Below are 72,089 nucleotides of genomic sequence, written 5' to 3' on the forward strand. Positions count from 1 at the left end.
ATGATTATGATTGGAAATTAGTCGAGTTGGGGATGCACGATAGAGGGACAGTCCAATGGTTAGCTACCAGGACTTATCGGGTTGGCTTTATAACTGACAGATGAGACTCATCAGCCACTAAGATAGGCATGCATCATATGCATCTATATGACATTGTTTGGGTGTGCATATTGTACTTGGTTTGCCTATGTGAATAATTATGTTTAATTGCTAATGCTCTACTTGATGTAACTGCTTGATTGTGTTTGAACCTTCTTATTTGTGTTTGTGACTGAAAATTGGTTGGATTGTGATGGATTGGCTGTGGATTGAGTTGTTTGGACCTAGGGCCGTGGTTGATTATGAGGTGGGCCGAAGGCTGTGTTTGGTTTGTGTTTTTGGTTTAGAAAAGTATGAAAAACTAAATTGGTTCAGCATAGACTTAATGAACCTATGCTTGGAACAGCTTGGTCATTCATGCTGTCTAGCAAAAACTTTTAAAAAGGCTTTCGGATTTTTGATATTAAATCTTTGGTTTTGAAACGATGCATAAGGCGGTTATTAATCACTTAACGGTTTTATTTTCACGTATCCTATTATAGTAATTCTCTAACCCCATAGTGAGAACCAGCGAGGACGATGTCCTCACTCCCCTATAGGTCTTTTCTTTTTCAGGTTATGGGCGACGAAGTTCGAAAGAGCTTATTTCTTTTCTGTTTAGACGATATTTTTGTATTGTTTTAGTATTTATGTTTCCCTCGCCTTTAACTTTGCAAGTTCTGTAAGAGGAATAAGATTTTGATATGAAATACTTGTAAATTAATATGTGTGTATATATATATATATAAGTATTGTAATTTGTATTGTAAGTATGGATGTATGTTTTGAAAATTTTGGTTTAAGTTTTAAACAGGCTCATATTTTAGTATTAAATATTCTAAGAGTCGTCGTAATACCCGAGCTATCAGAGTGGTGCAGCTGGAAGCGTGACATTTTGATAGTTAGGGTGTTACAGTAACCCACTTGAGGCATCCTCCGACTCAACATATTCTCATCCCACAGCATCACTCTCCCGAATTCTTATTACATCAAACTTCGTCACTACCTACCACTTAAGCTCAAACAAGTTTAACGTATTCAATTTAAATTTTTTCTTGAGGTTTCTTACCATACTCAATTTTCCATCAACCATTAACTCTTTAACATTCCAAGAACAAATTATTTTAATAAATTATTACACACATTTTTTTTATTTTTGGGCCTGCAGCGTCTTGCTTTTTCTTTCTGTTTTGCCAATCTTCTTTTCTAAGCAATTTTTTCATTATGTGCTTGGAGAATAACCATAATATCATATTTTTCATTGTATAAAATTGCACTTGATTCCAACACAAGGTTCCACGTTTTTCTATTTTCAAGTATCTGCTCCTCCAAAATACTATCTCTGTTTTCCTTACTTCCTTTATTCTTGTCCGAGCCACCATCATCAACCACCCTCTTCCCAGCTACTTCTTCATCATGTTCTGATAGCTCCCTCTATCCCTTTGTCAATGTTGTTCCCTTTGTACCGGAACTCATGCCACTATCATTCACAATGTCATCCCTATCGCCCGTTCCTTTATCAACGTCTTCCGCACCATCATCATCAACATACACACCCAACCCACCAGTCCCTCCATTCAATGTCACGGGAGAGTAGCGGCCTGGTTCTCCGCCACCAACTCTTTCTCGATCTCACGACCCAATATAGGTGGCATCAGGGTTGCGCATTTCCCTTGCCATGTTGAGTCTCATTTGCCGTGGCCAACCTTTAGCTTCCCTCCTTCCACACTGATTCGGTCTCCCTCGATCTTCTCCGCGCCAGTCTCCAGCGTGCAAGTTTTGCAGATGCAGCTTCTTACACACTTGTCGTAGATCCTTCCCTAGCGTGCCCATCCCTATAGTGGAAATCGTACTCCATTTCCATCAAGCTTGACTTGGATTCTAGACCCAACTCAACATCGCCGAACTGGTTGATTGAGAAAATTGCGTCCAAGGATCCTTCTCTACTTTTTTTGGACATCCTTGAATTGTTAGGTCTAGTACCAAGCCTACAAAGAGCCTTCTTTTTCTTGAATGAGAGAGTTACTTAGAGTATTTTTAATGCATTATTTTAATTTTATTTTATTTTGGATTTTATAAAATACCATATAAAATATTTATGTGACTATCTATCATAAAACTTAATTTAAAATTTAATGTGAAATTTATCACTCTAATATTTAGTCTCATTTTAATTAAACTGTGAAAATTTAAGTAAATTAAAAAATATAGAATTACAAAATTAATAATGTTTTAGACGTGAAGATTGAAAATTTTATGTATTTAGGTTGAGAAAAAAATTAAAATTTTGTAAATAATTGAAAAAAAACTTACGTTAAGTTGATTTGGATCTATTTTTCTATCAAATTGATAAGAAAATAATAAAAAATAGAATATAAAATGCAAGAGTATAATTGAGTATATCTAATGTATTTGAGTATATTTTAATCATATTTTTATTACAACGTTACAACAACAATATTATAATAATAACGTTACAATCAATGTTTTGAAAATCGGACCAGACTGTCCGGTCGAACCAGTTCTACCGGAAATTGGCGTGAAAAATGGTCTGGTCTTCCTTTTTAAACAGTTGATCCCCAAACCGCTGAGAAATTGTTGAACCGACTGGTTAGACCAGACCAGGAATCAACTGGTTCATATGAAACGGCGTTGTTTTGGTTGATGTTAAAAAAAAATGCCCCCCACGCAAGTTAACCCCCCAACCCCACCAAACACCCCCTCCTTCGAAATCGAAACACACAGCAAGCCCTAGCTCCTTCCCAAACCAAAAACCCAGCTTCGTGAACGGAACCACCGCTACCGTCTGTGGTTGTCGGTATCTCCGTGGCCTCCTTCTTCCCCTGTCCCAATCCCATACGGCCAGACCTTCCCTTCTAGCTCGGCACGTCGTCCATTTTCTCGGTGACTTCGCTGTTCCAGGCCTCCAGCTGCTGTGCCTTGGTGTCGCCATTGTTTGGCCGTCTTGTCTTCGTCGTCTCGCCGTCGTCTTCCTGCTGTCCGTGGAAGGTTAGTGGCACTGTAATTTACTGATTTCTGTGAGTTTGTTACTCTATTTCAGGGTTTTGAGTTTGATTTTGAATGTCTCTGATTAGTGATTTGTGATTTCTGATTCTGAAATTAAATAATCTGTGATTAGTGTTTTAAATTTTAAAATTTGTGATCAGTGATTTGTTATGCTGTTGTTATTATGCTGCTGTTTTGAATTAATTTAGGGATAATTATTTGTTATGCTGCCGTTCTGAATTAATTTAAGGGTGATTATTTGTAATACTGCTATTTAAATTAATTTAAGGGTGATTATTTTTATGTGTTATGCTGCTATTTTAAATTAATTTAGAGGTGATTATTTGAATCTAAATTTTTATTGAAATAGTTATTGATTATTTGTGTAACAAGATTTCAAGTGCTTGTTTAGATCCATCCAAGTATATTTTATGTGATTCAATTCACCCAACAGATAAAGCATACCACAATTTGTTCTTAGCTAAACTCGCCACCATTGATTTCATCATCAACAGCTAAAAATTAATGGCTACTTTTCCTCCAAGTTATATATGGCATCTAATAAAAGCTATTCTTCTTGTATTTTATTTCAAATGTAACGATATGAGGTTAATTAGTCTGTATTGGACAGTGCATGTTTGTATGTTAGATTTATATAGTATAAAATAGCCATGTTATTATTTCTATCATATAAATTACTTGCATATTAAAAAAAAAGTGACACATGTATATGACATCCATATTGGGAGTTTGGGACAACATGTGATGCTATTGTATTTGTTACATTGTATGAATTAAAGTCATAATCTTATTAATTGCGATAAACAACTTACCAAAATTATTTATATACTAACAAATCGCAAACATTATTAGCATGGCATCAAAGTTGGAAGTTATACTATGTAATTATACTTTTAGATATGGATTATTTGTTGTTGGTATTTAATTTTTGTTGTTTTCATTATTTTTTATTTTTGGTTCTATTAAGTTCGGCTTTTGATATTTGGTAATGGTAGTAGTGATCTTTATGCTGCGTCTCTTGATTCATCTGCTCATGAGGGTGGAAATGAAGATGAAGATGGCTTCACCGAAGTAAATCTTCAAGTTCTTGCGGATTTTGATCATTGATAAATCTTCATGATATTTAAATATTTCTTTTCACTATTTCACTTTTGAGATTGTATTTTGATAAGATCATATGAATTTGGTTGACGACATTTTATGTAATGTTTTAAATTTGGAAGATATTTAAGATTTATATTAGATTATAATTATATTTTATGATGTTTATTTATAATTTATTTATTATTTTATTCTAAAACGGTTCTTCCGGTTGAACTAGTGAATCAGTAAAACAGTAGCTAGAATGGTTTGATGACCGGTTCGATTTTCTAAATCTTGTTACAATGTTCATTTAATGGTATACAAGTGGTAACATTTCACTAATCTCTCACTAAAATAATACGGTATTTGATACTAGTATCATTTCAAATATGATATCCAATATAAGTTTTAATTTAAATTATTTCAGTTACTGTTGACTCACAATGAAATAGAAAAGAAGGGTAAAAAACAAAATGACGAGGAACATGATATTCTTTTGTTTGCATGTTTAATAGCTTTTATAATTAAAAAGAATGACAATGTATGACTTTTTTTTTCTCTTTCCTTAATCTCCCTAAAGTATTAGAGGGAAAAAAAGGGATAAACTACTAAAATAATACCGAAAGATTATTTAACGTGAAAGACAAAATAGTGAAAGCACCGAAATAACTCCCAAAAGATTTTAACATTTGACAAAAATACCCAAACATAAAAGCATGATGTCATAGTGAACGAAAAATATTGATCTATCGATCGAAAAAGCTTCAGTGACGGGACAGAGAGCTCTAATGGCGTTTCTTCCTTTTCTTCCAATCCATAATCCTTCTGATAACTGTTCATTCATCATCAACCATGAGAGTTTCAATGTCTTCCCTCCTTTTCTTCCCATCCAAAACCCTTTTCATATCTTTGCAAGACAGTCTTGCTCAATAGAATCCATAATTGCTTGCTCCTCCAAGAAAAGGTCTTCCATGAGACCAGTGAATCCTTGTTGTTGTGGTTGGTGGAAGTAAAAGTGGTGCTATTGTTGTTGTTGTTCTTGTAGATGTAATTTTTGTGGATTTTGTGGTTGAAGAAGATGAATCAGTGGCATTTGGGTGAGATTTGAATGTACAATTCGAGAAAAGAGTTGTTGAAGAGAAGGACATACCATCTCTTGTATGTAGAACAAGCTCGAAAAAAGCGAAAAAAAGAAGGCGAGGATGCGATCGATGAGCCTTTGAGAAAGCTTGCTCCATATTCTGTTGTTCATCCATGGTGCGATGTTGAAGATGCTTGTTGTTGCCGCGGTGATGACGGTGGTACTGATAATGGTAAAGATGTAAGAGAAAAGGTGGGAATGGTGATGGTGATGATGAAAACATTCTATGATTGTTTGATGGATTTTGCTACTGTGTAGAAGAGAAATTCTTTCACACATGTAGAAACCACGTGTCGGATAATGACATAGATAGTGGAAATAACATACCAATTCATGATAGAACAGCAGCGTCAGTATGGGACCCACATATTTTTTACTTTATGTCTAGTAATGTTTGTTAAATACTTAAATTTATTAGTAACTACAATTAAAAAAGAATTTATATATGCATAAAAATACAAAAAAACTTTTAGAAAGTTTACAAAATTTTAAATAAATTCCACTATTTTATTTATTGCTAATAAAAAGCTACAAATAATAATTAATAATTTTTCTATCTCCACTATTTTATATTTGTTTGAAAATTTTTTATTTTTCTACAGGTAGGGTTTGGTAAGGTAGGGTTAAAAACTTTAGGATGCGGGTAAGGTTAAAGTTGAGTTTAAAAAATTTTCAACTCGCGGATAGAGTTAGGGTAGAGTTTGGATAGGATTAGAGTAGAGTCCAAATCTTATCCAAACTCTACCCTAATCCTATCCAAACTCTACCCTAAACCTGTTCATAAGTTGAAAACTTTTTAAAAACTCAACTTTAATCTTACTTATTCGCATCTTAAAGTTTTCAACCCTATCTTACCTGACCTTACCTGTAGAAAAATAAAATTTTTTTAAACAAATATAAACTTCAATCATTTCATATTTCATACATATTTATAAAATAGAAAATAAAAATTAAGTTTAAATTAAAATTAAAAATAATAAAATTTAAAAAATCTAAAATAAAATTACAAATAACATAATCATCAAATTCTTAATAAAATTAAAATAACACAAATAAAGATAAATGTCTCATCACTCTTCTTCTAATTCTAAGTTTTTACAATATTAATCTTTAAATAACAAATATATTAAATTAATAATTTAAATTATTAACTTAGTAATTATCTTAAATTTTTACAAGAAAAAAGTTGTGGTTTTAATATTTACTCATTACATATATAATTTTTAAATTTTAAATATCTATTATATAATATATTAAAAATGTTGGTAGAATAGGATATGATATATTCTGAACCCGTATTCGATCCTATCCACAAGCAAATTCTACCCGCACTCTATCCTATTCGCAGCAAATTGAATAGACAACTCTACTCGATCAAATTAGGTAGGGTTATATACCTACAAATAAAGTATATATTATCAGCCTTAATTAAAAAGCTATATATTTTTATTTATAAAATATAATAATAAATATATTTTTATTTCTTGTATATTCTTATTTCTCTAAAATAAATTTCTTAGTATATATATATATATATATATATATATATATATATATATATATATATTTTAAAATTTTGATAAATAAGTATATCGTTTATGTAGAATATAATTGTTTTAAAGAACTTACATTTCGTTATCATTAGCAGGGATAAAAAAATTATTAATTTCTATTTGTAGCTCTTTATTAGCAATAAATAAAATAGTGAAATTTATTTAAAACTTTATAACTTTTCTAAATTTCTTTTTTATTTTTATGCATATATAAATTCTCTTTTTAATTGTAGTCACTAATAAATTTAAGTATTTAACAAACATTATTAAACATAAAGTAAAAAACATGTGGGGCCTATTGATTGCAGAACTCCAGTTTTATGGGTCTCATACTGACGTTGCTGTTCTCTCATATATTGGTATACTATTTCTATTACTTGTGTCATTGATTGACACGTGGTTTCTACATGTATTGAAAGAATCTCCTTTCTACACAGTAGCAAAACCCTTATTTGATATAGAAGGTAATAAGGAAGAAAGTAAAAGATGTGATTTCGAAAAATTAGGATTTAGGGTTCTCTCACTCAACACTTTTGGTAGCCAGGTCACTGCTTTCTATTTACTGTAATGTCATACTTTTATGTTGGGTGTTTTTGTCAAATTTTAAATTTTTTTGGAATTATTTTATTTTTCGCATCTTTCAGATTTTTTCTTTGTCAATGCTAAAATTTTTTGGATACTATTTTAGTAGTTTATTCGTCAAAAAAATATTAATTTTGGATGACAGGTAATATTTAATATAACATTGTTCCACCAATCCACCTTGACCATGCCATTCCTCCTTCTAAAAGTTCTTCCAAACTTGATTCCCTTAGTCATTCTATTCTATGCTATTTCTTCTTTTATTTAATGCTCCCAAACATAGGCTAAAGTTATGACCAACATTCTGGTAAACACTATGTTTTAAGATATTGTTTTAAGGAAATATTTGATGTGGGCCTAGACATGAGGTTTAGACTTCTTTAAGTTGAAATCTCCGATTTGTCCACTAGAGAGGAGGAATCTCTCGAATTTCTTGTATGAATGATGGTAGGGAGTACCTGCAAGGGACTTCGATATTTAAATTAACAAGAATTCAAGCAGGTTCAAATGAATTGAGATCAAGAAATACCTGAGATGAATAGGATATTTATAAAGTCTGATGAGTTGGTCACCACTTCATTTATGGATAGTGGACAATTTTCTTTCCTTGTGTCTTAGGAGGTTATTCCATGTTGTGAGGGGTAATGATTTGCAAATAGTGTCTGAAGTAGTGGGGTGACCAAGCTTTGCCTACTGCGCAAATCGGGTTGAGCATGGGTTATGAACCCCGTTTCTCAAATAAGTCGGGTCGGTGGATTCATAGTCTTGTTGTATTGGACCTGCAAGCTTATTGGGCTTCCTTAGAATGACAGGATCCTTGTAGAGTCCTTGGTCATGATTTATTTGGGTCAAAATATGAATAGATACTTATGTTATTTGCCTTTTTTTGTTTTTTGTAAATCTCTTTTTAAGCCATTTAAAATTTAGGGGTAAGTAATGTTTTGGTCCCTAAAGTTAGGGTCAAAATCAAATTCGTCTCCAATGCTATTTTGGATTTAAAATCATCCCCAACGTTTTATTTGGTATCAAAATCGTCTTTTTAACTTTTTACAGACAAAAATACCATTCACCACTTCCACCTTTACCACCACCACCACCTCTCTTACTCCCACCAAATACCAATAATCAGATTTAAGAACATCAACAATAACACATTATTCAAATTCAGAAACTAACATCAAATTCAACAACAAAATCAACACACAACAACAATGAAATCAGAAAAATAATAAATCAGAATCAGAATCAGAAGTAGAGACAAAAGCAAAAGCAAAAGAAGAAGCAAAGCAGAAACAAAGCAGAAGCAAAAGCAGACACAGAAATAGATGCAGAAGCAGAAGAAGAAGCAGCTGCAGATGCAGAAGCAGAATCGAAAGCAGAAGCAGAAGCCGAATCGGCGAGGTACAGCGGTGAGGACGCGAAGTGGCGGCGAGGTCAGTAGCAGCGGTAGCAGTGGCGGAGCGCGACTCCCTGGCTCGTGTCTCCTCTCTCCCTCGCGAGCTTTCTCTCCCTCTGGTTCTGATTCCTGACGGCAACGACGGCTCCAAGCTTCACCGGCGCCATCCCCACTTTCCCCTCCCCTCCCCCCTTTCCCTTTCCCTCCCCCCCGCGTTATTTCTTTTTTTATTATTTTATAATTTTTTATTAGGGTAGGGGTAATTTAGTAATAAAATTAAAAATTTTATTAAAAACGACAATTTTAATACTAAATAAAATGTTTAGGACGCTTTTAAGTAAAAAATAACGTTGGAGACGAATTTGATTTTGACCCTAAACCTTAGGGATAAAAAAATACTTATCCCTTAAATTTACTCAAGCTTAGAAATGACAATCCAACCAGTACTTGTGGGTACCCGCTCCATCCCTACTCAGTTCAGGCATGTTTTGAGATTTTTGTTCACGACAAAGGTCAGGTTCTAGATGTATCCACCGGATATATATATATATATATATATATATACAGAGAGAGAGAGAGAGAGAGAGAGTAGTCGATTAGAGTGCAAAATTTTACTATTCACAGAAAGTAGTAAAACGGATCTTTTATAGAATATAATAAGGTAGAACAGGGTTGAATAGTGCAAAAACTCATCTCTACCCATTCCATTGCCATAACTCAAGCTAAACAAATCAATTTTTTAAAATGTGTAGTTTTAGGTTCTGTTTATTTCTCTCTTGTTTCGTTGCTTTCTTCATCTTGAACATTTTTTTTTCGGTCAACAAAGGGGCTTTACGCCCAACAAAAAGAAAACTAACAACCAGAAACTAGCCTTGGCAACATCGTGCCCCAAATGTCTTCATCAAGAATCCTTCTTAGCTCTCCTGGGGGTTGATCAATGAACACAAACTCTGGGTATATGTCTAAACTTTTCTTGGCGAGCCAATCTGTCGCTCTGTTTCCTTCCCTGTAAGTGTGCTTGATTTTGATCTGCCAGTCTCTTTTCATGAATTCTCCTATGCTACGCACCAAAGCTTCAGGATGTTCCTCTAATTTTTCTTTATGAACAAGATTTTCTACGCAGATTTAGAATCTGATTCTATAATAACCTTTCGAATCCCTATGTCCCAAGCAACCTTCAATCCATGATATATACCCCATAACTCAGCTATATATGCTGTACATTTTCCAATATTGACCATTGGTGCACAAAATTGTGATCTCAACGGTGCCAAAAACTTGGTACGCACGATTATAATCTCAATTCCTTTTCACAACTCCGCACAACTAACCAGCAAGTGCACTGGGTCGTCCAAGTAATAAACCATACGTGAGTAGGGGTCGATCACACGGAGATTGTTAGCTTGAAGCAAGCTATGGTCATCTTGTAAATCTCAGTCAGACAGATTCAAATGGTTATGAGGTTTTGATAATTAAAAGATAAATAATATATAAGATAAGATAGAAATACTTATGTAATTCATTGGTGAGAATTTCAGATAAGCGTATAGAGATGCTTTGCTCCTTTTGAATCTCTGCTTTCTTACTGTCTTCATTCAATCATTCATACTCCTTTCCATGGCAAGCTGTATGTTGGCAGATCACCGTTGTCAATGGCTACCGTTCGTCCTCTCAGTGAAAATGGTCCAAGTGCGCTGTCACCGCACGGCTAATCATCTGTCGGTTCTTGATCATGTTGGAATAGGATCCATTGATCCTTTTGCGTCTGTCACTACGCCCAACACTCGCGAGTTTGAAGCTCGTCATAGTCATCCCATCCCAGATCCTACTCGGAATTCCACAGACAAGGTTTAGAATTTTCGGATCTCAAGAATGTTGCCAATTGATTCTAGCTTATACCACGAAGACTCCGATCTTTCGGAATGGAGGCTAAGAGATACACGCTCAAGCTATTGCAGATAGAACGGAAGTGGTTGTCAGGCACGCGTTCATAGGTGAGAATGATGATGAGTGTCACGGATCATCACATTCATCAGGTTGAAGTGCGAGTGAATATCTTGGAATAAGAATAAGCTTGAATTGAATAGAAAAACAATAGTACTTCGCATTAATTCATGAGGAACAGCAGAGCTCCACACCTTAATCTATGGGGTGTAAAAACTCCACCGTTGAAAATACATAAGTGATAATGGTCCAGGCATGGCCGAATGGCCAGCCCCCTAAATGTGATCAAGAGATCAAAAGTGATACAATGATAGTCTCAAAAATGATCCAAAGATGATCCGAAGATCTGAAATAAATCACTAAAAGTAGTTTTTATACTAAACTAGTGGCTAGGGTTACATAGGATAAGTAAATGATGCAGAAATCCACTTCCGGGCCCACTTGGTGTGTGCTTGGGCTGAGCATTGAGCTTTCATGTGTAGAGACTCTTTTTGGAGTTAAACGCTAGGTTGTAGCCTGTTTCTGGCGTTTAACTCTGATTTGCAACCTGTTTCTAGCGTTTAACTCCAGAAAAGGGCAGGAAGTTGGCGTTTGAACTCCAGTTTGAATCGTCAAAACTCGGGCAAAGTATAAACTATTATATATTGCTGGAAAGCCCTGGATGTCTACTTTCCAACGCAATTGAGAGCGTATCAATTGGGTTTATGTAGCTCCAAAAAATCCATTTCGAGTGCAGGGAGGTCAGAATCCAACAGCATCTGCAGTCCTTCTTCAGCCTCTGAATCATATTTTTGCTCAAGTCCCTCAATTTCAGCCAGAAAATACCTCAAATTACATAAAAACACACAAACTCATAGTAAAGTCCAGAAATGTGATTTTTATTTAAAAACTAATAAAAACATAGTGAAAACTAACTAAATTATACTAAAAACTACTTAAAAACAATGCCAAAAAGCGTATAAATTATCCGCTCATCACAACACCAAACTTAAATTGTTGCTTGTCCCCAAGCAACTGAAAATCAAATAGGATAAAAAGAAGAGAATATACAATAAATCCCAACTATCAATGAAACTTAGCTCCAATTAGATGAGCGGGACTAGTAGCTTTTTGCCTCTGAACAGTTTTGGCATCTCAGTTTATCCTTTGAAGTTCAGAATGATTGGCATCTATAGGAACTCAGAATTTAGATAGTGTTATTGATTCTCCTAGTTCAGTATGTTGATTCTTGAACACAACTACTTTATGAGTCTTGGACGCGGCCCTAAGCACTTTGCTTTCCAGTATTACCACTGGATACATAAATGCCACAGACACATAACTGGGTGAACCTTTCAGATTGTGACTCAGCTTTGCTAGAGTCCCCAATTAGAGGTATCCAGGGTTCTTAAGCACACTCTTTTTTTTGCTTTGGACCTCGACTTTAACTGCTCAGTCTCAAGTTTTCACTTGACACCTTCACGCCACAAGCACATGGTTAGGGACAGCTTGGTTTAGCCGCTTAGGCCAGGATTTTATTCCTTTGGGCCCTCCTATCCATTAATGCTCAAAGCCTTGGATCCTTTTTATTTTTGCCTTTTGGTTTTAAGGGCTATTGGCTTTTTTCTCTTGCCTTTTGGTTTAAAGAGCTTTTGGCTTTTTCTGCTTGTTTTTTCTTTTTCTTTTATTATTTTTTCGCTATTTTTTTCGCAAGCTTTGTTATTCACTGCTTTTTTCTTGCTTCAAGAATCAATTTTTTGATTTTTCAGATTATCAATAACATTTCTCCTTTTTCATCATTCTTTCAAGAGCCAACAATTTTAACATTCATAAACAACAAATTAAAAAATATGCACTGTTCAAGCATTCATTCAGAAAACAAAAAGTATTGTCACCACATCAAAATAATTAAAATAATCTCAAGGATGAATTCGAAATTCATGTACTTCTTGTTCTTTTGTAATTAAAACATTTTTCATTTAAGAGAGGTGATGGATTCATAGGACATTCATAGCTTTAAGACATAGACACTTGACATTAATAATCATGTAGTAAAAACACAAAACATAGATAAACATAAAGCATGGTAAACGAAAAAATAGAAAAATAAAGAACAAGGAGATTAAAGAACGGGTCCACCTTAGTGATGGCGGCTAGTTCTTCCTCTTGAAGATCTTATGGAGTGCTTTAGCTCTTCAATGTCTCTTCCTTGCCTTTGTTGCTCCTCCCTCATAGCTCTTTGATCTTCTCTAATTTCATGGAGGAGGATAGAATGCTCTTGGTGCTCCACCCTTAGTTGTACCATGTTGGAACTTAATTCTCCTAGGGAGGTGTTGATTTACTCCCAATAGTTTTGTGGAGGAAAGTGCATCCCTTGAGGCATCTCAGCGATTTCATGATGAGGAATTTCCTCATGCTCTTGTTGAAGTCCATGATCTCTTGTGCTCCATCCTTTTCTTAGTGATGGGCTTGTCCTCATCAATGAGGATGTCTCCCTCTATGTCAATCCCAGCCGAATTGCAGAGGTGACAAATGAGGTGAGGAAAGGCTAACCTTGCCAAGGTGGAGGACTTGTCAGCCACCTTGTAGAGTTCTTGAGGTATAATCTCATGAACTTCCACTTCCTCCCCAATCATGATACTATGGATCAAGATGGCCCGGTCTACAGTAACTTCAGACCGGTTGCTAGTGGAAATATGATAGAGTGTTGGATGAAATCCAACCATCCCCTAGCCACTGGCTTGAGGTCATGCCTTCTTAGTTGAACCGGCTTGCCTCTTGAGTCAATTTTCCATTGAGCTCCTTCCTCACATATGTCTATGAGGACTTGGTCCAACCTTTGATCAAAGTTGACCCTTCTAGTGTAGGGGCGTGCGTTTTCTTGCATCATTGGCAAGTTGAACGCCAACCTTACATTTTCCGGACTGAAATCTAAGTATTTCCCCCGAACCATTGTAAGCCAATTCTTTGGGTTTGGGTTCATACTTTGATCATGGTTCCTAGTGATCCATGCGTTTGCATAGAACTCTTGAACCATTAAGATTCCGACTTGTTGAATAGGATTGGAGGAACTTCCCATCCTCTTCTTCTAATATCTTGTCGGATCTCCGGATACTCGCCCTTTTTGAGCTTAAAAGGGACCTCAGGGATCACCTTTTTCTTGGGCACAACTTCATAGAAGTGGTCTTGATGGACCTTTGAGATGAACCTCTCCATCTCTCATGACTCAGAGGTGGAAGCAATTGCCTTCCCTTTCCTCTTTCTTGAGGTTTCTCTGGCCTTAGGTGCCATTAATGGTTATGGAAAAACAAAAAGCAACGCTTTTACCACACCAAACTTAAAATGTTTGCTCGTTCTCGAGCAAAAGAAGAAAGAAAGTAGTAGAAGAAGAAGAAAATGGAGGAGATGGAGGGGAAGTGTGTATTCGGCCAAGGGGGGTAAGAAGTGTTTTTAATGTGTGAAAATGAGGTAGTGTTGAGGGGTTTATATAGGGGTGGGGGAGGGGTTAGGTTTCGTGTATTAGGGTTGGGTTTGGGAGGGAAAGGATTTTGAATTTGGAGGTAGGTGGGGTTTTTGGGAAAGAGTGGATGGATGTGATTGGTGAGGGGTATTTGGGGAAGAGATATGGAGGTGATTGGTGAAGGGTATTTGGGGAAGAGTGTTATGAAAAGGTGTGAAGATGAGAGAAGAAGATGTGGGATAGGTGGGGATCCTGTGGGGCCCACAGATCCTGAGGGGTCAAGGACTTAGCATCCCTGCTCCATTGAGGCATGCAAAACGCCCTTAGAATGCACTTCTGGCATTAAACACCAGGTTGCTGCTTGTTTCTGGCGTTTAACACCAGCTTTTCTCCCTGTTTTGGCGTTAAACACCAAGCAGATGCTCTGTTTTGGCGTTAAACGCCAGTTTGGTGCTTGTTTCTGGCGTTTAACGCCAGCTTTATGCTTCTTTCTGGCGTTAAACGCCAGTCTGCTGCTTCTTACTGGCGTTTAAATGCCAGTAAGCTCTTCCTCCAGGGTGAGCTATTTTTAATGCTATTTTTCATTTTGTTTTTAATTTTTCAGTTATTTTTGTGACTTCACATGATCATCAACCTAAAGAAAACATAAAATAGCAATGAAAAATAAATAGATATAATTAAATAACATTAGGTTGCCTCCCAACAAGCGCTTCTTTAATGTCAATAGCTTGACAGTGAGCTCTCATGGAGCCTCACAGAAAATCAGAGCAGTGTTGTGGCCTCTCAACACCAAACTTAGAGCTTGGTTGTGGCCTCCCAACACCAAATTTAGAGTTTGAATGTGGTGGTTTTGTTTGACTCTGTATTGAGAGAAGCTTTTCATGCTTCCTCTCCATAGTTACATAAGGAGAACCTTGAGTCTTGAATACAAGGTAGTCCTTATTCAACTGAAGGACCAACTCTCCTCTGTCAACATCAATCACAGCTTTTGTTGTGGCTAGGAAGGGTCTGTCAAGGATGATGGATTCATCCTCATCCTTCCCAGTATCTAGGATTATGAAATCAGCAGAGATGTAATGGTCTTCAACCTTCACTAGCACTTCCTCTACTAGTCCATAATCATGTTTCATGGATTTGTCTGCCATCTCTAGTGAGATTCTCGCAGCTTGCACCTCAAAGATTCCCTGTTTCTCCATTACAGAGAGTGGCATGAGGTTTATCTCTGACTCCAGGTCACACAGAGCCTTCTCAAAGGTCATGGTGCCTATGGTACAAGGTATGAAGAATTTTCCGGGATCCGATTTCTTCTGAGGTAATGTCTGCCTCATTAATGCACTCAGTTCATTGGTGAACAAGGGGGGTTCATCCTCCCAAGTCTCAGTACCCAATAACTTGGCATTCAGCTTCATGATTGCTCCTAGATATTTAGCAACATTCTCTTCAATGGTATCTTCATCCTCTTCAGAGGAAGAATATTCATCAGAGCTCATGAATGGCAGAAGGAAGTTCAATGGAATCTCTATGGTCTCTGTATGAGCCTCAGATTCCTTTGGTTCCTCAAAGGGAAACTCCTTTCTGTCCAGAGGACGTCCCAGGAGGCTTTTCTCAATGGGAATCACGTCCTCCTCACTCTCTCCAGGTTCGGCCATGTTGGTCATGGTTATGGCCTTGCACTCTCTCTTGGGATTTTCTTCTGTATTGCTTGGGAGAGTACTGGAGGAGTTTCAGTAATCTTCTTACTCAGCTGACCCACCTGTGCCTCCAAATTTCTAATGGAGGACCTTGTTTCATTCATGAAACTTAGTATGGTCTTAGATAGATCATAGACTATGGTTGCTAGGCCAGAATGGCTCTGTTCAGAATTCTTTGTCTGTTGCTGAGAAGATGATGGAAAAGACTTGCTATTGCTAAACCTATTTCTTCCACCATTATTATTGAAGCCTTGTTGAGGCTTCTATTGGTCCTTCCATGAGAAATTTGGATGATTTCTCCATGAAGGATTATAGGTGTTTCCATAGGGTTCTCCCATATAATTCACCTCTGCCATTGCAGAATTCTCAGGATCATAAGCTTCTTCTTCAGAATATGCTTCTTTAGTACTGTTGGATGCAGCTTGCAATCCATTCAGACTCTGAGAAATCATATTGACTTGCTGAGTCAATATTTTGTTCTGAGCCAATATGGCATTCAGAGTTTTAATTTCAAGAACTCCCTTCTTCTGAGGCGTCCCATTGTTCACAGGATTCCTCTCAGAGGTGTACATGAACTGGTTATTTGCAACCATTTTAATGAGTTTCTGAGCTTCTGCAGGGGTTTTTAGATGAAGATATCCTCCTGTAGAATGGTCCAATGATATTTTTGACAACTCAGACAGACCATCATAGAATATACATATGTTTCTCCATTCTGGAAGCATGTCAGTAGGACACATTTTGATCAGTTACTTATATATTTCCCAAGCTTCATAGAGGGATTCTCCTTCCTTCTGTCTGAAGGTTTGGATTTCCACTCTAAGCTTGCTCATCTTTTGAGGTGGAAAGAATTTGGCCAGAAAAGCACTGACCAGCTTATCCCAAGAGTTCAGGCTTTCCTTAGGTTATGAATCCAACCATGTTCTAGCTCTGTCTCTTACAGCAAAAGGGAAAAGCATAAGCCTGTAGACCTCGAGATCAACTCCATTGGTCTTGACAGTGTCACAGATTTGCAAGAATTTAGCTAAAAACTGATGCGGATCTTCCATTGGAAGTCCATGAAACTTGCAATTCTGCTGCATTAGAGAAACTAGTTGAGGCTTAATCTCAAAGTTGTTTGCTCCAATGGCAGGAATTGAGATGCTTCTTCCACATAAGTCAGAAGAGGGTGCAATGAAGTCACCAAGCATCTTCCTTGAATTATTGGCATTATTATTAGGCTCGGCCATGTCTCTTTCTTTTTCAAAAATTTCTGTCAGATCCTCTCCAGAGGGTTGTGCCTTAGCTTCCCTTAGCTTCCTCTTCAGAGTTCTTTCAGGTTCAGGTTCAGTTTCAACAAGAATGTTCTTATCCTTGTTCCTGTTCATATGAAAAAAGAAGAGAATAGAAAAGAAGAGAAATTCTCTATGTCACAGTATAGAGATTCCTTTATGAGAGTGGAAGAAGAGAAGAGTAGAAGAAGGAGAAGAGAAGAACTCGAACACAGAGGAGAAGAGGTGGTTCGAATTATGAGTAAAAGAGGAATATTAGTAGAAAAATAAATAATTAGAAGGAGATGAGAGAGAGAAGAATTCGAAAATTAAGTGAAATAAAATAAAAATATTTTTATTTTTATTTTAATTATTAGTTAGAATTTGAAATTTAAAAGAGAAATAAAATAAAATAAAATTATAATTTAAAATAATTAGTTAATTAAAAGGAATTTTGAAAAAGGGGTTAGTAGTTTTTGAAAATTAGAGAGAGAAAAGTAGTTAGGTGGTTTTTGAAAAAGATAAGATTGAAATAGAAGCTTTTAAAATCAAACAAAAAGTCAAGTGGTTAGTTGAAAAAGATTTTGAAAATCAATTTTGAAAAGATAAGAAGTTAGAAAAGATTTTGAAATTAAGTTTTGAAAAAGATATGATTGAAATTTAATTTGAAAGGGATTTGAAAAGGAAATTTAAAAGATTTGATTTTGAAATTAAAGTTGATTACTTGCCTAACAAGAAACTAAAAAGATATGATTCTAGAGTTTAAAGTTTGATTCTTTCTTAATAGGCAAGTAACAATTTAAAATTTTTGAATCAAAATATTAATAGTTAGTATTAATTTCGAAAATATGAAATAAAAATAAGAAAAAGATTTTGAAAATTATTTTTAAAATTTTCGAAAATCATAAAAAAAATGAAGAATATTTGATTTTTTTGAAAAAGATAGAATTTTTTAAATTGAAAATTTGATTTGACTCATAAGAAACAACTAGATTTTTTTTAAAATTTTTTTGAAAAAGTCAAATCAAATTTTCGAAATTTATGAGGAGAATAAGGGAAATTTTTTTTTTATTTTTGAATTTTTAATGAAGAAAGAGAAAAACAACAAAATAACTCAAAACATGAAAATTCAAGATCAAAACACATGATGCATACAAGAACACTTTGAATGTCAAGATGAACATCAAGACTTTTTTTGAAAATTTTTAAGAAAAGAAAAACATGCAAGACACCAAACTTAGAAATTTTCAAACTTTAGACACTATGAATTTGAAAATGCATATGAAAAACAAGAAAAGACACAAAACAAGAAAATGCAAAGATCAAACAAAGAAGATCATCAAGAACAACTTGAAGATCATGAAGAACATCATGCATGGGTTTTCGAAAATTTAAAGAAAAATTAAAAAGATGCAATTGACACCAAACTTAAAAATTGACACTAGACTCAAATAAGAAACATCAAATTATTTTTGGTTTTATAATTCTATTAATTTTTTTTTTGGATTTTTCGAAAATTAATTTTGAAAAAGAAAATAAGGATTTCAAAATTTCTAATGAGAATTCCAGGAATCATGCAATGTTAGTCTAAAACTCCGGTCCAGGAATTAGACATGGCTTACTAGCCGGCCAAGCTTTCAGTGAAAGCTCCGGTCCAAAACACTAGACATGGCCAATGGCCAGCCAAGCTTCAGCAGAACATTACATACAACAGCTAATTTGCTGAGAAAGACAAAGAAGCTCTTCTAAGGATAGTTGAAACCTCGGTCCAAAAGATTAGACATGACTTAACAGCCAGCCAGGATTCAACATATATCATGAAACTCTAGAATTCTTTCTTAAAAATTCTGAAGAACATAGAATAATTTATTATTATTATTTTTTTTTTGAAAATTTTTTTCGAAAATAAAAATAATAAAAAACAAAAAGCTTAAAATTAAAATAAAATTACCTAATCTGAGCAACAAGATGAACCGTCAGTTGTCCAAACTCGAACAATCCCCGGCAACGGCGCCAAAAACTTGGTGCACGAAATCGTGATTGTTCATTCCTCGGCAACAGCGCCAAAAACTTGGTGCACGAAATTGTGATCTCAACGGCGTCAAAAACTTGGTACGCACGATTATAATCTCAATTCCTTTTCACAACTCTGCACAACTAACCAACAAGTGCACTGGGTCGTCCAAGTAATAAACCTTACGTGAGTAAGGGTCGATCCCTCGGAGATTGTCGGCTTGAAGCAAGCTATGGTCATCTTGTAAATCTCAGTCAGGCAGATTCAAATGGTTATGAGGTTTTGATAATTAAAAGATAAATAAAATATAAGATAAGATAGAAATACTTATGTAATTCATTGGTGAGAATTTCAGATAAGCGTATAGAGATGCTTTGCTCCTTCTGAATCTCTGCTTTCCTACTGTCTTCATTCAATCATTCATACTCCTTTCCATGGCAAGCTGTATGTTGGCGGATCACCGTTGTCAATGGCTACCGTCCGTCCTCTCAGTGAAAATGGTCCAAGTGCGCTGTCACCACACGGCTAATCATCTGTCGGTTCTTGATCATGTTGGAATAGGATCCATTGATCCTTTTGTGTCTGTCACTACGCCAAACACTCGTGAGTTTGAAGCTCGTCACAGTCATCCCATCCCAGATCCTACTCGGAATTCCACAGACAAGGTTTAGTCTTTCCGGATCTCAAGAATGCTGCCAATCGATTCTAGCTTATACTACGAAGACTCCGATCTTTCGGAATGGAGGCTAAGAGATACACACTCAAGCTATTGCAGATAGAACGGAAGTAGTTGTCAGGCACGCGTTCATAGGTGAGAATGATGATGAGTGTCACGGATCATCACATTCATCAGGTTGAAGTGCGAGTGAATATCTTGGAATAAGAATAAGCTTGAATTGAATAGAAAAACAATAGTACTTCGCATTAATTCATGAGGAACAGCAGAGCTCCACACCTTAATCTATGGGGTGTAGAAACTTCACTGTTGAAAATACATAAGTGATAATGATCCAAGCATGGCCGAATGGCCAGCCCCCTAAACGTGATCAAGATATCAAAAGTGATACAACGATAGTCTCAAAAATGATCCAAAGATGATCCGAAGATCTGAAATAAATCACTAAAAGTAGTTTTTATACTAAACTAGTAGCTAGGGTTACATAGGATAAGTAAATGATGCAGAAATCCACTTCCGGGCCCACTTGGTGTGTGCTTGGGTTGAGCATTGAGCTTTCATGTGTAGAGACTATTTTTGGAGTTAAACGCTAGGTTGTAGCCTGTTTCTGGCGTTTAACTCTGATTTGTAACCTGTGTCTGGCGTTTAACTCCATAAAAGGGCAGGAAGTTGGTGTTTGAACGCCAGTTTGCATCGTCAAAACTCGGGCAAAGTATAAACTATTATATATTGCTGGAAAGCCCTGGATGTCTACTTTCCAACGCAATTGAGAGCGCGCCAATTGGGTTCTGTAGCTCCAAAAAATTTATTTCGAGTGCAGGGAGGTCAGAATCCAACAGTATCTGCAGTCCTTCTTTAGCCTCTGAATAAGATTTTTGCTCAAGTCCCTCAATTTTAGCCAGAAAATACCTGAAATCACAGAAAAATACACAAACTCATAGTAAAGTCCAGAAATGTGATTTTTATTTAAAAACTAATAAAAACATAGTGAAACTAACTAAATTATACTAAAAACTACTTAAAAACAATGCCAAAAAGTGTATAAATTATCCGCTTATCAACCATAAAGCCTGCAACCCATCTTCCTAAGTGGTTTCTCAATAAGCCACCGCATCCCATAATGCCAGGATTTTTATCTGCTGCTCCATCCGTGTTAAGTTTAATCCAGCCTTGTAGCGGTTCTTTCCAGCCAACATAAACCTCTATTCTTTTTGGTGTTTTCCTCAGCAATCTTTTCTTCTCAAATGCCATCTTAATTTGCTCTACATGTTTCTTGATTACCTATGTCGGATTTGATGGTCTTTGAAATGGAGGTGTGAAAATTTCCTTATTTCTCTAATACCATGGCCACCAGCAAGTTACTAAGAATTGGGAGATCCATTCCTCATTTTTGGACAAGCCCAGATCCATGGACAGGTTCCAATGAATCCAAACATTAAAGGGAGCTCTAAAGAAGTTGTTAAGGTGATTGGGATGGACAATGTTAGCCCATATTCTTGAGGCTAAAGGGCATTCTCTCATAACATGTGAGATTGTTTCCACTGTTCCAGAACATGTGACAATTAGGGTTCATTCCAAATATTTTGTTTCTGTGCTCTGATGTCATCAATTTTTGGTGAGCAACCTTCCAAAAGAACACTTTGATGCGCTGAGGCCCCTGCCACTTCCATAGTATATTCCACAATTGATTTGCTTCCGTCCCTTAATCTGCTATTGCTTTATATGCAGAAGAGACTGTGAACATGCCATCATGACTCAATCCCCATCTAATGGTGTCCGCCCCCAAATTCTCATTTGCTGGAACAAGAGCACGAATGTGTTCGAAGATGTCTTCTGGGAGGTACCTCTTGAATAGTTGAATATTCCAATTTCCATCGCCAAGAACCCCTTCATTGACCTTCATTTCAATGTTTATGCTCTCAATATTGTTGTTTACTAGCTGAATCAAAGGGGGAGCATCTTTCACCCATCTATCCAACCACAACATAGTTGATCTACCATCTCCAACCGCTATTAAAGTATGTTTGGTAAATGTTTCTCTGATATTAGCTAAAGCCTTCCAGAGGGGGGAGTCTGCACTTGTCTTATGCATCTCTTGCAGAATATTTCTATTCCTTCCATACTTAGCATAAATGACCCTTGCCCACAACGCTTCCTTCTCATGCATCAATCTCTACATTAGCTTCATTAGGAAGGCCTCATTCATTTTTGCTAAATTCTATAAACCCAATCCACTAGCTTCTTTTGGTTTGCAAATAGTATTCCAATTGACAACATGTATTCTTCTCTTATTTTCTTGTTCCCCCCAAATAAAGCTCCTTTGCATTTTCTCAATTTTGTTACATATCCCTTTAGGAATCATTGAGTACATCATGTTGAAGTTAATTGATGGACTGATGGTCATTTGAGCTAGTGTGATTTTTCCCGCCAAGGAAAGGCAGTTTGTTTTCCATCCTTTCATTTTGCTTGCAATTCTTTCCACCACATTTCTGTAATTGTCTTTTCTTTTTCTATCATTTGTAAACATAGAACCCAAGTATCTTCCCAGTTGTTTTGTTTGATCAAAGTCGCTTCTATTAGTTATCCAGTTAATCTCATGTACTCCCACATTTTTGGAGAAGTAGATCGATGTTTTTGCTACATTTACTTTTAATCCCGATGCTGCACCAAATTCCTCCAACACCTTCATTATGTTATCAATTTGATCTATTGATGCTTCAGCAAATAGAAGAAGGTCGTCAGCAAATAACAAATGAGAGATATGAGGTCCCTATCTCCCAATTACAAATGGTCTCCAAGAACCACCTCCTACCCGTTCCTCTATTAGTTGAGATAATTTATCAACCACAATCACAAATAGGTACAGAGAGATTGGGTCCCTTTGACGTAGGCCACGAGTGGGATTAAAAGCTTGGGTTTTGCAACCATTCTAAATAAGTTTGAACTCTGCTGTTGTTACACACCCCATTATGATGCTTTTCATGTGCTCAGGGATGCCAAACTCTTGCAAGCAATTATTAATGAATTCCCAACTTAGGCGGTCATATACTTTTTCAAAGTCGATTTTGATCGCCATATACTTTTTCCTACCTTTTATTCTTCTCATGTCGTGGATAATCTCCTTGGCAATTACTATATTGTCATGTATGGTTCTTCCCGCAATAAAGCTCGATTGGTTTGGGGCTATCCTATTTGCCAACATTGGTTTGATACGGGCAACAAGAATCTTGGACTAGCAATACACAACATTGCATAATGCTATTGGACGGAATTAGGAGATGGTTTCAGGATTTCTTATTTTTGGAGTTAGTAAAAGTAGAGTTTGATTTATCTTCTTGATGTACTTTGGATTCTGCCAAAGTCTTTTAACGTACTCACACATTAAATCATTCATTATATGCCAATTGTCTTTGAAGAAACGAGCCGGAAAGCCATCCTCTCCTGGGGCTTTGAGAGAGCCAATGTTGAACAGTGCACTTTTTATTTCTTTTTGTGTTGGCACTGCATTGAGTGTTGCTTCTGATGGGCCTTTATAAGGAGGGTAGGAGACATTGGTCAATAAATCTTGGTTGCCATACTTGTCTTGGTGGTACAACTTATTGAAGAACATCACCGCCTTCTCTTTTAGTTTTTCTTGATCCTCACACCAGCTGCCATCTTCATTTTTTAACTTGATAATTTGATTTTTCCTTCTTCTTGTGATGGATTTTGCATGATAATATTTTGTGTTTCTATCCCCTTCTGTTATCCACTGCTGTCTTGACTTTTGTAACCAAAAGATATCTTCTTGGTCAAGTATGTTCTCCATTTCTTGGGTCAATTCTTTCTCAAGCTTATCGAGAAACTGATTCTTCCCATAATCATGAGCCTTTTGTACGCCATTCAGTCTTCTTAGAATAGTATTTTTTCGCCTAAAAAGATCCCCAAAAACCTCTAGATTCCATTTTTTCAAGTCATTAGCAAGGGCCTCTAGAGCTTGGGGTATATTTACGTCTCCTTTCTAAGACACTTTGACATAATTCTTGAATTCTGAGTGTGCCTCCCACATAGCTTCATACCTGAAAGGCTTGATTCCAGTGTCAATTCTATTTGGGCAGGTTCTAGCAAGCAGTGGATGGTGGTCAGAATTTATTCTTGGAAGTACCTCAATCCGGGCCTCTGAAAAAGTGGTTCTCCAATCCAAATTTGACAAGGCTCTGTCTAGGCGTTTAAAGACTCGCTCAAGCCCATCTCTAGCAGCTCCTTTCCAAGTGTATTTATTTCTAATAAACCCCAAATCCATCAATTTTCATTCATCCATTCTCTCCTTGAATCTTCTGCATTCTTGGCTGTTGCTTTTGGAACCTCCTTTCTTTTCAGTGGGGTCTGCAATTTCATTGAAATCCCTAATAAGCATCCACAGTTCTCTCATGCCATTACCAATCTGTGTAAGTTGCTCCCATAGCTCTTTTCTTAAGTTTTCCTGAGGGCTTGTGTAAGCTGCAGTTAGCCACCATTCTTCCCTTTGAAACTCCTTCACTTTTAGGTGAACATATTGTTGATGAGAGGCATTGATGCTAATTTGTAGATTATCATCATCCCACATAATCCAAATTCCACCACTATAGCCTCTAGCATGCTAAAAAAAAAGAGTGTCGAAAGCCCAGAGATTTTATAGTTTCTTTAGCTTTTATACTACTACATCTTGTTTCTACTAAGATAGTTATGTTAGGTTTATGATTCTTCTTCATTTCTTTGAGAGTTCAAATCGTGGCTTTATTTGCTACTCCCCTAACATTCCATGCTATAATTATCATAATTAAGCAGAGTAAGATAAAGAACCTGAAATGATCAACTCCATAGATCGAAAGGTGGGTCTAAGCCCCAATCATCATTTGTACATCCTCCACATTCTTGGGAGGTTCCATCTCGCCTTGGGCTACTTCCTGGATCACTTCATTTTTCACATTGAGTATGGCTGCAACAAGTTCATTTGAGTTGCCCGATCTAATTTCCATATCCTGTCTATCATATACTCCCATGGGGTCTGGAGGTTTGTCCTCCTCCATCTCCAAGATTGATGGGGGAATATCTTGGGTGCTATTTTGGGTGCTTCTTGGACTAGAGATGGCCCAGTTTTCTTGAAAATGTTGAGCTACATGTGTTTGAAAAGTGTTTGGAGTTATGGTTTGTTGGATCGGGGTGTGGGAGGTATGTTTTGGGCTAGTTTTATTTGCCTTTTGTGGGGGTTGCATATTTGTTTCTTTTTCTTTTTGGGTTCTTGGGCTGTTCTGGTTTTGGGATGGGTTAGATCTTGGTTACAAATTCAGAGTACTAGGACATGAAGGGATCTTACTATTTAAGGTTGTCTTGGCAGGGCTTTGGTTTTGGCTTTTTGGTGACGTTTGGTAGTGCCGCTCCCTTGCTTTTTCTTTGTCATTGTCCTTAGAACCTTCTTTTCGTACATCAATTTCTTCATTCCCATTTTGTGCCTCCATGTTATCCTCATTGCTCAGAATTGCAAAACGTGATTGTCCTCCCACTTCAACTACCTCCTTTCCTTTTTCTTTCGTTATTGCTCCACTATCCCCTGTTTCAGCGCCTTTGTTGGTCCTTCTTCCACGTGTTTGCCTCTGAACCAGCATCCAAGGACCAAAGTTTTCCTCCGTAGTGTTAATTACTTTCTTGCCCTTACTCTCAACTAGATTTCCAGCTCTACCCCTATCTTCAACCTCAGTGCTTCCTTGTGTTTCTCCTCCCTTTTTTGTTCTATTCTCTTCATTTGCAGAATTTAATTTTGTTCTTTCTGGGTATCCTGCTTTCTCATGGCCGATACGACCACATTGAAAACACACTTGGTGTATCTCTTCGTACTCCACTAAGTGTTTGACACCATTAATCATGTAGTTTGAGACCAGTGGCTTGTCCATCTCTACTTCAACGCAAATTCTTGCAAACTTGTCTCTTGCTACTTCTGCTGTATTAGTATCCACCTTTAAGGTTCTTCCTATCAGGTTACCAATTTTTCCTAGAATAGTTTTGTTATAATACTCAATAGCCAACCCTGGTAAACGAATCCACGCAGCAATCTTATCAGTTGATGCAATTTGGGGGTTAAAATCTAGTTTCCAGGGTTGTATGGTGAGATAATGATCTAGTATCTTTCAGGGTCCTTCCATAAGAGCATAATCCAGGTCCTCCGAGTTAAAGAATCTTACCAGAAAATATTCGTTGCACAAGTCTATCACCTCCAAACTTCCTCTCTTTCCCCACATTATCTCTAATCTGCGTTTGAGTGCCTGAAGGGAGATTTTCCTTCCTAGTAACTTCACGATCAGTGATTCCCACCACTCTTTCCTTAGCTCTCTTTTGATTCTTTCTCCTATTACGAGATTGTACATTCCATTCGGCATTTTCTGAATAGTTATATCATCAGCATCATCTTCCTCTTCGCTTTCTTCCATATTTCTTTGTGTTCCTTCATCAGCTCCAATGTCCATATTTTCCAAGTTGCCCTTCAGTCCCCTCTGTCCTGTTTTTACAGTCTCAGCGAAGGAACGCATAGGGGCCTTCACTCTCTCATCCCCCTTCTCACATGCCCTTCCCACTTCAGCGACCATATCATCTCCATTCTTTCCGGTTTCAACATTCATCTCCTCCATCCAGTCCTCAAATCTTGAAATGAGCGCCCTCCCTCCAGAGAACTCCTCGCCAGCCACTTCCTTTCTTCCTTTTTTGGCATCTCTGGTTGGTGACTCTTCCCTTCTTCCCCATCATTCCTTGGACCATGGGGCGAGAGGCTCCTCCTCTCGCGAAACCTCCCCTCATTCACGGTGGTTGATGGTTGTCAAGCGAAACGTCTCAGAGAAAATCAAACGAGAATTAAAGCTTGATATTTGGATTCATCTTGAACATTTATAATGCTACTTATTCCTTTTTGGGTTATAGTAGGCTTTCACCCATAAAAGGAAAATAATATGAATTAGTTGAAAGGCTTGGAATTGCTTATTATCGCACACTTATTAGTTATTATGCATTTATAAGTGGCATAGTGTTCGGTTTAATAAATATGCTATTCAATTGATATATGGTAAAAAAATATAGTTAAAATTATGTTATATTTTAATTTTATATTCATTTATCTTTAAATTAATTATATTTTTTAATTATAAATTATTATTATAAATATAAATTTTGTTAAACACCTACCAAAAAATAACAAATATTTTTATTAATTATAACAATTTTTACGATTATATGATATTTATTAATGTTATTTTTTTAATAGTTACACATAGTATATAATAATATAATAGTTGTAGAATAATCAATTAGTTATTAAAATTTAAAAAATAATAATTACTTTAATCTAAAAAATAATATTAAAAAATATTTATTATAAAATATATTAAAATTTTATATAATTATTTAATAATAACTGAATTAACCAATTCAACCAATAATCTACTGGTTAAACTAATGAACTAGTAAACCAATAATATGACCAACTAATTACCCGTTAGATTTTGACAATTATAAATTCGCACAACACACCTCACAGGGTTCACGTGATAAAAACTCACTCTGCTTGCTCTTGACGGACTTCACTATTAGATACAGAAGACCTAAATCACCTAATGCATCTCGCAAAGCAAATATTAAGGCCTCATTGTCACTTGTTCTTTTGTTAGGGAAGGCTTAGTCCATCGCAGAAATAAAACAGGCAAGATTGGATATTTACTTCCTATTTTTCATTCACCTTCACAATTCACCATTGCTTGAAAGAACTCTGGAAAATTAGTTACTTGAAACCAATATCGAACCCAAGGCTAAAGAGTTAAGCATCTCTCCTTTGGACTCTAATTATATTGTTAACTGTCCTAGTGTCAAGGATGCCGATAGCAACTGTATCTAATACCACATTAATTAAGAAACATTAACGCTAAAAATCAGTGGCGAAATTCAATATAATAGGACCCTGGATCCTTCCAAAAGGGTTGAATTCCTTCATTGAGGTGGCGGCATCTGGCTATAGGAAGGCGGTGGAGGCATTGAGGGTTGAGGATATGCCATAGGTCGTCCACCCTGTTGCTGCGGTGGCGGTGGTTGTGGTCGCCAAACAGGTGGTTGGCCTACCATTCCTGCTGGTGGCGGAAGAGGCCTTGGAGGAGCCGAAACAGCTTGTGGAGGTGGTGGCATTGGCATACCAGATGGAGGTGGCCGGAACTGCTGGACCTGAGGTGGGGGCATTCCAGGCGGGAGTCCAGGCTGCTGTTGATGCCATGCTGGTTGCCCAGCTCCTGGCATTGGCTGAAATGCTGCTGCTTGAGGTGGGGGTGGTGGTGGTCGGAGGGCAGGAATGGGAGGTGGAGCAACTCCATTAGCAAAGGGGTGAGGAGGCACCGGAACAGCAACGGTACCATTAGCCTGAGCAACATTGGCGAGTGTTGGAGGTGCACTGGCGAATCTCGTATGAGGCCTACTCTTCTGCGCAGTGGGATTGCTTGCAGCCAAAACTCTCTCTGCATCAAACATAAAACATAAACATATGGTATTGTGACAAAAGGCGTAACTTAATCACAGAAAAATAGATAGTTGCCAAAAACAAAAAGGGGCTGACCTGCTGGCGTGCCATGCCGTTCCCCTTTAGTGTCCTTTTTGTAAGCATATGACACTGTAATTTGGCGATTGCAAAGATATTGCCCATTCATTGCCTATGGAGTGTAAAATAACATCATTGTTAGTGACATAGGAATGCTTCCTCCAGATCATATTTTATAGTTAAGAATGATTTTGATTCAGAAATGACAACAAAATCAAAACACATTTTATTTTAAAAGGAGAACAAACAAGTATAAGTATTCTTTGGACATTGACTAGAGTATTTGCAGCTGTTGCTAGCCGAAGCATAAAAACAAGGCTAAAATTGCAAGCGTAATGGATGAAAGTCGTCACCTACATTCCTAAAAATGATCCGAAATTTCAAATATACTGGCATACCTCAATAGCCGAATCAGATGCCTCAAATGAATCATAGCTAATGAAGCCAAAACCACGGGAATTTCCGGTATCAGGATCTCTCATAATCTGTATAAAGAAAAGGGGCCTGAACATCAGAGCATGTGCATAATTTTGGGGTAAATCAATCCCTGTACGATGCAGAGTTGAGATGGGCAAGGAAGTATAATTTGATTTAGGTTTTGCTATATCCTCCTAATAATCATCTAAGTACTTAAAAGGAAAATATTACATGAAAAACTGTATAAGCAATCAATACCTTGAGAACATAAGCATTCGAGAAATTTTTTTATTTAGTAATTTGAAGCATTATTAGAAGGGTAGCTTAGGAGGATTTAGAATTATTGTTTACTTGACAGCATACATTTAACTACAGGAGACTAAGACAATTATCAAAGAATCAAAATTGTCAATAGTTTCAACCGGCATCAAACACTCAACCAATCAAATAAAGTGCTAAACCAAAATTCCACTTTATGGATCCACCCAACCCATTTAAGGGAAAACTAATTAGAAAACTTTTCTCTTGGAGGATACATTGGAACAGCATCAAATTCATTTCGTACGACCACAAACATTTTAGGAGTATACAGCTAACTGCTAAGTGCTCAAAAATGAATGGACCAGTGATCAGAGGATAAAACAATAATATCTGGTTGTTCTACTGAGAAATGCAGATAAGGGAAAAATGAAAAGTATTTAGCAACTGCTACTTGCAAGAAGCTGTTAATTAAGCTATACAATCATGATGCTTCTAGAAGTAATGAAAGATATTAGAAGAAAATAACCTTTGGATTAGTAACAATAACTCCAAATGCACTGAAAGTGTCATACAAGAGCTTCTCATCTACATCCTGTAGTAACATCAGGAACAATTATGTTAGATTTCAATGTTCAACATATGTGAACTTGTTGAGCACTTGCATAACTTGGTAACTTACAGGATCAAGGTTGCCAATGAAAAGGTTTGCCCCCACATCCAAGCTCTTTTTATCTTGGGTTGCCTTAAAAATTTAAATAATAAAATAAAATAATCAATACTCTAATCATATGGTGAGGACATTGACATGAGATAGTAGAAACACAGCAGGGCATATACGGAAAACACGAATGTTCATACAAACTAATGTAAATATGAAAGACTTATTCCATGCAGAGGAAAAAGTGACATACTAAGATCTTGCAATGAGAAATGAGTTGGGAAAATGATTTAGGTTAATATTTTGCATAGAACTGGTATGTAACAATAAGGAGTGAACTGTGAAGTGAGCAGCCGTGAGGGAAGTGTGTATCATGTCAAGTTGGCATGTCCAAAGTGAAGTGAGAAGTGTGTGACAAAAAAAAAATGAACTTTTAAGTGTATAGTGCTTGTGAATGTCAGAGAGCTTTTAAGGTGCTAGGGTGCTACTGTATGCACTAGCAAGTATTCATTGTGTCTCAATGAAGTGTTGGCTTGAGTTTTAGATCAATAATTTTTTCCTTTATTGCCTCCATACTCTACTGTTTAACGTTCGAATCACTTAATTCCAAAAGTAAACATTTAAAGTTTTGTAAGAATCACGGCAATCCACTAACCAAACACATTCACTACTCATCTCTGCCAGACAAATGTGATGGTTTCATGGACCAACACATGGAATGGCACCTCTAAAGTCTAAAGAGGAAAACAATCAGATCTCATACCACTAGCACAAGTTAAGGTGGGTTGGCTGTATGGATAAAACAATGCCATCACACAAAAGAATATATTTTAGCAAAATCATTGAACAAAAGATACTTCTAATGGTTTCCTCTATATTTAACCTTCCTCTACCCTTATCAACCACATCAGCATCTAACAGGTTCATGTTTCTCACACTAGAGAGAATCTACTTGATCATTTCCTCCCATAACTAAACCACCTTCGACGGGTTAATAATCAGTTTCTCCTCGATAGGCACAACTCTAGCTTTGTCCTAACCGTATCTGTTTTCATCTATTCATATTCATCGAACTTAACATTGTAAATTTCCCTACAGCTATTGAGTAACTCTAGGGAGTCAACTTTTTTTGGCCAACATCTGCCAACTGTTTTTAAATCCTTAACACTAAATTATAAAACCTAAACCTCAAATCCTCCAAAGAATGAGAATTTTTAGAATTAAAAAAGAAAGATCAGCTAATGTTGGCTAACTAAAAGTTGTTCCCTATACTTTCTCACAGCTATTTTGCTTCTTTTCTTGGCATTTGCAATGCTTGACCTTAACATTCTATATACACTCAAGGTTTCATACTTAAATACCAACGCAGAGAGAGTCATAATAATAAAAACCGCAGACCTTATTTACACGAATTGGCTTGCCGTAAAGTTTAATCATATTAAGCACCTTGATGGCCTGCGATGGAAAAGAAATTCAATGAGCAGCTGATACAACTATGACCTATAGAGAAATAGAACAAAGCATAACACTCAACTGAATAACAATAATAGTAATAATAGTGACTTACATAGTCAGCATCTTCTTCGCTACGGAATTCAACAAATCCATATCCCTGGTGTTGGTTAGTGACTCTGTCCTTGGGAACATAGACATTAACTGAAGAGGCGCAAGAATGATATCAAACCCTAATGAAAACAACAGCAGATTTGGAGAGAGAGAGAGGGAGAGAGAAACGAACCGACAGGGCCAGCCTGAACGAAAAGCTCCCAGAGCAACTCCTCGGGAACTTGGGGGTCCAGATTGCCGACATAGGCGGTGGCATCCTGATTCCTCTCGGCAGAGTGTTGGCCAAGCAAGTTGGCGCCAACACCAGGCGCTATTCGAGTTGTCATAGATGGCAACAGAGGAGGAAGAGAGCGCCGCCGCGACCAACAGTGGGAGACGGAGAAGGGCCTGCGAGCCGAGTATCCTCTTTTGTCACTGTTTTCTTGTCTCTTCTAGGGAGGTCTTGGACTGGCACACAAGATGTCACTTTTCAGCCATTGTGTAAGTAAAGTTTTTCTAGTTTTCTTTTTTAAAAATAGTTCTTTAAAAAAATAATATTTTGGTTCAAGTTGATATATCATATTTCTTAGTTGTAAATTATTATGTATTTACTATTTAGTCTAATTTTTAGTTAAAATATTTCAAAAGTAACTTAGAGAGTACTATAAAAAAATCGGAGAAAAAAAATTCAGTATATATTTTCCCATTTTTTTTAAAAAAACCTTTAGACAAAATAATTTTCTAAAATCACTACGCAAAGAAATCACAAAACACTATATAACTAAAATCAATAAATCATGAAAACAGTCACCAATGTAAGCATAACTAAGTCACAAAAACAGTAAAACACAAACACAAACACAAAACAGCAGCAATCTAGTCTCCAGCAGCACATCACTATGCAAAAATACACAAAATCCTACATAACTGAAATCAATAAATCTTGAAGACAGTCACCATCTAGGCATAATTAAGTCACAAAACAGCAGCAATTCAATCTCCAGCAACACATCACTATGCAAAGAAATCACAAAATCCTACATAACTGAAATAAATAATTATGAAGACAGTCACCATCAATCACAAAACAGTAAAACAAACACAAACACACACAAAACAGCAGCAATTCAGTTTCCAGCAGCACATCACTACGCAAAGAAATCACAAAACACAAAACATCAGCACAACAACAGGACAGCAGAACATATGCTGAATTAACTAACATAACAATCTAGGCACAATTAAGCCCAAAGCATAGGTTTAATTGACTTAATTAAACACAAAAAAGCTCAGCAGTGAATAGCAGAGAGCCAAAAAACACAGCACAGCAGCGAACAAGACACAAACCAGAGTACAACACAGCATAGCAGTAGTGAGCAGAGCCATTCAATAATTAATATAATTTGATAATTTCTAAACTAGAAAACAAACACGAACAGCAGGCACTAGTAGTGAGCTATGTGATACAACAAGAGTATTAAGCACCAACTTAAATTACAATGAGCACAAAATTTATCATCAAGAAACTTCAACAAAATTTAACAAAAAAAAAAAAAAGCACTAACAAACCAGTAACAATTTATCGGTATCAATTTATCATCAATCAGTAAGCCAGTAACAGTTAATCAACCCAGAACAAACAAGAACAAGCCAGTTAATCAACCCAGAACAAACAAGAACAAGCCAGTAAATCAATCCAGCACAAACAAGAACAAGCCAGTATCAGTTAATCAACCCAGAACAAACAAGAACAAGCCAGTAACAGAGTTAAAATTCATTATCAAGCAGTGAGCAAAGCCAATCAACCAAGAAAAAGCACCGAGCACTGACGGAGCATCCGAGGCATTACCTTCGGCGAGGGCAGTGACCAGAGGTTTGAGGGAGAGCTACAGAGGACGGGAAGCTGGCGACGAACACTGGCGAGCTGGCGACGAACACTGGCGAGCTGGCGACAGACGACGGGGAGCTGGCGACGAACACGACAGAGGGACGACGGCGGAGCAGGACCTGGAGACGCTGGCGTTGGGGGAATGGAAGGGCCTTCGAGCACGACGAAACAGGAGGATTGGCGACGACCACGACGAACCAGGCGGCGACGGTGAGACAAACGGCGGCGCGATTGAGGCTAGGGTTGTGTTTTGGGGAGAAATAATGAGAGTATAGATGAGACTGAGGAATCAGGAATGGGGCTCGAGAGTCGAGAGGGGGGCAACGGGCAAGGGCTTCGGGTGACTGAGGACGAGAACCTGGCTCTTCTTTTTTAAACAAAACGCAAAAACGACGCCGTTTCATAAAAACCGACCGAATCCCAATTCAATTCGACCGGCCGATTTCTGACCGGTTCGACAATTTTAAAATGATTTTTAAAATAACAGTTTTTCTTGCTGGACTAAACTGCAAAACCTTTTAGTTTCTGGATCGGTTCGATCGACCGATTCAATCTGATTTTTAGAACCAGTTATCAAAGTTCTTGAAGGAGAGAGCTACCTAGAGCATTTATAATGCATTGTTTTAATTTTATTTTATTTCAGATTTTATAAAATACCATCTAACATATTTATCTGACCATAAAACTTAATTTAAAATTTAATGTAAAATTTGTCACTTTAATATTTAGTCTCATTTTAATTTATATTTAAATTATTTTTAATTATTTTTAATTATTTTAAATAATTTTAATTAAATTGTGAAAATTTAACTAAAATAAAAAATATAGAATTACAAAATTAATAATTTTATGGACGTGAAAATTGAAAATTTTATGTATTTAGTTTGAGAGAAAAATTAAAATTTTGTAAATAATTGAAAAAAATTACGTTAAATTAATTTGAATCTATTTTTTTATGAAATTGATAATAAAATAATAAAAATAGAATAATAAAATGTAAGAGTATAACTGAGTACATCTAATTTATTTGAATATATTTTAATTAGATTTTTTATATAACGTTATAATAACAATATTATAATAATAATGTTACAATGTTCATTTAATAGTATACAAGTGGTAATATTTCACTAATTTTTTATTAAAAAACATCATATCAATACTAGTATCATAATATCATTTCAAATATGATATGCAATATAAGTTTTAATTTTAACTTATTTCAGTTACTGTTAACTCACAATGGAATAGAAAAGAAGGGTAAAAAAACAAAATGATGAGGAACATGATATTCTTTTGTTTAGATGTTTAATAGTTTTTATGATTAAAAAGAATGACAATGTATAAATTTTTTTTTTCTCTCTCCTTAATTCTCCTAAATTGGAGGGAAAAAAAAGATAAAATACTAAAATGGTATCCGAAAGATTATTAAACGTGAAAGATAAAATAGTGAAAATACCGAAATAACTCCCGAAAGATTTTTAAATTTTGACAAAAATACCCAAACATAAAAGCATGATGTCATAATGATGAAAAACATTGATCTATCAATCGAAAAAGCTTCAGTGATGAGACAGAGAGCTCCAATAGCGTTTCCTCCTTTTTTTTCCAATCCAAAATCCTTTCATAACCATTCATTCATCATCAACCATGAGAGCTTCAATGGCTTCCATCCTTTTCTTCCATTCTAAAATCCTTTCCGTATCTTTGCAATACGGTCTTGCTCAATGAAAATTCATAATTGCTTGCTCCTTCAAGAAAAGGTCTTCCATGAAATCAGTGAATCCTTATTATTGTGGTTAGTGAAAGTGGAAGTGGCACCATTGTTGTTGTTGTTTGTTCTTGTAGATGTAGCTTTTGTGGATTTTGTGGTCGAAGAAGATAAATCAATGGCATTTGGGTGAAACTTGAAGGTACAATTCGAGAAAAGAGTTGTTGAAGAGAATGGCATACCATCTCTTGTATATAGAACAAGCTCGGAAAAAAGCGGGAAAAAAAAGAAGGCGAGGATGCGATCGATGAGTCTTTAAAGAAACTTGCTCCATATCCTGCTGCACATCCATGGTGCAATGTTGAAGATGCTTGTTGTTACCGCGGTGGTGGTGGTGGTGCTGGTGATGGCGAATGTGTAAGAGAAAGGATGGGGATGATGATGGTGATGATGAAAACCTTCCATGATTGTTTGATAAAAAAGGTAATAAGGAAGAAAGTAAAGGACGTGATTTTGAAAAATTAGGATTTAGGGTTCTCTCACTCAACACTTTCAGTAGCCAGGTCAATATTTTTTATTCAATGTGATGTCATGCTTTTTATGTTGGGTGTTTTTGTTAAATTTTAAAATTCTTTTGGGGTTATTTTATTTTTTGCATCTTTCATGTTCCTTTTTGTCAACGCTAAAATTTTTTGATATTATTTTAGTAGTTTATTCATAAAAAAATATTAATTTTAGATGACAAGTAATATTTAACAGAACATTGTTCCACCAGTCCACCTTGAACATGCCATTTCTCCTTCTAAAATTTCTTCCAAACATGATTCACTTAGTCATTCCATTCTATGATACTTCTTCTTTTTTTAATACTCCCAAACATAGGCTAAAGTTATGACTACATTCTGGTAAAAACTATGTTTTAAGATACTGTTTTAAGAAAATACTTGAAGTGGGCTTAGACGTGAGGTTCAGACTCCTTTGAGTTGAAATCTCCGATTTGTCCACTGGAGAGGAGGAATCTCTCGAATTTTTTGTATGAATAATGGTAGGGAGTACCTGCAAGGGATTCTGATATTTAAATTAGCAAGAGTTCTGGCAGGTTTAAGTGAATTGAGATCAAGAAATACCTGAGTTGAACAGGATATTTATAAAGTGTGATGACTTGGTCAGCACTTTATTTATGGATAGTGGACGATTTTCTTTTCTTGTATCTTGGGAGGTTATTCCATGTTGTGAAGACTGAAGGGTAATGATTTGCAAATAGTGTTTGAAGTAGCGGGGTGACCAAGCTTTGCTTACTGTGCAAATCGGGTTGAGCATGGGTTATGAACCACGTTTCTCAACACAAGTCAGGTCGGTGGATTCATAGTCTTCTTGTATTGGACCTGCAAGCTTATTGGGCTTCCTTAGAATGACAATATCCTTGTAGAGTCCTTGGTCATGATTTATTTGGGTCAAAATATGAACAGGTACTTATGTTATTTGCCTTTTTTTTTGTAAATTTTTTTAAAGCCATTTTAAATTTACTCAAGCTTAAGAACGACAATCCAACCAGTACTTGCGGGTACCGGCTCTGTCTCTACTCAATTTAGGCAGGTTTTGAGGTTTTTGTTCGGAACAAAGGCCAGGTTCTATATATATATATATATATATATATATATATATATATATATATATATATATATATATATATATATATATATCCAGGAATAAATTGAGACACCAGGTAAGATACAGTGGCGTTGTCCACTCGCTCCGAGTCAGTGATGAAGTTGTATAAGATGAGAAAGGAAAATTATGAAAAATCAAGTTAATTATAGAATTTCGAATGAACAAGATAAATGAGGATGACTAATGATGAAATGATTATGAATTATACTTAATGTTTGACTTAAGATTGAATGAATTCTGGAATGATATACTTGGGTAATAGCAAGGATTGTGGTTCATTTCACTTGCTCCGGGTCATGTTTGAGATTTGATAATAATGATGATTGATTTAGACTGAATGAATGTATGTTTGTGATACCTGGGCAGCAGTAAGGATTGTGGTTCATCCCGCTTGCTCTAGTTTAGTGATTATGACGCCTGGATAGTAGCAGCAATCGTGGATTAATCCACTTGCTCTAGGTTGAGCTGTTAAACACCCGCCCGGGTAATAGCGGTAGTAGTGGTTCTTCCACTCACTCTAGGTTAAGCGGGTAGTAGCAAGGGGGTTGTAGCTCAATCTCACTTGCTCCGCAATGAGTGTTTTTGTCCATGGTTAGCTACCAAAATGTGTCGGGTTGGCTATATAACCGACAGATGATATCATCAGCCATAGGGCAGGCATACATCATATGTATATGTTTGTTTTGTTTGGTTATGCATTAATTGGGTTTACTTATGTGATTATTATGCTTACCTACTATATCTGCTACCTGTCGTATCTCTATTCTACTTGTGTTTGCATTGTTTGCTTGCTTTTCTGTGTGGTTCCACCGGAGTTGGAGGTTTTGGAGGAAAGTAGACGACGGAGGATTTGAGTTAGAGTTTAGTTAAGATTTAGATCCTTAGATGACCTACCCTATTTATGGTTTACAATTTATTATCTTTAAGTTTTATAAACTGAGTGTCGAAGTTCTAGGATCACCTCAAGCTTTCACGGGATATTATATGTTAGTTATGTGGGCACCGTTACCTTGTTGAGAACTTCCGGTTCTTACCCCATACATATTCTGTGGTTTTCAGATGCAGCACGTGAAGCACATCGCTGAGGCATATTGGAAGCTTTCTGCACGCAAAGAACTTTACCCGTTAGGAGTTTCATTTTAGGTTTTAGATGCACATGTATATAATTATATATCTCCACTGTAAATATATGTTATGTTTTGTCCCTCTTAGAGGTTGATTTGGAGAAATAGGTTCTGTAAGCTGTCTTTTGGGCCTTTTGAGATTCTGATGGATAGATGTATATATGTAGATATTCTCTGTCCAGTTTTAACCTCACGAGCTGGGTCAGAAGGTTTGTTATCTATATCTTGTAACTCCATTGTATATACCCATGTTTTGTTTTACTCTTACCTTGCTTCGGTTATGCTGACGTTTACGTGAGTGTTGCATTTTTTTGTTTAACGTTTTGTTTTAACTTTTCTTCAAAGGCTCTGATGAGCAGATATTTTATACGCTTTTTGGGGGTATTTTCATATAATTTTTAGTAAGATCTAGCTACTTTTTAGTATATTTTTATTAGTTTTTATGCAAAAATCACATTTCTGGACTTTACTATGAGTTTGTATGTTTTTTTGTGATTTTAGGTATTTTCTGGCTGAAATTGAGGGACCTGAGCAAAAATCTGATTCAGAGGCTGAAAAAGTATTGCAGATGCTGTTGGATTCTGACCTTCCTGCACTCGAAATGGATTTTCTGGAGCTATAGAAGCCCAATTGGTGCACTCTCAATTGCGTTGGAAAGTAGACATTCTGGGCTTTCCAGCAATATATAATAGTCCATACTTTACCCAAGTTGAGATCACGCAAACTGGCGTTTAACGCCAAGTCTCTACCCTATTCTGGCGTTAAACGCCAAAACTGGCATAAAAGTTGGAGTTAAACGCCCAAACTGGCACAAAAGCTGAAGTTAAACACCAGGAACAGCCTATGCACATGAAAGTTTCAATGCTCAGCCCAAACACACACCAAGTGGGCCCCGGAAGTGGATTTCTGCACTATCTATCTTAGTTTACTCATTTTCTGTGAACCTAAGTTACTAATTTAGTATAAAAACTACTTTTAGAGACTTACTATGGACACCATGACATTTTCACATCTGAATTTTGTATCTTCTATGGCATGAGTCTCTAAACTCCATGGTTGGGGGTGAGGAGCTCTGCTGTGTCTCGATGGATTAATGCAATTACTACTATTTCTCATTCAATCACGCTTGTTTCTATTCGAATATATTCATTCGTACTTCAACATGACGAATGTGATGATCCGTGACACTCATCACCATTCTCAACCTATGAACGCGTGCCTGACAACCACTTCCGTTCTACCTTAGATTGAATGTATATCTCTTGGGTTCCTGGTTCACGAGTTTGACTGCCTCTCCTGACAACAAAGCATTCAAATCCATGAGATCAGAGTCTTTGTGGTATAAGCTAGAATCAATTGGCAGCATTCCTGAGATCCGGAAAGTCTAAACCTTGTCTGTGGTATTCCGAGTAGGATCCGGGAAGGGATGACTGTGACGAACTTCAAACTCATGAATGCTGGGCACAGTGACAGTGTGCAAAAGGATCGATGGATCCTATTCCAACATTAGTGAGAACCGACAGATGATTATCCATGTACATGGACCCTTTTCACTGAGAGGATGGCTGGTAGCCATTGACAACGGTGATCAACCAACATATAGCTTGCCATGGAAGGAGACCTGCGTGCGTGACGAAGAAGACAGTAGAAAAGTAGAAATTCAGAAGACAGAGCATCTCCAAAACCTCAACCTGTTCTCCATTACTGCATAACAAGTATTATTTAATCCATGTTCTTTTACTCATTCCAATTAAAACTGAGAATTATTATTGATACCTTGACTAAGAGTTACAAGATAACCATAGCTTGCTTCAAGCCGATAATCTCCGTGGGATCGACCATTACTCACGTAAGGTACTACTTGGACGACCCAGTGCACTTGCTGGTTAGTTGTGCAGAATTGCAAAAGTGCGATTGTGATTTCGTGCACCAAGTTTTTGGCGCCGTTGCCGGGGATTGTTCGAGTTTGGACAACTGACAGTTTATTTTGTTGCTTAGATTAGGAAAAATTTTTCTTTTTGGTTTAGAGTCTTCTATTATTATTTTTGGTCAAAATTTTAAAATCTTTATTTTATTTTTCTAAATTATTTTCGAAAATTTTCAAAACCAATAACTTCATGATTTAGTCTTCTGTTTGAGTTTAGTTTCATATTTTAAGTTTGGTATCCTTTATGTTTCTGTTCTCTTAAAAATTTTCAAAAGTTGCTCTTAGCGTTCATTTTTGATATTCAAAGCTTCCTTGTTTGTTTTCTTTGTTTTGATCTAAAAACTTTAAGTTTGGTGTCATTTTTCCTGTTTTTCTTTTTCTTCATTAAATTCAAAAATATCTTTCTCTTTATTTTAAGTGATTTTCGAATTCTACCTTTAAAAATTCAGATTTCTATTTTAAAACTTCTTATTTTATCTTATCTTAGTTTTAGAATTTCAAAATTCAAATCTTTTTCAAAAATCATATTCAAGGTTTTTCAAATTTTCTTAATTAATCAATTATTCTAGTTTTCGAAATTTTTATTTTATTTTCCATTTATTTCATTCTATTTTATTCGGTTGCTTTTAATTAAATAAAATAAAATAAATAAAAATATAATTCATTTACAATTCATATCAATTCCCTTTTCTCCATCATGGACATAAGTAGAAATGAACAGTCCAGAAGGACTCTGGGGTCATATGCTAACCCCATTACCGCTGCATACGGGAGTAGTATCTGTATACCTCCTATCAAAGCAAGCAGTTTTGAGCTAAATCCTCAGCTCATTGTCATGATGCAGCAAAATTGCCAGTATTCCGGTCTTCCACAGGAAGAACCTACTGAGTTTCTAGCACAGTTCTTGCAAATTGCTGACACAGTACATGACAAGGAAGTAGATCAGGATGTCTACAGATTATTACTATTTCCATTTGCTGTAAAAGATCAAGCTAAGAGGTGGTTAAATAACCAATCCACAACAAGCATAAGAACATGGAAACAGTTATCAGACAAATTCTTGAATCAATATTTCCTTCCAAAAAGGATGACACAGCTAAGGCTGGACATTCAAGGCTTTAAACAAGAGGATCATGAATCCCTTTATAATGCCTGAGAGAGGTACAGAGAGATGCTAAGGAAATGCCCCTCTGAAATATTTTCAGAGTGGGTGCAGTTAGACATCTTCTACTACGGGCTTACAGAAAAAGCTCAGATATCTCTAGACCACTCAGCTGGTGGATCTATACACATGAGAAAGACTATTGAAGAGGCTCAAGAGCTTATCGATACAGTTGCTAGAAATCAACATCTGTATATAAGTAGTGAGTCCTCCATGAAAGAAGAAGATAAGGCAGTATCAACTGACTTTAGTCCTCAGGAACAAGTTGCTGAACTCAATCAGCAACTATCTTCTATAACAAGGCAGTTAGCAGAATTTAAGGAGATGCTACAAGAAACCAAAAATGCTAACAAGGATATGGAATCACAATTGAATCAGACAAAAAAGCAGTTATAAAAACAGATAACAAAAGAGTGCCAAGCAGTTCAATTAAGAAGTGGAAAAACATTAAATACCTCAACTCAAAGCAGCAGAAAGCCAAGAAAAGAACAGCTGACAGAGGATGAGCAGCCTGCTACCCAAAATCCCTCTGACGATAGTAAGTGCCCAGAGAGGAATAACTTTGGCATTTAAACGCCAGAAAAGGGTGAAAAACTGGTGTTAAACACCCAGTCCATGTCCAGTTCTGGCGTTCAAACGCCAGAAAGGGGAGGGAATTTGGCGTTAAACGCCCATCCAGCCCCCAAGCCTGGCGTTTAAACGCCAATGAGGGATCAGACACCTACAAATGCTGATGGTGACCCCTCTAAGAAGGCTTCTCCAACCACCTCTGTCGGGAATAAACCTGCAGCAACTAAGGTTGAAGAGTACAAAGCCAAGATGCCTTATCCTCAGAAACTCTGCCAAGCAAAATAGGATAAACAATTTGCCCGTTTTGCAGACTATCTCAGGACTCTTGAAATCAAGATTCTGTTTGCAGAGGGACTTGAGCAAATACCCTCTTATGCTAAGTTCATGAAAGAGATCTTAAGTCATAAGAAGGATTGGAGGGAAACTGAAAAAGTCTTCCTCACTGAAGAGTGCAATGCAGTCATTCTAAAGAGCTTACCAGAAAAGCTTAAGGATCCTGGGAGCTTTATGATACCATGCACATTAGAGGGTACTTGTACCAAGACAGCTCTATGTGATCTTGGGGCAAGTATCAACCTAATCTCTGCATCCACTATGAGAAAGCTTGGCTTGACTGAAGAGGTCAAACCAACCCGGATCTGTCTTCAACTTGCTGATGGCTCCATTAAATACCCATCAGGCATAATTGAGGATATGATTGTCACAGTTGGGCCATTTGCCTTTCCCACTGACTTTGTAGTGCTGGAAATAGAGGAGCACAAGAGTGCAACTCTCATTCTAGGAAGACCTTTCCTAGAAACTGGACGAACCCTCATTGATGTCCAAAAAGGGGAAGTGACCTTGAGAGTCAATGAGGATGAGTTCAGGTTGAATGCTGTTGAGGCAATGAAGTATCCAGACACATCAAAAGACTGCATAAGTGTTGATATTATTGACTCCCTGGTAGAGGAGATCAACATGGCTGAGAGTCTCGAATCAGAGCTAGAAGACATCTTCAAAGATGTTCAACTTGATCTGGAGGAATAAAAGGAAATAAAAGAACTTTTGAAAAAGAGGAGAAACCTCCTAAACCCGAGCTCAAACCACTACCACCGTCCCTGAAATATGCATTTCTGGGAGAAGGTGACACTTTTTCGGTGATCATAAGCTCTGCTTTAAATCCACAAGAAGAGAAAGCACTACTTCAAGTGCTAAGGACACACAAGACAGCTCTTGGGTGGTCCATAAGTGATCTTAAGGGCATCAGCGCAGCAAGATGCATGCACAAGATCCTATTGGAGGACGATGCTAAGCCAATGGTTCAACCACAGAGGCGGCTAAATCCATCCATGAAGGAGGTGGTGCAGAAAGAGGTCTCCAAGTTACTGGAGGCTGGGATTATTTATCCTATTTCTGATAGCCCCTGGGTGAGTCCTGTCCAAGTTGTCCCCAAGAAGGGAGGCATGACAGTGGTTCATAATGAAAAGAATGAACTGGTTCTTACAAGAACAGTTACAGGGTGGCGTATGTGTATTGACTACAGAAGGCTCAATACAACCACCAGGAAGGATCACTTTCCTTTACCATTCATAGACCAGATGCTAGAACGACTAGCAGGTCATGAATATTACTGCTTTTGGATGGCTATTCAGGTTACAACCAAATTGCAGTAGATCCTCAGGACCAAGAGAAAATAGCATTCACATGTCCTTCTGGAGTATTTGCCTACAGAAGGATGCCTTTTGGTCTGTGCAATGCACCTACAACCTTTCAGAGGTGCATGCTCTCTATCTTCTCTGATATGGTAGAGAAATTTCTGGAAGTCTTCATGGATGACTTCTCAGTATTTGGAGACTCATTCAGCTCCTGCCTTGACCATTTAGCACTTGTTCGGAAAAGGTGCCAAGAAACCAATCTAGTTTTAAACTGGGAAAATGTCACTTTATGGTGACTGAAGGAATTGTTCTTGGGCATAAAATTTCAAACAAGGGAATAGAGGTGGATCAAGCCAAAGTAGAGGTAATTGAAAAATTACCACCATCTGCCAATGTTAAGGCAATCAGAAGCTTTCTGGGGCATGCAGAATTCTATAGGAGGTTTATAAAGGATTTTTCAAAAATTGCAAAACCTCTGAGCAATCTGCTAGCTGCTGACATGCCATATGTGTTTGACACAGAGTGTCTGCAGGCATTTGAAACTCTAAAAGCTAAGCTGGTCACAACACCAGTTATTTCTGCACCAGACTGGACATTACCATTCGAACTTATGTGTGATGCTAGTGACCATGCCATTGGTGCAGTATTGGGACAGAGGCATAACAAGCTTCTACATGTCATTTATTATGCTAGCCGTGTTTTAAATGATGCACAGAAAAATTACACAACCACAGAAAAAGTGCTACTTGCAGTGATTTATGCCATTGACAAGTTTAGATCATACTTAGTAGGATCAAAAGTGATTGTGTACACTAACCATGCTGCTCTTAAATATCTACTTACAAAGCAGGATTCAAAATCCATGCTAATAAGATGGGTGTTGCTTCTGCAAGAGTTTGATATAGAAATAAGAGATCAAAAAGGAACAGAGAACCAAGTGACTGATCATTTGTCCCGGATAGAACCAGCAGAAGGGGCGTCCCCCCCTCTATTGAGATCTTTGAGACCTTTCCGGATGAGCAACTCTTTGCCATTCAGGAAGTACCATGGTTTGCAGACATTGCAAACAATAAGGCTATGAGATTCATACCCAAAGAGTACAGTAGACAGCAAACAAAAAAATTAATTTCTGATGCCAAGTACTACTTGTGGGATGAGCCATATCTATTTAAGAGATGTGCAGACGGAATGATCCGTAGATGTGTACCTAGAGAAGAGGCGCAGAAGATCCTATGGCATTGCCATGGATCACAATATGGAGGACATTTCGGAGGTGAGCGAACAGCCACTAAGGTCCTCCAATGTGGCTTCTACTGGCCTACTCTCTATAGAGATTCTCGAGAGTTTGTGCATAACTGTGACAGTTGCTAGAGAGCTGGTAATCTGCCTCATGGTTACGCCATGCCTCAACAAGGAATCTTGGAGATTGAGTTGTTTGATATATGGGGTATTGACTTCATAGGGCCTTTCCCACCATCATACTCAAACACGTATATTCTGGTGGCAGTAGACTATGTATCTAAATGGGTAGAGGCAATTTCAACACCCACTAATGATACTAAGACAGTGCTGAAGTTCCTCCAGAAACATATCTTCAGCAGGGTTGGTGTCCCTAGCGTACTAATCAGTGATGGGGGCACTAATTTCTTCAATAAACAGCTTTACTCTACTATGATCCGATATGGAATTAGCCACAAGGTAGCAACTCCATATCATCCACAGACAAATGAGCAAGCTGAAGTCTCTAATAGAGAACTAAAAAGAATCCTGGAATGGACTGTAATTGCCCGTAGAAGGGATTGGGCAAAAAGCTTGGACGATGCTTTGTGGGCATACAGAACAGCGTTCAAGACTCCTATAGGAACCTCTCCATACCAGCTTGTGTATGGCAAGGCCTGTCATCTGCCCGTGAAACTAGAGCATAAGGCCTACTGGGCAACCAGGTTCTTAAACCTAGATGCTAAGTTAGCTGGAGAGAAGAGATTACTCCAGTTAAATGAGCTAGAGGAATTCAGACTCAATGCTTTCGAAAATGCAAAAATTTACAAGGAGAAAGAAAAAAGGTGGCATGATAAGAAACTGTCATCCAGAGTCTTTGAACCAGGACAGAAGGTTCTGCTGTTTAACTCTAGGCTCAGATTATTCTTTGGGAAATTAAAATCCCAGTGGAGGGGACCATATGTGATTACAAGTGTGTCACCATATGGATATGTAGAGCTTCAGGATATTGACTCTGATAAAAAGTTCATTGTCAATGGACAGAGAGTCAAGCATTATCTTGAAGGCAATGTTGAGCAAGAATGCTCAAAGCTGAGACTAGATTAAAGCTCAGTAAGGTCCAACTAAAGACAATAAAGAAGCGCTTGCTGGGAGGCAACCCAGCCATTAGCAAAGTTTATTTGTTATTCAAATAATAATTATAGGAGTTTGATATAAATTATCCTCAAGGTTAATTATCAATTGCAGGAGTTCACAGAGTTACAGAAGAATTCAGAGCATAAAGCAGAGAAAAGGAGCTCACTGGCACAAAAACGCCAGTAAGGGGTATTGTGGGCGTTAAACGCCAGTAAAGATACCTTTCTGGGCGTTAAACGCCAGAATGGGTACCATTCTGGGCGTTTAGAAAAACGCCCAGTGATAAAGGTTTTCTGGCGTTTAACGCCGGCCAGGGTACCTAGCTGGGCATTAAACGCCCAAAAGAAGCAACAAATGGGCGTTAAACACCAGAATGAGTTCCATTCTGGGCGTTTAATGCCAGGAATGTGGAGGGGAGGAAGTTTTGTTTCCAACTCAATTTTTTTTCAAATTTTCATGGTTCCATCTAAAATTTCTTGCAAAAACATGTTACAAATTATCATCTTTCAATTTCAATTTCAAAAAAAAAAATAAAACAAATTAAAAATAAATTTTTCTTTAATCCTAAAAATCTTTCTCAAATCTTCTTCAATTTCTTTTCAAATCTTTTTCAAAACTCATCTATCTTTTTAATTTCTTCTCAAATCTTTTCAACTCATCCTATTATCTTTTCAAATTCAGATTTATCTTTTTCAAATCTCTCATATCTTTTCAATTTTAAAATTTCATCTTTTTCATATCATATTTATCTTTTACAAATCATATCTTCTATCATATCTTTTTCAAAATTTTCGAACCCATCCCCTCCCTTATAAATTCACAATCGGCCTTACCCTCTCCTCCATAACTCAAATTTGACTTTCCTTCTATTCCTCTCCTTTCCTTTCTTTTGCTTGAGGACAAGCAAACATCTAAGTTTGGTGTATTTTTCGTGATCACTGAGCTAAGATTCACTAAGATCATGGCTCCTAAGGGAAAACAAACCACTTCAAGAGGCAAGAAAGAGAACACTCCAAAACCACTTTGGAATCAAGAGAGGTTCTTAACCAAAGAACAGGCAGACCATTACCACAAAATGATGGGTCTAAGGTCAGTGATCCCGGAACTTAAATTCGATCTGAAAGAAGACGAATATCCGGAGATCCAAGAGCAGATTCGAAACAGGGACTGGGAAATTCTAGCTAATCCTGAGACAAAGGTGGGTAGAAACATGGTTCAGGAATTCTACTCAAATCTGTGGCAAACAGATAAGCAGAGAATGACTGGAACTGCCTTCTATACCTTTTGAACCATGGTCAGAGGAAAGATTATTTACTTCCACCTGGACAAAATAAGAGAGGTCTTCAAGCTGCCTCAACTACAAGATGATCCAGAATCCTTTAATAGGAGAATGGTGAGATTTGATAAGCGCTTGGACCAAGTTCTAGAGGACATATGCATCCCTGGAACCAAGTGGATAACCAACACAAAGGGTGTCCCGAATCAACTCAAGAGAGGAGATCTCAAACCAGTTGCTAGGGGCTGGCTGGACTTTATTGGGCATTCTATACTTCCCACCAGCAACCGCTTTGAAGTCACTGTCAAAAGAGCAGTGATGATCCACTACATTATGCTGGAAAACAAAGTGGAGATTCATCATCTGATTTCTTGTGAGCTCTACACAATTGCAAACAAGAACTCTACTGACGCCAAATTGGCTTACCCAAGCTTAATCTCTCTGCTATGTAAAGATGCTGGGGTAAAGATGGGAGTGGATGAGTATATCTCAGTCGAGCACCCAATCACCAAAAAGTCAATGGAAGGACAACAAGTGCAAGATAACTCCATCAAAAGGAGGGCACAGGAGTTCCTCCCAGAAATTCCTCAGATTGACTACTGGACCTGCCTAGAAGCATCTGTCACCAAGCTGCAAGAAGCTATGGATCAACTGAAAGAAGAACAGCAAATTCAAAATAGCATGCTCTGCAAACTGCTGAGGGAATAAGAGAAGCAAGGGGTGTGAGCTACAGGAGCTGAAGCGCCAGAAGCTGTCTCTTGAAGGGCCAGACACCCCACAGATTGAAGGAGCATCCATCTCCCAAAATAAAGGTTGTTGAGTCCTAATCTTAACTCTGTGATAACTTTTGCTATTAGAGATCTACCTTAGGAGTCACATGAATAATAGTAATTAGTATCTTTATTTTTATTTTTTTAATTTTATTATCTCCAAGTAAGCTATAATTTATTTTTCTCATCATCATTAAACATAAATAAAATAGCAGATTTTTTAGAATAAGGAGGCAGTTTTATTTTCGAGTTCTTAATAAGAAAAATTTAAATTATTTATATGTGGTGGCAATACTTTTTGTCTTCTGAATGAATGCTTGAACAGTACATAATTTTTTATAGTGAAGTTTATGAATGTTAAATTTTTTGGCTCTTGAAAGAATAATGAAAAAGGAGAAATGTTATTGATAATATGAAAAATCATAAAATTGATTCTTGAAGCAAGAAAAAGCAGTGAATACAAAGCTTGTGAAAAAAAAGGCGAAAAAAAAAAGAAAAAGAAGAAAAAAGCAAGCAGAAAAAGCCAATAGCCCTTTAAACCAAAAGGCAAGGGTAAAAAGGATCCAAGGCTTTGAGCATTAATGGATAGGAGGGCCTAAAGGAATAAAATCCTGGCCTAAGTGGCTAAACCAAGCTGTCCCTAACCATGTGCTTGTGGCGTGAAGGTGTCAAGTGAAAAACTTGAGACTGAGCGATTAAAGTCGTGGTCCAAAGCAAAAAGAGTGTGCTTAAGAACTCTGGACATGTCTAACTGGGGACTTTAGCAAAGATAAGTCACAATCTGAAAAGATTCACCCAGTTATGTGTCTGTGGCATTTATGTATCCGGTGGTAATACTGGAAAACAAAGTGCTTAGGGCCACGACCAAGACTCATAAAGTAGCTGTGTTCAAGAATCAACATACTAAACTAGGAGAATCAATAACACTATCTGAATTCTGAGTTCCTAAAGATGCCAATCATTCTGAACTTCAAAGGATAAATTGAGGTGCCAAAACTGTTTATTAGAAGCAAAAAACTACTAGTCCCGCTCATCTAATGAGAATTTGAGCTTCATATAAAACTCTGAGATGTTATTACCTCTTGATTTTCTTTCTATCCTATTTTATTTATCTAGTTGCTTGAGGACAAGCAACAGTTTAAGTTTGGTGTTGTGATGAGCGGATATTTTATACGCTTTTTGGGGGTATTTTCATATAGTTTTTAGTAGGATCTAGCTACTTTTTTGTATATTTTTATTAGTTTTTATACAAAAATCAAATTTCTGGATTTTACTATGAGTTTGTGTGTTTTTCTATGATTTCAGGTATTTTCTGGCTGAAATTGAGAGACCTAAGCAAAAATCTGATTCAGAGGCTGAAAAAGGACTGCAGATGCTCTTGGATTCTGACCTCCCTATACTCGAAATAAATTTTATAGAGCTATAGAATCCCAATTGGCGCGCTCTCAATTGCGTTAAAAAGTAGACATCCTGGGCTTTCCAGCAATATATAATAGTCCATACTTTGCCCGAGTCGAGATCACGCAAATTGGTGTTTAACGCCAAGTCTCTACCCTATTCTGGCGTTAAACGCCAGAACTGGCATAAAAGTTGGAGTTAAATGCCCAAACTGGCACAAAAGCTGGAGTTACACACCAGGAACAGCCTATGTACGTGAAAGCTTCAATGCTCAGCCCAAACACACACCAAGTGGGCCCTGGAAGTGGATTTCTGCACTATCTATCTTAGTTTACTCATTTTCTGTAAACCTAGGTCACTAGATTAGTATAAAAACTACTTTTAGAGACTTACTATGGACACCATGACATTTTCACATCTGAATTTTGTATCTTCTATGGCATGAGTCTCTAAACTCCATGGTTGGGGGTGAGGAGCTCTGCTGTGTCTCGATGGATTAATGCAATTACTACTATTTCTCATTCAATCACGCTTGTTTCTATTCTAATATATTCATTCATACTTCAACATGACGAATGTGATGATCCATGACACTTATCACCATTCTCAACCTACGAACGCGTACCTGACAACCACTTCTGTTCTACCTTAGATTGAATGTATATATCTTGGGTTCTTGGTTCACGAGTTTGACTGCCTCTCCTGACAACAGAGCATTCAAATCCATGAGATCAGAGTCTTTGTGGTATAAGCTAGAATCAATTGGCAGCATTCCTGAGATCCGAAAAGTCTAAACCTTGTCTGTGGTATTCCGAGTAGGATCCTGGAAGGGATGACTGTGACGAACTTTAAACTCATGAATGCTGGGCGCAGTGACATTGTGCAAAAGGATCGATGGATCCTATTCCAACATTAGTGAGAACCGACAGATGATTAGCCATGTACATGGACCCTTTTCACTGAGAGGACGGCTGGTAGCCATTGACAACAGTGATCCACCAACATACAGCTTGCCATGGAAGGAGACCTGCGTGCGTGAAGAAGAAGATAGTAGGAAAGCAGAAATTCAGAAGACAGAGCATGTCCACAACCTCAACATGTTCTCCATTACTGCATAACAAGTATTATTTAATCCATGTTCTTTTACTCATTCCAATTAAAACTGAGAATTATTATTGATACCCTGACTAAGAGTTACAAGATAACCATAGCTTGCTTCAAGCCGATAATCTCCGTGGGATCGACCCTTACTCACGTAAGGTACTACTTGGACGACCCAGTGCACTTGCTGGTTAGTTGTGCAGAATTGCGAAAGTGCGATTGTGATTTCGTGCACCAGGCTCCTTGATAAAATTTTTTTTAACTATATTATATATATAGTTTTACTTTTATAGGTCGTAATACCTCACCACCTCAGTCTTATGACTTAAGCATAAGATTCAGTGTGGTAGGGTGTTATAATATGGTATCAGAGTAGTTTGTTCCTGTAGAACCTGAAGAACGGACTGACTATGCTTCCGAGCATACTCTGGCTGTGCGTACATGCTATTTAGGATGCCTGCTTGACATATATAGTATAAATGTTCATGAGCATTACATTGGAACCGTTAGATTGAGAAGGAGAAGTTGCAGGAGATAAGCCGTTGCGGAGATCGGCTAAAGGTTGAGGTAATTGCAATAACCAGAATTATAGAGCAGTGTGTGACTGGAGAATACCGCATTCATTCATAGCCTAAGATAGGGGTGAAAACACAAAACTGGAAATGTCAAACTTAGTATTAGACTTAGACCAAACCGAATCGTTCCAAGTAGGGTATTGCCGTTAGAGCTTGCAGAGTTTAGTGATGCTTTTCATTTGCGTTCAACGAATGATCAAGACTCTTAGAGATAAACGAATCATAGTGCGGCAGCGGATGCACGTAGATTAGGAAGACCTTAGGGCTACTATACGTTGAGTTAAGAAGGAGAACTATTCTCATGAACTCGTGTGGTGGACGATATTTTCGAGGGTAAAAATTTCTGTTAGGGGCGTAGGATGTAAAACCATAAAATTAATAAATAATTAACCAATATAATTGTTAACCCAAAAAAATTTAAAAATGAAATTTTATACTTTAATGAGGTAGAGCTAATTAAAATAAGAATTTCGACACTAATTTTAAAGGATTTGGCCTAAGATTGAACCGAATGGATCAAACTGAGCGAACTGGGCCCATATTGGGCCTAAGGCCCAGCCCATTACCACCTAATAAAAATGGCTTCAGCCATCTTCTCTCTCCCTCAAAGGCAATTCACGTTAAACTCAAACAGGGAGAAGAAAAGAGATTTTCCAAACCCTTGGAAAAATTTCAATCTCACATATCTTTCATTCCGGAGCTCCGATTGACGAGCCGCCAGCGGCCACGCGTTCATCTCGAAATTCTCTACAAAAGCCATCAAACAATTTGGTAAGAGAATCACGTTTTCTCACCCAATTCTCCCTTCTTCAATTCATGATTTTAAGTTTTAGTATTGAGAGATTTTGTGATTTTGATGGTTTAGGGATACTCTAGCAGTGGATAATTACCGGATTTTGTCTATTTAACTCGTGGTTAATGGTAAGGAAACCTTAACCTTTGTGAATTGGTGATTTAGTGAGCTCAATGTTAATTATTGTGATATTGTATGAATTAGATCGTGTATCTTGTTGAATTGGAGTTAAATTGGTGGATATTGGAAGCTTGGAATTAAATCCTGGGAGCTGAAAATTCAATTGGTGAGGAGTTGAAGCTTTGGAGCTTGAGGAACGATGTATAATTGAGGTGTTCTGGACTTAAAAAGAAATCGGCCAAGGTATGGTTTTGGTTTCTCATAGTTAACGTTTAATGTCACGTGAAAACTTAGGCTAGAAGACCTTAAGATAGGAATGAACTGAATGAATTATTGATGGATTGTGTTTATGGTATATAATGTGTGTATAAAGGATGAATGAATTTGTATGAGTTGGATTATGATTCTGATGAGTATAAATTAATAATGATTGTTAATGTGTTGAGGGTTGATGTTTGGTTTGGGGGTTGGAACCCTTGAAGGGTGAGAAAAGTCCAAGTTTTAGAAGAGATGTTGCCGAAATTTTTATGAAAATAGAAGGCTTCATTTGAAGTGGTTATTTAGAAAGATTTAGATTTTTAAGAATTTTATAATTTAATTTCGAGTTATTAAGAAAATGATTACGTTTTGAGATTGCTTTATTTAGAAAAGAATGAATTTTATTTTGAATATGAATTGTTAATGAACGAAATGGGAGATCTGATTATAAGGAATGAAGGTTAATGAGAATTGATTTTTAAGTATAATTGTTGAATGAGTTATGATGATAATGAGATGATGATGAATGAGTTTGAATTGAGATGATGATGACTGATTGTGATATATATATATATATATATGTTGCCAGGAATAAATTGAGACACCAAGTAAGATGCGGTGGCGTTCTCCACTCGCTCCGGGTCAGTGATGAAGTTGTATGAGATGAGAAAAGAAAAGTATGAAAAACCAAGTTAATTGTAGAATTTCGAATGAACATGATAAATGAGGATGACTAATGATGAAATAATTATGAATTATACTTAATGTTTGGCTTGAGATTGAATGAATTCTGGAATGAGATACCTGGGTAGTAGCAAGAATTGTGGTTCGTCTTGCTTGCTCCGGGTCAATGTTTGAGATTTGATAATAATGATGATTGATTTAGATTGAATGAATGTATGTTTGTGATACCTGGACAGTAGCAAGGATTGTGGTTCATCCCTCTTGCTCCAGGTCAGTAATTACGATGCCTGGGTAGTAGCAGTAGTAGTGAATTATTCGACTTGCTCCAGGTTGAGTTGTTAAACACCCGCCTGGGTAGTAGCAGTAGTAGTGGTTCTTCCACTCGCTCTAGGTTAAACGGGTAGTAGCAAAGGGATTGTAGCTCAATCTCACTTGCTCCGCAATGGGTGTTTCTGTCCATGGTTAGCTACCAGGACGAGTCGGATTGGCTATATAACCGACAGATGATATCATCAGCCATAGGGTAGGCATACATATGCATATGCTTATTTTGTTTGGTTGTGCATTAATTGGGTTTGCTTATGTGATTATTATGCTTACCTGCTATATCTGTTGCCTTCCGTATCTGTATTCTACTTGTGTTTGTATTGTCTGCTTGCTTGTCTGTGTAGTTTCACCGGAGTTGAAGGTTTTGGTGGAAAGTAGACGACGGAGGGTTTCAGTTATAGTTTAGTTAAGATTTAGAGCCTTAGATGACCTGCCCTATTTATGGTTTACAATTTATTTTCTTTAGGTTTTATAAACTGAGTATCGAAGTTCTAGAATCACATCTGGCTTTTCCAGGACATTATATGTTAGTTATGTGGGCACCGTTACCATGTTGTGAACCTCCGGTTCTCACCCCATGCATATCCTGTGATTTTCAGATGCAGAACATGAGGCACCTCGCTAAGGCATACTGAAAGCTTTCTGCACGCAAAGAACTTTACCCGTTTGGGGTTTCATTTTGGGTTTTAGATGCACATGTATATAGTTATATATCTCCACTGTATATATATGTTATGTTTTGTCCCTCTTAGAGGTTGATTTGGAGAAATAGGTTCTGTAAGCTATGTTTTGGGCCTTTTAGGATTATATATATATATATATATATATATATATATATATATATATATATATATAACTTCGTGAGCCAGATCAGAAGCTTTGTTATCTATATCTTGGAACTCCATTGTATATACCCATGTTTTGTTTTACTCTTACCTTACTTCGGTTACGCTAACGTTTACGTGAGTGTTGCGCTTTTTGGTTTAACGTTTTGTTTTAACTTTTCTTCAAAGGCTCCTTGATTAAAATTTTCTTTCAACTATATTATATATAATTTTACTTTTACAGGTCATAATACTCATCACCTCAGTCTTATAACTTAAGCATACGATTAAGTGTGGTAGGGTGTACACTCTAGACGAAGAAAGCAACGAAATAAGAGAGAAATAAATAGAACCTAAAACTAAACCTTTTAGAAAATTGATTTGCTTAGCTTGAGTAAAGATGGCAATGGAATGGGTAGAGATGAGTTTTATCACTATTTAACCATGTTCTACCTTATTATATTCTATAAAAAAAACCGTTTTATTACTATCTATGGATAATAAAATTTTGTACTCTAACCGACTATCTGTTCTGTCTCTATAAATTTTTAAATTAAAATTTTTTTATGAACTTTTATATGTATTATATATATAGCATATGCAAGTTAGTATGAAGTTAGATGTGGCGGTATTCTGCACACATATGCAAATGTAAAAAGCTTAAATGAAGAATACGAAATTGAAGAGCTGGAAAATATTTATTGAATTGGATTGAAGAAAACTTGAAGAAAGGAAACTTGAAGAAAGAAGGAGTAAAAGGCTTACTAAGGATTCTCAGAGCCTCTCTCTCTAACTTCTCTCTCTAATATTGTATTTCTAAAAACTCTGCCTCAGAATGTTGCTGAGGTTTCCTTTTATAGACCTAGATTCTACTGTTTCTACAGTACATGTTATGCTAACCGGTACTATTTCTACAGTACAAGTGATACGTGAGCATCTTTCCTATCTTTTCCTAGTCAATTTGCATTCAATTTGTTGAGTTTAATAAAGAATTAATTATCTTTTAGTCACTATGGATGCTGCTTTGAGTCGTGTGCAATTATGTTTATTTTAGGTAGCATTCGGCTGGATTTGATGGAGTTTTCGCAGAAAAAGAGAAGAAGGCGAATGATGCTGTCAATCCTGACCTCTCTATACTCAAACCTGAATAACTCGAGCTACAGAGATCCGATTGACGTGATTCTAGTGACATTGGAAAGCTAACTTTCAGAGCTTTCCAACAATATATAATAGTATACACTTCTTTTCCAGCTGTACGGTCAAGGTGGCGCCTAACTTGGAATTTCTCAAGTTAGGCGCCAGAACCACAAATTCTCCAAAAGCACATGATTACAAGCGCCAGTTAAAAAGGGAGCAGTGGTCCCCCTTCCATCTACTTGATGCTGCACGATTGTTTTTGATTTAATTTTGATTAAATTTTTTATTTTAATTACAAATAGGAAAAGATATTATGTAGTTTTAGAAAATATATTTTACATTAATTAAGATTAGATATAAAAGGAATCTTCAATCTCTTCTCTTCTACCTCATTCCACAATTTACAGTTTTTCAGAATCCTTATTTTCTCTCTGAACCATGAGCAACTAAACCTCCACTGTTAAGGTTAGGAGCTCTATCTATTGTATGGATTAATACTATTATTTTTCTATTTTAATTCATGTATTGATTTCTATTTCAAGAATTGTTTTCGTTCTTTATCTTATGAATTTGGGTGGAACGGAAGTATGACCCTTGTTTTAATTGAGTTCTTGTATAACTTGGAAAAACTCTTTACTTGAACAACAGCTTGAAAACAATTTCTCCTAAACTTCTAATTATCTGGATTTAACGGGATACGTGACCTATAATCCTTTTATATTTGGGTAATTAGAGTTTCTATGGCACATAAACTAGAATTGAACTTCATCCTCTAATTGGAATTAAGTGACCAAGGAATTGGCGGTTGATGAAAGTTAGAGTAAACTAAGAAGGTCTAAGGAATTAGAGCTTAGTCATATATAGTTTGCCATGAATTGAATCTTGCATGATTAACATAGTTAGTAAGAAAAGTCAATTCGAAAAATAGATACCTCTGAAGCTTTAACTGTTTCTCCATATATTATTCACTACTTGTTTACTGCTTGCTTTCTGATTTATTGAATTTATTGTTTCATGCTTTTGAATTCTCAAACACCATTTTCTGTTTGTCTAACTAAGTAAATCATTTAACCATTGTTGCTTAATCCATCAATCCTCGTGGGATCGACCCTCACTCACCTGAGGTATTACTTGGTACGACCCGGTGCACTTGCCGGTTAGTTTGTGATTGTAAATTTCGCACCAAGTTTTTGACGCCGTTGCCGGAAATTGACTGTGATTGACAACTACTTGTTATTTGATTGCTTATATTAGATAATTTTTTCTTTAATTTTTTTTAATATTATTAATTTTTATTTCCCATTTCTTTTTTTTCTTTACCTTGTTTCCTTTTCGTTCATAACCCCTCCCCCCCTTTTGTCTTCGTTTGGTTTGATTTTACTTTCCTTTTTTTCCCTCTGTCCGTGCATTCCTTTTCCTTTCTTTTTATTTTATTTTATTTAATTTTTATTTTTTTTGTTTTCAAAACTTTCGTTCTTCATTTATTTTTCCTTTTTAATTTTATTTTCGTTTTATTTCTTTCCATTAATTTTTATCTTTTTATATTTTATTAGTTTTATTTTATTTTTGTCTTTAATAAAAAAATTTATATATAAATATATACCTATTTATTGCATCATATATTTATTTTTCCTTAATTTCTGAAATTAAGTTTGGTGTTGTCGCTTTAATTTTCTTGTTTCATTTTTTATTTATTTATTTCGAAATTTTTAGCTTAATATTATTTATAATTTTTGAAATTTGCTTATCTTAATTAGTTAGTTATTTATTTTATTATTTTACACAGGTTACCTCACCGGGAATTTTCTGCACTCTGACGTAGAGAATCCCACCTTTTCTTGTCTTCTGTCTGTTTATGAGCAGGAACAGAGACAAAGAACCTCTTTTAGACTTTGATCCTGAACCTAAAAGGACTTTCAGGCGGCATTTGCAACAAGCAAGACTTTACAAGGCTGCAGAATCCACTATGGATCATAATAATGCTGCTAATGCCAATATGGCAAATCTGAATGGGAATGAGGAACCTAGAAGAGTGCTTGGCTCTTACATTGCTCCTAATGCAGATCTTTATGGAAAAAGCATTGTGGTGCCTCCCATAGCTGCAAATAATTTTGAACTGAAGCCTCAGCTTGTCACTCTTGTGCAACAAAATTGTCAGTATCATGGACTTCCTCAAGAAGACCCGAATCAATTTATTTCTAATTTTCTGCAGATTTGTGATACTATGAAGACCAATGGAGTGAATCCTGAGGTGTACAAACTCATGCTCTTCCCATTTACTGTGAGGGATAGAGCAAAACTGTGGTTAGATTCTCAACCCAAGGAGAGTCTGGATACTTGGGACAAGGTTGTCACTGGATTTCTTACAAAATTTTTCCCACCTCAAAAGCTTACTAAGCTAAGGGTGGAGGTTCAGACTTTCAGACAAAAAGAGGGTGAGACCCTTTATGAAGCTTGGGAGAGATTCAAGCTACTGACTATGCAATGCCCTCTAGACATGTTCTCTAGATGGACTCAGCTGGATATCTTTTATGAGGGTTTATGTGAAATGTCCAAGATGTGCTTGGATAATTCTGCAGGTGGTTCCTTGCACATGAAGAAGACACCAGAGTAGACTATTGAGCTTATTGAGTTGATTGCTAACAACCAATACTTATATTCCTCCAACAGGAATCCTTTACACTCTGAAACCTCTCAGAAGAGAGGCGTGTTGGAAGTGGAAGATATTAATGCTCTTGTTGCTCAGAACAAGCTTATGTCTCAACAAATAAATCTACTTACTCAACAGCTGAGCTGAATGCAAGTTTCGGCTGTCAACACTCAGAATGCACCTCAAGAAGTCCTTTATGACATGACAGGTAATCTTGTGCAAAATAATAAATATGATTATGATCAATCTTATTCTGAATAGGTCAATTACACGGGGAGTGGTCCTAGAAATCCCAATAATGATCCATACTCTAAGACCTACAATCAGGGGTGGAGAAATCATCCAAATGTTGCATGGAGAGAGCAACCTCAGAGGCCACCAAATTTTAATGATAATTCTCAGGGTGGTTTTCAACAAAATAGTTTTAATAACCACCAGTTTCAGTCATCTCAGCAAGCAACTTCTCAGCCCCAGCAGAACAATGATTTGGAAGCAATATTGGCAAGTTTTAGACAGGAAACCAGAGCACCAATCAAGAACTTGGAGATTCAAGTGGGTCAATTAGCCACAAAAGTTAATGAAATTGATCAGAGGACCACTAATAGCCTTCCTGGTAACACAATTCCAAATTCAAGAGAGGAATGCAAGGCTATCACCTTGATAAGGGGACAAGTGGCAAGTACGGAAGCACAAGTTAATGAGGAGCCAGTTGAAAAGGAAGCTCTAGAGGAGAAGAAGGAAGAAGTAGAGCACGTCCCTCCAAAGCGTGTGGACAAGACATTTTTTTTGGATTTTTAGATTCTTGATATTACATAATTTTGAAATGCTTCCCTAATCTTCTCCCAGATTGATTCCAAAGCAATCATCTTCGTTTTGATTATAATCACTTGAGGATTCTGCTGAAGAAGTAGGGTCTTCTTTGTGTGCTTTGTCTTCTTCTATCATCTGCATGATCTGCTGGAGATGTTTTGCTAATGTTTCTTTTGATTGGGCCCCTACTAGGGCTGCAGCAATTTGGGCTTTTTGACTGAGAAATATTGACTCTTCATGATCAAATGGCTTGGCAAATTTGGGGTGTTTGTTGAACCATTTTCGAACTTTGTCCGGGTGAGCCATGGTTGCATCAAACTGAGACCACCATTTAACATAGGCATTTCTTTGAAGCATTGCTGGTGCCTTTGGGTGCTCCTATTTGCCATACCTGTATTGCCATGAGAATACCCAGGCCAGTGAGAATGTAGAGAAGAATTGAAGATCAGCAGGGATCTTGTTTCCTGTTGATCAAATTTTTTGGTGAAAACTTTGAACTCCTCATCGGCAGGTGGGGGCAAGATCTCTGGTAATGGGCCAAAATAATCCCACAATTGGGTAAACTAGTTTGGAAAATGATAATTGGTATTTTTCTTGAAGTAAATGAGCCACGAATGTCTATTCTGATTATTTTGTAACCAAAATACTCTTGTCCAGGCGTCCACATAATCCCAATAAGAATATCCTATTGGGTCAAAAGGTTGGGAAAATTTCTTATTATTATTTGGGTTTTTGCCAAATTGAGTAGGGGTGAGTACTTTTAGAATTCGAATGGTTGAATGGGTTATGTTGGCGGTGTCTTTGGGATCTCTGTAGTATTTGACCAAGACTGAATCTGAATCCACTAGTATGAATTCATAAAATTGTCTGGTTTTGTTTATGGCTGTTGGTCTAAAATGGAATCCTTGTGGAAAGACTTTAGGGATTACCTTAAAAGGTGATTTTTCCCAGAATTCGAGTTCCATTAGAAGGACAGATGAGAATTTATTTTTTGAAATGTATGTGGATTGTTGTTTTGGTTGGGTGTTTAGAGGTTGGGTTTAAATTGATTGGGGTAGTTTTGTTTGGGTAATTGCTTTACCTTTTGGGTCATTACATATGGTTTTTTGGGCTGCTATTTGTGACAAAAATTTGGTTAAGTCTATTTCATCATCATCTGAGCTGTCACATATATCAGCCTAAGATTTTTTGTGAAGTTTTGAAAGGCCTACATCCTGTAAGGCCAACAAGGTTTGGATTGGAAAAGCATAGTCTGCCTTTGTTTGTTTTGCTGTTTGGGTGCTTGGAGGTTGAGTAGATGACTCAACTATATTTTTTGTGATCTGAGTAGATGACTCAGTTGGTTCTTGGATTATTGGGGTAGGTTGTTGGGTAGATGACCTAGTTGGGGTGCTTGACCCTGATTTTTTAGTTGGCCTTGGTAGGGCTAGGCGGATACCTCTGCCTCTTACAGAGGCTAATATTGCCCTTTTATGCATGTGGTGGCTTTCCCCGCAAATATTCACGAGTAAGGTAATCAGGGAGAGAGTTTGAGATTCCTTGAATATATTCAATTTCAAAATAAAAAATACTTAAAATTGCTTGCCAGCGGGCAAAAATATGTTTAGATGCAAGATTTTTTACATCTTTTTGTAAAATATCTTTGACAGATTTACAATCTACCCTGACTAAAAATTTTTGGTTTAATAAATCAGATTGGAATTTTGAAATACACAAAACGATTGCCAAAACCTCTTTTTTTATGGTTGAATAATTTTGTTGAGAGGTATTCCAATGCTTGGATGTAAATGCAATGATACATTCTTTATTATTAAGTTTTTGCTTTAGGATGCCACCATAGCTCAGATCTGACGCATCCGTCTCAACAATTTTGAAAGCCTGTGGAACAGGAAGGTAAAGACAAGGTAGTTCCTTGACACTGAGTTTGAATTTTTTGACGATCTTAGTATGGGTATCTGTCCAAGGAGGGGTTTTTTCCCTAGACGCTCATGGAGAGGTTTGATAAGGGTGCTTAGATTTGGAATAAAATCTGCTACATAGTTTATGCAGCCAAGGAACCTTTGGAGTTGATTTCTTTCTAAAATGTGATCAGGGAATTTATCCACAAATTGGATAGCCCTGTCAATGAGTGTAATAGTTCCCTGGTGGATCATGTGACCAAGGAAACAGGTTTTAGTTTGGAATAAACTAATTTTTTATTTGGACACAGCTAGACCATTATGCTTGATGATGTGCATAAAAGTCTTTACGTGTTTAAAATGATCATGCAAGGATTGGGAAAAAATTAGCACGTCGTCTATATAGACGATGGCAAAGCTTGAATAGGGATTGAAAATGTCATTCATGTTTTTTTGGAATACGGATGGGGCATTTTTTAGACCAAAAGGCATCACATTCCATTCGTAATGACCGAAAGGTACTGTGAATGCCGTTTTGTATCTATCACCCTCGCTAATCTGGATTTGCCAATATCCAGACTTCATATCGAATTTTTGAAAAAATGCTTGCTGAGTTTAATCTATTTAGCAAATCCTTTTTGTTTGGGATAGGATATCTAATCCACCGGAGAGCTTGGTTTAGAGGCTTATAATTAATAACCAATCTAGGTGTGCCTCTTTCCAACTCAGCTTGTTTGTTGACATAAAAAGCCGAGCAAGACCATGGACTTTTACTGGCCGAATAAGTTTTTTGTGTAAAAGGTCTATAATTTCCTTTTTACAATATTGAAGAAGTTCTTCATTCATTTGTATGGGTCTAGCCTTTGTTGGAATCTGGATCTCTTTGAAGTATTTTTCATAAGGAAGATCCACAATATGTTGTTTTCTATTCCAGAATGCGTGAGGCAATTCTGAACATATTGTTTCTTGCATTTGTTGAAGAAGGGTTTTTATCTTTTGTTGGATTTGAGGTTTTTGTAACTGGGTTTCAATGGTTTTGAAGGAGACTTCTTCCTTCAAGAAGTTAATTTGGTTAGCTTTGAATTGGAGTAGGTTAAGGGTTTTATGGGCAGGGGATGAAACAAATTGGAAGGTTGTTGGAGTTTCTCCTATATAGGTAGTGATACCGTCGTATGACATCATTAGAGGAAAAATAGCTATAATGAATGGCGTTCCTAAAATGACCTGATTTCTTAAATCTTGGACAAGAGGAATGGTGTCTTTATCCATAAAAGACCATTTTTGATGACAGCCTCAGGGAGCCTGTACTTAATTTGTAAACGTTCGCCGGTAGCAGTACTTAGGCGCTCTCCCATTTTTTCAAAATATTTTGTTGGGATTAAGCCTTCCAGAATACAATTTTTATCTGCACCTATATCGAACAAGGCTACGGTATCTAAGACAAAGTCCTGGATGACAATTCGGATGTTGATATAGAACTTCATGACAGTTAATTGACTGACTAACCACAGAATTTCTGCTATCTCATCTTCTGGATCCTTCGAGAGTTGGAGAATTTGGTTCTCCTCTTCATTTTGGAAAATTTGGTTTTGAAGATTTTGATCATTCTAAGGCTCTTCCTCAGTGGTATCAGAATCTTTGTCCAAAATATGAGACAAACAATTCTGGTGTTGTTGTTGTTATTGTTGTTTGATAAGATGAATCTCTTTCTTGAGAATATTAATCTCATTCTGAAGGTCTTGAATAGTAACAGGTTTAGAAACTTGTTTTTCGAGTTTTTTGAAAATAGGTTTGACATCGTACTTGTTTTTGATAACTAGGGCTTTGGTTTTTGATTTATTTTTGGTTTCTAAGGTTTGTTTGAGCTTCTGAAGGTAGTACTTTCTCTGTTCAGGGTCAGAGATAGCGTTTATGGCATAGAAAATAAGATCTTGTTCTTGTGTGATGACATTGAGCTCAAAATATTCATCTGACAATGAGGATATGTTATCATCATGCTGGATGATATTTAAGTCCTCCGAGAATTCATGTTTTGATTCTTCTTCAGAGCTTTCATGGAGGAGGTTATTAATCTGTTCCTTGATCTGAGAGTCAAGGTTGAGATTGTTGATCCTCTTTTTGAGCCTACAGTACTTACTGACGTGGCCCGGTTTTTTGCAATTGAAGCAGATAATTTGGTCTTTGTGAGGTTCTTTGTCTTTGTCTTTTCTTTGTCTAGGAGGAGGCTTATAGTGCCTTATGGGTTTCCATTGCCGTGGGTTTTGATCGAGCCAACGGTTTTTTAGGTAAGACTGTTTTGTTCTCTTTTTACTACAGAAAGGTAGACCAAATTGTTCACAGAAGGAACCTAGATCTTTTTTGTTTTGGGCCTTTTCTCGGACTAGTTGCCTTTGAATTTTGTCATCCTGACAAATTTTTAAAGCCACTTTTTGGACATAAGAAATTAATTGGCTATAACTTAGAGAATTATATGGGATGATTCCATCTGGAGTTAAGCTTCTGATTTTATCCCTAACTTTATCTCCCAGGGATTTTGGGAGTCCGGCCAAGAACTTCCCTTTCCAGAATGACTGTTGGCTATCTTCTCTAGTGAAGACTCTGGTTAGGAAGGTATCTTTATACCACTTGAAACCAGACAGGGATTTGCATTTGAGATTGGACAAAAGTTCAGGAGACCGATCTTTTCACAAAGATGGGTCGCCTATGAAATGGTTTGCTATAGTAAAAATCAAGGAACTAACAGCATGAGGGATGGTTTTCCCATTCTCATTAAGAATAGGTTCGCCATTATCATTGGTTTTAACTGCAGATAGGATGGCATCTTTTTCGTCGTTTGTGAGATAATTATCCCACCAACCTTTAAGCTGTCCTGAAAATCCTGATACAATAACATTTGCTATTGCTTCCTCAGAGCTTTCATGGGCAGTTTGATAGGCCGTACAAACCATTATGATATGTTGTAACATATGCATGATGTTGTACTCAATTTTTCCATCTATGTTCCATTCATAGACGTTATTCTCATTGAAACTGTTGAAGCCTAGCTCTCTGTCTTCCAAAGCTAGGTCAGGAGCAGTATTTTGGAGATGATAGTGCTGACGGCGTTTAGTAAGACCTTTCCATTTTGTAATGGAGGTGGTCATGATAGGGTTGATTTCAGGTGAATCTGATCCATTATTTGAGTCTTGCGACTCTTCACGGAGAACATTAATGGACGTCTTGGCAAATTGCCTAGTAACTCTTGTGGATGATTTAGTAGTTTGCAGAGTGTCAGGGATAGTCATTTGGCTGAAAAGTTGATCTATTTTGTGTACAAGTTCATAGGTACCTGAATCTTGTTTGAGGATAGAAGATTTGAGGTTTTCTCTAATCTTTGGGTTAATCTTAAAAGGTTTAAACAGGGGTTTTTCTAGAGTTTTTGGAGGATCCTGGGTACTGTTACTAGGGGAGCTGAGCTTCTAGCCTAAGGTTTGGAGATATTTGTTGGTGTAGTTGGTCTTTTCTATGATATTCTTGATATCTTTAGGCCCAATGGGTTCTTCTAAATTTCTTGTTTTGAAGGGTGAGGCCATGACAGAAGTTTGTTTCGTATCCAGGTTATTTGTGAGGATGAACTTTCCTGTTGGGGGAAATTCTGACTTAACTAATTCCCCCTCCTGGATTTTCCAAGTGGAAATAACATTTGCAGAATTAGATGTACTATTATCTGCTTTAAAAGGGTAGTCTATATCATTTTTTATGCTATAAGCATGGAACCATTCAAAGAAAGGAATGTGCATCTTGGCTTGATTGAGGAAGTGATAATATTACTCCCTAAAAGATACAATTTGATCAGCCTTAAAGGTTTGCAAGTACCATCTCTTCTGAAGTTTCCATTCTTCAGAGTTGACGTTTCTTCGCAAGGCTTCCCTATCTATGATAAAATCTTTAGTTAACATTGACATCATCATTCATGGAGGAATATGTTGGGGATTGAATAGACTGTTCATCTACATCCTCTTCTTTTTGGTAAACAGGTCTAGGAATACTAGAGTTTGTTTATAATCTTGTAAGGTTGATTTTTGGGTTGGCCATCCTAATTTGTGGATTAGGAAGAGAGGAATGAGATCTTATAGAAAAAGATCTTCTTGCGGAGGCGAAGTCAGATCTGTAAGTAGATGCTGCTTCGGATCTTGACGAAAAAGAGTTTCTTCTGTCAAAGAAGATTTCTACTTTTCCAGTCTCATCTTGTTTAATTTGTTGTAGTTGGGGGGCTTGTCTGGGTAGAGTAGGTATGGCACGCTCTATCGCCCAAGATTCAGGGAGATCAATTTCATCCCATTTAATGAGGCGAGGTATAGTGACGTTTGCTTTGGTCATGTCTGTGACAAAAGAGTTGTCTCACGGTCGGTTGTTTTCAAAAGGACTCTGGAGTTACAGGTGTTCATGACCTTGTACTGAATCCTATAGATTAAAGTTGTAGGAATGGATCCTTCCTACATGTCAATGCCATGAAGTCGGATGTTGAGAAAGAGTAAGTCTAAGATGTTTCGATCTAACAAGCTCACAGTTTTGTTGGGAAAGCAATTGAAATAGACCGGACCGTGTCCTAAACTTGTTTTCACAGTTCCTATAAGGGAATCGTGAAAGTTGTTATGCCTAACATCTCTTAGACACATAAGAATGGAAGCATTTAAACCTTCTCTGATGAGTGGTTTAACTGCAACCTGAACACATCTGGTGCACGAAATTGTGATGTCCAGGCTCAAACAATCCCTGGCAACGTGAGCAACTTGGTACGCGCAATCGTGATTACACTTTGATTATGTAAAATTCATGGCTCTTTCTTTCCCTGGCAATGGCGCCAAGAACATGGTGCCAATACCATGGTTCACAACTTCGATACAACTAACCAGCAAGTGCACTAGGTCGTCCAAGTAATACCTTACGTGAGTAAGGGTCGAATCCCACGGAGATTGTTGGTATGAAGCAAGCTATGGTCACCTTGCAAATCTCAGTTAGGCAGATATAAATTGATAATGGTGTTTTCGAATAATAATTAGTAGAATAGGGATAGGAATACTTATGTAATTCATTGGTGAGAATTTCAGATAAGCGAATGGAGATGCTTTCGTTCCTCTGAACCTCTGCTTTCCTGCTATCTTCATCCAATCAGTCTTACTCCTTTCCATGGCTGGCTTTATGCAAGGGCATCACCGTTGTCAGTGGCTACATCCCCTCCTCTCAGTGAAAAATATGCTCACATGCTCTGTCACAGCACGGCTAATCATCTGTCGGTTCTCGATCATGCTGGAATAGGATTCACCCTCCTTTTGCGTCTGTCACTAACGCCCAACAATCGCGAGTTTGAAGCTCGTCACAGTCATTCAATCATTGAATCCTACTCGGAATACCACAGACAAGGTTTAGACTTTCTGGATTCTCTTGAATGCCGCCATCATTCTAGCTTACGCCACGAAGATTCTGATTAAGAGATCTAAGAGATATTCATTCTAGCTTATTTCATGTAGAACGGAAGTGTTTGTCAGGCACGTGTTCATAGGGGAGAATGGTGATGAGCGTCACACATAATCATCACCTTCATCACGTTCTTGGGTGCGAATGGATATCTTAGAAGCGAAATAAGATGAATTGAATAGAAAACAGTAGTACTTTGCATTAATCTTTGAGGAACAGCAGAGCTCCACACCTTAATCTATAGAGTGTAGAAACTCTACCGTTAAAAATACATAAGTGAAAGGTTCAGGCATGGCCGAGATGGCCAGCCCCCAAAACGTGATCACAGGATCAAAATATAATCCAGGATCCAGGATGTCAAATACAATAGTAAAAGGTCCTATTTATAATAAACTAGCTACTAGGGTTTACATGAGTAAGTAATTGATGCATAAATCCACTTCCGGGGCCCACTTGGTGTGTGTTTGGGCTGAGCCTTAACTTTTCACGTGCAGAGGCCATTTGTGGAGCTGAACGCCAGTTTTTGTGCCAGTTTGGGCGTTCAACTCTGGTTTTGGATCCTTTTCTGGCGCTGGGCGCCAGATTTGAGCAGAAAGCTGGCGTTGAACGCCAGTTTACGTCATCTATTCTTGGCCAAAGTATGGACTATTATATATTTCTGGAAAGCCCTGGATGTCTACTTTCCAACGCAATTGGAAGCGCGCCATTTCGAGTTCTGTAGCTCCAGAAAATCCACTTTGAGTGCAGGGAGGTCAGAATCCAACAACATCAGCAGTCCTTCTTCAACCTCTGAATCTGATTTTTGCTCAAGTCCCTCAATTTCAGCCAGAAAATACCTGAAATCACAGAAAAACACACAAACTCATAGTAAAATCCAGAAATGTGAATTTAACATAAAAACTAATGAAAACATCCCTAAAAGTAACTAGATCCTACCAAAAACATACTAAAAACAATGCCAAAAAGCGTATAAATTATCCGCTCATCAACATCCTATATGAAAATATTTGTATTTGCGGACATGTTCTTGGATGGATTATTTGTTTAAAAGGTGGAATTCCTCACCAGATTCTGGTCCAAGAGGAATACTGTTTTCGGCAGTTTTGATAATATAATCAGATCTGCCGGCACGCTTGGTTTCTTCAGGAACGTATAGTTCATCCAGGGGAATATTAGGTATTTTTCAGTTGTCTATAGCCTGATTGATATCTTCGAAGCATACTTCTTCTTCGAAGATGTTATGTTTTGGAGAGAGTTCCTCAGGACGAGTAACTTTCTCAGAAAGAACGTTAGATTTCGTGTGGGAAGAAGAAGGACTATGTGTAAAACGACGAGAGAGGCTGCGGAAAAAAGACATTTTTTAAACTAACTGATATCATTGCCCTCCTTTGGTTCCGTAGTAATATGCCGATTAACAATAGACTACCACTCAGCCAATGAATAATGGATTTTAACCCTTTTTTTTTGAAGAACTCAAAGCTTAATTTTCTAGATCCATAGCCATTAGGAACTCTTAGTGTTTTATTCTTATCATTTACATGAAATCAAACAAGTTAGACTTACTACCCTAACAACGGGTCTTACTGCTACAACCATATAAATGATAAGAAGAAACAACCTGTACTTCCAGATCTGGGAATCAGCTTTAAATATTTACAAAGAACAGAAATAATAATGTTATACCAATATTCACGTGGATCAGAGTTAGCCTATTGTTAATAAGAACATTCCTACTTCCCCATCAGTATTCATGTGTGTGTGTGTGTGTATATATATATATCACAATAAGTCATTATCATCTCAATTCAAACTCATTCATCATCATCTCATTATCAATATAATTCATTCATATTCATTCAACAATTATACTTAAAAATCAATTCTCATCAACCTTCATTCCTTTTTATCAGATCTCCCATTTCGTTCATTAACAATTCATACTAAAAACACAATTCATTCTTTTCTAAATAAAGCAATCTCAAAACGTAATCCTTTTCTCAATAACCCAAAATCAAATTATAAAATTCTTAAAAATCTAAATCTTTCTAAATAACTATTTCAAACGAAGCCTCCTATTTTCATAAAAATTTCGTTAGCATCTCTTCTAAAACTTGGACTTTTGCCATCCTTCAAGGGTCCTAACCACCACACCAAACATCAACTCTCAACATATTAACAATCATTATTAATTTATACTCATCAGAATTATAATCTAACTCATACAAATTCATTCATCTTTTATACACACATTATATACCATATACACAATCCATCAATAATTCATTCAGTTCATTCCTATCTTAAGGTCTTCTAGCCTAAGTTTTCACGTGACATTAAATATTAACTACGAGAAACCAAAATCATACCATGGCCGATTTCTTCTTAAGTCCAGAACACCTTAATTATCGACCGTTTCTCAAGTTACAAAGCTTCAACTCCTCACCAATTGAATTTTCAACTCTCAGAATTTAATTCCAAGCTTCCAATATCCACCAATTTAACTCCAATTCAATAAGATACACGATCTAATTCATACAATATCATAATAATCAATATTGAACTCACTAAATCACCAATTCACAAGGGTTAGGAAGTCCTTACCATTACCCATGAGTCAAATGGACAAAATCCGGTGATTATCCACTGCTAGAGTATCCCTAAACCATCAAAATCACAAAATCTCTCAATACTAAAACTCAAAATCATGAATTGAAGAGGAGAGAACTAGGTGAAAAAACGTGATTCTCTTACCAAATTGTTTGGTGAGTTTTGTAGAGAATTTTGAGATGAACGCATGGCCGCTGACGGCTCGTCAATCAGAGCTCCGGATCGAAAGATATGTGAGATTGAAATTTTGCCAAGGGTTTGGAAAATCCCTTTTCTTCTCCCTGTTTGAGTTTAAAGTGAATTGCCTTTGAGCGAGAGAGAAGATGGCTGAAGCCATTTTTATTAGGTAGTAATGGGCTGGACCTTGAGCCTAATATGGGCCCGGTTCACTTGGTTTCGGCCTAATCTTGATACAAATCCTTTAAAATTATTATCAAAATTCTTATTTTAATTAGCGCTACCTCATTAAACTATAAAATTTTATTTTCTAGTTTTTTTGGGTTAATAATTAATTTATTGGTTAATTATTTACTAATTTTATGGGTTTTACATTCTATCCCCCTAACAGAAATTTTCGCCCTCAAAAATATCGTCCGCCACGTGAGTTCATGAGAATAGTCCTCCTTCTTATCTTAACGTATAGTAGCCTTAAGGTCTTCCTAATCTACGTGCTTCTGTTGTCGCACTCTGATTCGTTTATCTCTAAGAGTCTTGATCATTCGTGCAACGCCAATCAAATCCATCACTAAACTTTGCAAGCTCTAACGGCAATACCCTACTTTGAACGATTCGATTTGGTTCTAAGTCTAATACTAAGTTTGACATTTCCAGTTTTGAGTTTTCATCCCTATCTTAGGCTATGAATGAATGCGGTATTCTCCAGTCACACACTGCTCTATAATTTTGGTTATTGCAATTACCTCAACTTTCAGCCGATCTCCGCAATGGCTTATCTCATGCAACTTCTCATTCTCAATCTAATGGTCCCAATGTCCTCGCAATTTTCATGCTCCATTTCTTCAGCAGTAGCTTTCACAGCAGCAACCGAAAAAATCAACCGTATCACCTCACTCGCATCCACAAGACGTCCTTTGGGTCCTAACCACACCGAACAATTGATTTTAAGGAGACCAGTCTTAATATCTCAAGTTTAGTACTTCGAATCTCCAAAGGTAATGCTTATGAACATTTATGCTATATATGTCAAGCAGACATCCTAAATAGAATGTACACACAGCCAAAGTATGCTCAGAAGCATAGCCAGTCCGTCCCTCAAGCTCTACAGGAACGAACTACTCTGATACCATAATGTAACACCCTACCACACTTAATCTTATGCTTAAGTCATAAGACTGAGTTAGTGAGGTATTACGACCTTTAAAAGTTATGTATATAATATAGTTGAAAGAAAATTTTATCAAGGAGCCTTTGAAAAAAAGTTAAAATAAAATGTTAAACAGAAATGCAACACTCACTTAAACGTTAGCGTAACTGAAGCAAGGTAAGAGTAAAACAAAAATGGGTAATACAATGGAGTTTCAAGATATAGATAACAAACCTTCTGACCTGGCTCGCGAAGTTAAAACCGGACAGAGCATATATACATATATACATCTATACATCAGAATCAGCTTACAGAACTTATTTCTCCAAATCAACCTCTAAGAGGGACAAAATATAACATATATATACAGTGGAGATATATAACTATATACATGTGCATCTAAAACCCAAAATGAAACCCCAAACGAGTAAAGTTCTTCATGTGCAGAAAGTTTGGGTATGCCTCAGCGATGTGCCTCATGTCCTGCATCTAAAAACCACAGAATATGTATGGGGTGAGAACTGGATGTTCTCAGCATGGTAACGGTGCCCACATAACTAACATATAATGTCCCGAGAAAGCCAGAGGCGATCCTAGAACTTTAACACTCAGTTTATAAAAATTAAAGATAATAAATTGTAAACCATAAATAGGGTAGGTCATCTAAGTCTCTAAATCTTAAGTAAACTCTAACTGAAACCCTCCGTCGTCTACTTTCCTCCAAAACCTCCAACTCTGGTGGAACCACACAGACAAGCAAGCAAACAATGCAAACACAAGTTGAATACAGATATGGAAGATAGCATATATAGCAGGTAAGCATAATAATCACATAAGCAAACCCAATTAACGCACAACCTAACAAAACAAGATATGCATATAATGTATGCCTCCCCTATGGTTGATGATATCATCTGTCGGTTATATAGCCAATCTGACACATCCTGGTAGCTAACCATGGACAGAAATACCCATTGCGGAGCAAGTCAGATTGAGCTACAACCCCCTTGTTACTACCCGCTTAGCCCAGAGCGAGTGGAAGAACCACTACTACTGCTACTACCCAAGCGGGTGGAAAAGATTCGTTACCCGATTATGACTTGCTTCTCAAGAAGCTACTAATTTGAATGGACGCTTCCTAACCACCGCACCGGTATCTATATTAAGTCACGAAGGCTACAACTGGGACTAAAAAGAGAATACAAAAGGGATTTAACAGCTCAACCTGGAGCAAGTGGAATAATCCACTACTGCTGCTACTACCCAGGCGTCATAGTCCCTGACCTGGAGCAAGCGGAATGAACCACAATCTTTGCTACTGTCCAGGTATCACAAACATACATTCATTCAGTCTAAATCAATCATCATTATTATCAAATATGAAATATTGACCCGGAGCAAGTGGGATGAATGACAATCCTTGCTACTACACAGGTATCTCATTCTAGAATTCATACAATCTCAAGTAAAACATTAAGTATAATTCATAATTATTTCATCATTAGTCATCCTCATTTATCATGTTCATTCGAAATTCTATAATTAACTCGCTTTTTCATAATTTTTCTTTCTCATCTCATACAACTTTATCACTGACTCGGAGCGAGTGGACAACGCCACCACATCTTACCTGGTGTCTCAATTTATCCCTGGCCATATATATATATATATATATATATATATATATATATATATATATATATATCACAATCAGTCATCATCATCTCAATTCAAACTCATTCATCATCATCTCATTATCATTATAATTCATTCATATTCATTCAACAATTATACTTAAAAATCAATTCTCATCAATCTTCATTTCTTATTATCAGATCTCCCATTTTGTTCATTAACAATTCATACTCAAAATACAATCCATTCTTTTCTAAATAAAGCAATCTCAAAACGTAATCCTTTTCTTAATAATTCGAAATCAAATTATAAAATTCTTAAAAATCTAAGTCTTTTTAAATAACGACTTCAAACGAAACCTTCTATTTTCATAAAAATTTCGACAGCATCTCCTCTAAAACTTGGACTTTTGCCACCCTTCAAGGGTCCCAACCACCAAACCAAACATCAACCCTCAACACATTAAGAATCATTATTAATTTATACTCATTAGAATCATAATCCAACTCATGCAACTTCATTCATCCTTTATACACACATTATATACCATATACACAATCTATTAATGATTCATTCAGTTCATTCCAATCTTAAGGTCTTCTAGCCTAAATTTTCACATGACATTAAATGTTAACTACGAGAAACCAATTTAACTCCTCACTAATTGAATTTCCAGCTCCCAGGATTTAATTCCAAGCTTTCAATATCCACCAATTCAACTCCAATTCAATAAGATACACGATCTAATTCATACAATATTATAATAATCAACATTGAGCTCACTAAATCACTAATTCACAAGGGTTAGGGTTTCTTTACCGTTACCCACGAGTTAAATGGACAAAATTTGGTGATTATCCACCGCTAGAGTATCCCTAAACCATCAAAATTACAAAATCTCTCAATACTAAAACTCAAAATCACGAATTGAAGAGGAGAGAACTAGGTGAAAAAATGTGATTTTTTACCAAATTGATGGGTTTTGTAGAGAATGCCAAGATGAACGCGTGGCCACTGACGGCTCGTCAATCAGAGCTCGGGATCGAAAGATATGTGAAATTGAAATT

At 36.8% G+C, this 72,089-nt stretch overlaps 1 protein-coding gene, 1 long non-coding RNA gene, 1 other non-coding gene and 1 pseudogene across 4 annotated transcripts; 1 reads left to right on the forward strand and 3 right to left on the reverse strand.

The window, feature by feature from the left end:
• Positions 1 to 9,778: 9,778 nt before the first annotated feature.
• Positions 9,779 to 23,293, forward strand: LOC148544117 (uncharacterized). Its single transcript, XR_015900199.1, has 2 exons — positions 9,779 to 10,103; positions 20,944 to 23,293. It is a non-coding gene; the product is annotated as an uncharacterized LOC148544117 (long non-coding RNA).
• Positions 20,071 to 26,904, reverse strand: LOC110266220 (uncharacterized; annotated as a pseudogene). The gene is made up of 2 exons (XR_015900198.1): positions 24,696 to 26,904; positions 20,071 to 20,783 (listed from the first exon to the last, which is right to left on the reverse strand). The product of XR_015900198.1 is annotated as an uncharacterized LOC110266220 (transcript).
• A 723-nt stretch (positions 26,905 to 27,627) lies between these two features.
• On the reverse strand, positions 27,628 to 33,570 carry LOC107617734 (uncharacterized). Its single transcript, XM_016319578.3, has 9 exons — positions 33,186 to 33,570; positions 31,530 to 31,804; positions 31,359 to 31,447; positions 31,190 to 31,246; positions 29,813 to 29,875; positions 29,660 to 29,725; positions 28,854 to 28,940; positions 28,474 to 28,567; positions 27,628 to 28,375 (listed from the first exon to the last, which is right to left on the reverse strand). Exons 2-9 carry the CDS (start codon positions 31,681 to 31,683, stop codon positions 27,861 to 27,863), a joined length of 1,125 nt encoding a protein of 374 aa, XP_016175064.2. The 5' UTR covers positions 31,684 to 31,804; positions 33,186 to 33,570; the 3' UTR covers positions 27,628 to 27,860.
• Positions 33,571 to 57,037: 23,467 nt separating this feature from the next.
• Positions 57,038 to 57,143, reverse strand: LOC148544118 (small nucleolar RNA R71). The gene has a single exon (XR_015901077.1). It is a non-coding gene; the product is annotated as a small nucleolar RNA R71 (small nucleolar RNA).
• Between the last annotated feature and the right edge of the window lie 14,946 nt (positions 57,144 to 72,089).

This window comes from Arachis ipaensis, chromosome B9 (assembly GCF_059453495.1).
Source record: "Arachis ipaensis isolate K30076 ecotype BB chromosome B9, ASM5945349v1, whole genome shotgun sequence".
Classification (NCBI taxonomy): Eukaryota; Viridiplantae; Streptophyta; class Magnoliopsida; order Fabales; family Fabaceae; genus Arachis; species Arachis ipaensis.

Coding starts and splice junctions, on each gene's coding strand:
- LOC107617734 (XM_016319578.3), bottom strand. CDS start 31,683: ATGACAACTCGAATAGCGCCTGGTGTTGGCGCCAACTTGCTTGGCCAA. Junction 31,448..31,529: donor CGTTCAGGCTGGCCCTGTCG/GTTCGTTTCTCT, acceptor GCGCCTCTTCAG/TTAATGTCTATGTTCCCAAG. Junction 29,876..31,189: donor AGCCAATTCGTGTAAATAAG/GTCTGCGGTTTT, acceptor TAAATTTTTAAG/GCAACCCAAGATAAAAAGAG.